A 72,089-nucleotide genomic window follows, 5' to 3' on the forward strand; every position below is an offset into this window, starting at 1 on the left:
ACCTAGATTGCATGTTTGATCCCTAGTCAAACAATCTATGTTTCTCACATGGATGTTTCTCTCTCTCTCTCCCTCTCTCATCAATAAAACATCCTCAAATGAGGATAAAAAAAAGTTATCAATGGATGTATTAATTTTATACATTCCTCTGTATTTGTGATGCAGGTCATTTGTTGAAATTTATTTGTCATACTTATTTAAAATTTTTGTTTTCTTGAAATACAGGGGTGGGCAAAAGTGGGTTTACAGCTGTTCCTATGGAAAAAGACATGCAGGTTTTGATTATTACAATAGCATAATTAACTCAGAAGAATATCACAATGCAACTGTAAACCTCCTTTTGCCAACCCTTGTATATCAATAAAGCACTTCTTTTAAAAAATATATATGTTTCTATTTATTTCAGAGAGAGGAGAGAGAAAGAGAGGAATATCAGTGATGAGAAACATCAATTGGCTGCCTCCTGCATGCCCCCTACTGAGGATTGAGCCTGCAACCAGGGCATGTACCCTAATCTGAAATTGAACTTTGACCTCCTAGTTCATGGGTCAATACTCAACCACTGAGCCACACCGGCTGGGCAATAGAGCAATTCTTTCCATTGATTCACATAGTTTCTTTTCTTCTAAATTTTCAAAATTATAGCTCAGCATCACTGCAGTTTTAAATAATCTCATTCATGAAATATTACCTTAAGTGAGACTTTCCAATTGCCCTTATTTTCCAGATACTTGTGAGATACAAGTATAATTTATTTACAGATGATCAGAGAACTCTGGAAATACTATCAAATGTTAAAAATTGATCCTGGTTTATAATTTTTATGAGGTTAGTTAAGAGTGTGCTATACTCACAAAGCACTTAATTCTTTAAGCCACTTAACATCTGAAAGCCTCATTAATGAATCATGAATAAAGGTAAAAACCTTTAACCCTGAATGCTGAGAACATTGGTCTGGCCATATACATCATAAAAAGAGATGCAAACCAACAAGATTACAGTTAAAATCAGAAGAAGAAAATCCATTAGAAAATCTTATCCTATATAATAAAAGGATAATAAGCAAATAGACAGAATGGCAGAACAACCAATCAAAGCATAATATGCTAATAATATGCTAATGCTGCTCAACCGCTCGCTATGATGTGCACTGGCCCCCAGAGGGCAGATTTTCCGACCGGTAGGTTAGCTTGCTGCTGGGGTCCAACCAATCAGGACTGAGCAAGATGGGCTGGACACACCCTGGAGCCCCCCTGGAGCCCTCCCCGCTCAATCGTGCACCAGTGTGGTCCCTCAGCCTGGCCTGTGCCCTTTCGCAATCCAGGACCCCTTGGGGGATGTCAGAGAGCTGGTTTCAGCCTGATCCCGCAGGCTACTCCCGTTGGGAGGGCGCCAGATGCAGGGCTCATGGCTGGCAAGCGCTGCTGTGGCAGTGCGAGCCTCTCCCTATCGGGACTGATTGGGCATGAGCCCGTGGCAGGCACAGTGAGGCTGGGATGAGCAGGAGCGTCAGGTAGGAGCTGCAGGAGGCATTGGACTGTGGGTTTTGGCCTGATCCCTGCAGGCCATCCAGAGGAACTCCACCCATGCACAAATTCGTGCACCTGGCCTCTAGTATACAATATAAAAATATTCATCATGATCACAAACAGATTTTATTTATCACTTTATATTAGTAAAATATTAACTGTGGTTTACTGGAGGACCATAGTAAAATCATAAAAATTAGATACTCAGCTGAAAGAAATTTCCAGTTTTTCAAACATCAACAAAATAATTTCTATCCATAATTCAAACAAATATAAGATGTGTAGATATGATTTCAAGAAGATGTCATTTTCTTCCCTGCTACTACCCACGATACAAGCCAGAGCAAGTTATCATAATTTACTACAAGTGCACTGTAATATCTTTAAACCAGTCTTAGACCAAGTTTCATTAAGAGCTATTCATTTCATGTGCCTTATATTTATATCGCAAATGCATTGTGTTAAGCCTGGATGTTTCCTCATCGTGAATAACACATGATAAGACACAAAAAATGCAAAATAAATATTTGTTGACTGATCAATTTTCTTTTACAACTTGATTATTTAGACTTTTGAAATAGTTGTGTTGTTTTCTTGATTCCTAGAGCATTAGAGTGAAATCAGTTCTAATTCTTAAGTTTATTATTTAAAAAAAAAGATAAATTTCAGCCACAAGTGGTACAGATACTAGAATTTGAAAGGCAGTTGTTTGTTTCTTTTTTAAATAGAATGTGTTATGTCTCTTTGTAAGTCATTAAGATATTATGGAGAATAATATTAGTTGAAATCTTAAATTCCCCTTTATTAAATTTGAAGAAAACTAGGTGGTAACAACACTTTATAAAATGGGCTATTTGCTCAGCAAATAGGTCAGCAAAATAAAGCAAAGAAACAAACAGCAACAAGAACAAAAGGCATGTCTTAGTTACAAATAATTCCAAATAGCCTACTTATGCTTCCAGGCACTGATTGTACAAGGTAACTTATTGAGAAGTGGAAAACAGAAAAATCAGGGAAAGGTTCAACATGGTGGATTTTATCATTAATTGAAATTTGGTCCAAAAAAGCACAAGTACACATCAATATTGTGTAAATTATTCTGAGAAGCACAGGTAAGCTTGGGGGATTGGAAAGAAGAATTAACATGTTCTACTTAGTGCTACTAAGAATTCATTTTTTTATGTAGAAAAAGAGAAATCTTTGATGTCAACATTTGTACTAAATCTATGCACACATTTAAAAAGTAATGCCTCATCCTAGCCGGTTTGGCTCAGTGGATAAAGCATGGGCCTGTGGACTGAAGGGTTCCAGGTTCGATTCCAGTCAAGGGCACATGCCCGGGTTGGGGCTCTATCCCCAGTGGGAGGCGTGCAGGAGGCAGCCAATCAACAATTCTCTCTCATCATTGATGTTTCTGTCTCTCTCTTCCTCTTCCTTCCTCTCTGAAATCAATAAAAAAATATATTGAAAAAAATAAAAAGTAATGCCTCTATTTGTTAGATGCAAGTAATTCTCACACAGACTGAGAATTAACTTGCAAAACGGGCTCATACAAGAAAAAAATAAAATAAAATAAATAAAAACTACAATCAGAGCAATGATTCCAGAATTAACTACAAATGGCTCACATTTCTTTTAAATTATATGTAAAGTTCATCCAACATGTCTGCAGTGCCTATTAAACCTAAAGAGAGTAGTGACCTGGGATGGCAGTGTTGGAGTAAAGCTCATGCGACCCAGCCTCAATTCATAGAATGTTGGTGATTATTTATTCAACTCCTGTACACTCTGCAGCTGGGAAAACTGAATTCTCACACCAGGAAAGGAGCTTTCTCGAGGCCACAGCAGATGTGTGGCTCTAAGTCTTATGAGGGTGGCCACAGTGTCTAACTTGCTCATATTTTATTACCACCTCATAAATAGTACAGTGCTTGATATATGGTATGTGTTTTAGAAATATTTTGGGTGGGTCAATGAATGAAAAAAGGAATACATGAATGAATGAATACATGAATAAATGAATGAATGAATGAATGAATGAATGAATGAGACATAGGTAGAATCAGGGTAGCCTATGTTTTCAGGAATAAATGCCAGCATCTGGGTAATTAAGTTGATAATTTGATTTTTGATCACAAGTGTCTCAAAAATGTTCTTGTTTGGGCCATATTCATTTAAGAGGCAATGCCAGGTGCCTATAGAGACTGATAGCCCGGGGGCATTTTGAGGTAATTTTAATTCTCTTTAATCTCTTAATTTATCTGTGGTATTGCTTATCAGTAGATATACAGCTATTTAAAGAGACCTTGTCAACTCCACCCTGGGACACTCAACTTACTGAACTGCACTACACATAACACTACTCACATCTGCATTTGTCTTCGGGCCATGGTGATGGGCAAATGCACTTGTTTCTACCCTACCCCCAGCTACTTGAACACTCAGTAACAGGTACTTAGAGTAACAATAGTACTCCTTCTGAAGGCAGTTTTCAGAAATGAAGAGGAGCAGGAGAGTAATAGAAGTGAGATTGTGGAAGCTGTGAGCATTTAAACTGCCTGATGCAAGAAGAAAATCTGCTAAATTTGTTATAATTGGAACGGCAAATGTAGGTCTCAAAGGAATGTACAGGCAATTGGAAAATACCTTTTTCAAGTGCTGGGAGAAAGTCAACAGCAGGTGTTGGTGTGTAAGCAAGTCAAATTTAGGTGAAAGAAGAGCAGACATGTTTCATTATAGAATCTTGGAAGCCATTCCCTGCAGATTTAAGTGGGTAATTGAGAGTGACATTTAAAGTGGCAGGAGGCAGTCTTGGAAATAGCTTCTGTATTCCACATAGTCAGGTTCAAGTGCAAGAGAGGTCTTTGTAAACAGAGTTCACGGCAGTCCTTTGTGATAGAAGAGGGGTCACTAAGACTGTTTAGGAACCCAGGTAAACTTCCAGCCTCCCTCCTCATCTCGACGAACAAAGGCTTGTCCCTGGTGGAAGGAATGAGTTTTCACATTACAGTGAGGGCTCAGGGATGTGGAAAAGGCCATCTCAGTCTTATTGGGTGACACATCAGAAGTATAGTAAGGAAGAGTGTGCAGCCCTCCTGGGGGATTTGAAAGTTGAGAAAGGAAGTGAAACTCTTCCCCAGGGCTGGCAGTGCTGCAGGAAGGAGTGGTTCTTTCACCTCCATAGTCAATTTGCAGATCCTCGGTGGGGGCCTTTTCATAATCAACTGCATCCTCCAGAAACTGGGGAAATGTGCTGGTGATTCTTCTGGGATGAGAGGAGAGGGCACTGTAGTTAGCTGATAAGGTATCATCAATGGTGTTGAGATCTTTTAACCCAAGTGTTTGAAGGACCCAGGGATCCACAGGGGGGCCAGGTTGTTCTTCACAGTTAGCAAATTCACTAGAGAGGTTTCTCTTGGCATTTTTGTGATGGGGGATCTCAGGAGGAAAATATCTTTGCTCTTTGGGTTTCCTCTTCCCCTTTCTGAATTTTCCATATGCTTTGGAGAAATCATCTGATGATAGCAATTTCTGGGGAAATAACATTTGCAAATATACACAGTCAGGTAATCAAGCAATATCATTTTCTTTACTGTTGTGTAATTACACCTGCTTCAAACAGTAACTAGTCTCCTTTAAGTCCTTAGAAAACTTAATTAAACTTCTATTTGCACACACACACATGCACAAGTAAAACTGATTGCATTAGCTTCTGTTTCTAAGTTTAAATATATGATGAGAATTTACCACCTAAAAATTCCAATTTATATTTTTTACTAGTCATTTAAAAGTTGAAAGGAGTAAATTATGTCTTTAAATTTTTATCCAGGGAAGTAATTATTATTATAATGAAAATAATAGCAACTATCATGTAATCGACATTGGTTACATGCATGATCTCATTTTAAGTACTGTTAAAATTTCCTTTAATAAAGAAACTAAGGCACAGGCATAGTAATGGCTTGTTAAAAATCACTTAGCCTACATTTACATCTAAACCATCTGAATCTAGACAGAACAAGGGGAGGGAAGTTGGAGGGCTTGGTGAACAAGGTGAAGAGGTTGAGCAAAAATAAATAAACAATGCATAGAAACACACACAAAATAATAAAACATATTTTTTGGTTTTAAGTTAGTATGATACACCAATGATGTATCTTTTCACAATCAAATAATTGTAAAGTAATATATAATTTTAAATGTTTGTATTTTTCCTAATGAATAATTAAAATTAGTTTATTCAACATAGCACTGGAAGTCCTACCCACAGCAATCAGACTAGAAAAAGGCATAGGAATCCAAATTGGAAAGGAGGAAGTAAAATTGTCATTGTTTGGAGATGACATGATATTGTACATAGAAAGCCCTAAAGACTCCACACCAAACAAACAAACAAATAAATAAAACCTACTAGATTTAATAAATGAATTTGGCAAAGTAGCAGAATACAAAATTAACAACCAAAAATTGATGGCGTTTTTATATACCAACTAGAGGCCCAGTGCACAGATTCATGCACTAGTGGGGTCCTTTGGCTTGGCCTGCCAGGATTGGGCCGAAACCGGCTCTCTGACATCCCCTAAGGGGTCCCAGATTGCAAAAGGGTGCAGGCGAGGCCGAGGGATCCCACCGGTGCACAATTGGGGCCCGGGAGGGACCACGGGAGATCTCCAGTGCGTGTCCAGCCTGTCTTGCCCAGTACCGATCAGCAGGACCCCAGCAGCAAGCTAACCTACCGGTCCGAGTGTCTGTTCCCTGGTGGTCAGTACACGTCATAGTGGGCATCATAGTGACTGGTCAGACAGTCAAAAGGTCTGACACTTAGCATCTTAGGCTTTTATTATATAGGGTAATGAACTCTCAGGAAGAGAAATGAGAAACACAATCCCATTTATCATTTCAACAACAACAAAAAATAAGATACCTATGAATAAACTTAACCAAGGAAGTAGTAGACCTGCACATGGAAAACTATAGGACATTGAAAAAAGTAATAGAGGAAGATATAGTAAGTGAAAGAATATACTATGTTCATGGATTGAAAGAACTAACATCATCAAAATATCCATACTACCCAAAGCAATCTATAGATTCACTGTAATCCTTATCAAAACACCAATGGCATATTTCCAAATCTAGAACAAATATTCCAAAAAAATTTATGGAGCCAAAAAGGACCCCAAATAACCATAGCAATCTTGAGAAAAAAGAAGTTGGAGGGATCACAATACCAGGTATCAAGTCATACTACAAAGCCACTGTAATCAAAAAAGCCTGGTACTGGCACAAGAAGAGGCATATAGATCAATGGAACAGTACAGAAAACCCAGGAATAGACCCAACCCATTATGTTCAATTAATATTTAACAAAGGAGGCAAGAGCATACAATGAAGACAGTCACATCAATAAATGGTATTGGGAAAATTAGACAGGTATATGCAAAAAAATTGGATTACCAACTTATACCATACACAAGAATAAACTCAAAGTGGATAAAATATATATGTAAGTAACAAAACCATAAAGATCCTAGAAGAAAACATACCAGTAAAATCTAAGACATTTCTCATAATAATATTTTTGCTAATATATCTCCTAGGGCAAGGGAAACAATGGAAAAAAATAAACACATAGACTACATCAAACTAAAAAGCTTCTGCACAGCAAAAGAAACCATTAACAAAATTGAAAGGGGGCTTACTGTATGGGAGAACATATTTACCAATGATATATCTGATAAAGGGTTAATATCTAAAATATATAAGGAACTCATATAACTTAACAAAAGGAAGATGAATAATCCAATTAAAAATTGGCAAAGGACCTAAATAGACATAAAGGTCACCAAGAGGCATATGAAAAAATGCTCAAAGTGACTGATCATCAGAGAGATGCAAATTAAAACCACAATGAGGTATCACCTCATGCCTGTCAGATAGGTTATTATCAATAAATCAACAAACAGCTAGTGCAGGTGAGGATGTGGAGAAATGGGACCCCTCATGCACTGTTGGTTGGAATGCATACTGGTGCAGCCACTGTGGAAAACAGTATGGAGTTTCCTCAAAAAATTAAAAATTGAACTGCCTTTGTACCCAGTGATTCTAGTTCTGGGAATATATCCTAAGAAACCTGAATCACTAATTCAAAAGAATATATGTAGCCCTATGATCATTGCAGGAGATGAGTGGATTAAAATGACGTGGGCCTTGGCTGGGTTGCTCAGGTGATTGGAGCATCATCAGGTACACCAAAAAGGTTGTTGGTTCGACTTCTGGTCAGGCACATACCTATGTTGTGGGTTACATCGATATGGGAGGAAGCTGATTGATGTTTATCTCTGCTCTCTCTCTCTCTCTCTCTCTCTCTCTCTCTCTCTCTCTCTCTCTCTTTCTCATCAATAAACATATGTCCTCAGGTGAGGATTAAAAAAAAAAATAGCTCTGGTACCTTTACACAATGGAATACTACATGGCTATAAAAAAGAAGGAAATGTTACATTTTGTGACAGCTTGGATGGACCTGGAGATTATTATGCTAAGTGAAATAAGACAAATACCATATGATCTCACTTATATGTGGAATCTAATGAACAAAATAAGCTGACAAACAAAATAGAACCAGAGGCAGGGACACATGGAACAGACTGACAGCTGTCAGAGGGGATGGGAGAAGGGCAGACTGGAAGGTGGAGAGATTAGCCAAAAAACTTATATGCATAACCCATAGATACAAATAACAGTGTGGTGATGGCCAGAGGGAGGGGAGGCAGGACTGGGTGGAGGTGGGCAAGGGCGGGGGTGGGGGGAGAGGGAAGGGGATATCTGTAGTAGTGTCAACAATAAACATAAATTAAAAAAATAAAATTGGGGCATCTATAATACTTTCAACAATAAAAATAAATTAAAAAATAATAAAATGAGTTGCAATTACTGTCTAAAAAGAAAAAAGAAACACTATGTAACACTGCTTCCTCTTATTTCATTAACTTTCATAGCACTCCCATGTGATATCTTACCTTATAATAGACAAATATGCAAATGGACCGCACCTTTGCTATGCCCAAGCCACACCCACCAACCAAGCCACGCCCACCAACCACGCCCACCAGGAAACCGTTGCAGGGACGTTGGGGTGTGGCGGAGCCCAAGGTCGGGAAAGCCACAAGAGGCTTTCCCGGCCTTGGGCACCAGCAGGGAGCCTGCAGGAATCGCAGGAAACCACTGCGGGTCGGCTCCTGCGATCCTTAGCAGGGATGTTGGGTGCGGCCGAGCCCAAGGCCACCGCCTGGGGCCAAGCCCCGACCCTGAAAGAAGGCAGAAGGCGGTGGCCACAGCCAAGGCCTGGGTCCCCGGTGCCGGCAGAAAACTGGTGCAGGCAGCCAGGTGAATGAAGGTCTATTGCACGAATCTTCGTGCAAACGGGCTACTAGTGTATTATAGTATTCTAAATCTTGCAAAATTGAGAATAAGGGAGAAAAAGCTGCCTAATTATTATCACATACTAATTTAATAACTGTTCTTTTTCTGCAGTTAAGGCTAATAGTGATAAGAGCTGAATTGTAAAGGACTCAAAAATAGTGTGCCTCTTTTTCTCTGAACTGCTTTGTCCAGTAAGAGTAGTAAAAAGCATCATCAATTTAGATTAAATCATATCAAATAATGTGGCTTGTCTAGAAGTAAGGTAAAAATTGATAGAAGCAATAATAATAACAGAATGGCAAAAAGATAACAAAAAATATGAAAACCAAAGCAATGAAGAAGAACAAAAAGGGGCTATGGGCAAGCTATTTACCCTCGAGTTAGAATAATTCATTTTAGAAATGTAAGAAAAATGCTTATTAAAAGATAATATATCCCTGGCCAATGTGGCTCTGTTGGTTGGGCATCATCCTATGCACTGAAAGGTTTCTGGTTTGATTTCTAGTCAGGGAACTTGCTTGGGTTTGGGGCTGGATCCTTGGTAGGGCATGTGCAGGAAACAGCCAATCAATGTTACTCTCACATTGATGTTTCTGTCTTGCTCCCTCTCCCTCTCTAAAAATCAATTACAAAATAAAGATAATGTAATTAGCAATCTCTAATTGACAGTCAAGAGATCTGGGCTCCAGTCAAATTCGTGACAATTCAGAGCTGGGAAGATTCTTAAAAGATCTTTTAGCCCATTGATTTGCAGATGAAGGTAACTGAGGCCCTAAGTGACAGTGATTCGCCAAAAGTCAAACAGATGATGAAAAGAACCCAGTGTTCCTCAGATCTGATTCCCTCTCCAATGTTCCATCTAACTAAGTCTGTCTTTAATTAGCTTCTGTGGTCTCAGCAACTCCCTTGGCTGGCTTTTGATCCTTAAGCAACTTCTTTTGTAATATATGACTAAAATATATAATCTAGTTGCTTCCAAGAAATGATACATAAAAATTCTTCTGAAAGTGCTGTATTTTGATTAGAAAAATCCATCCATCCTATAAATGCATTTGAAGGCACGTTTGGTAGACTTCCTCCATTTAATCAAGGAGTGTTATCCAAATGCTCTCCTTTCTCAAATAGACTTATATCCACTCTATCCTTATAGAGGGGAGAGGTACATACCTTGGCTTTTTCCTCAAGACATTTAACCAGAGCAGAATTCAGGTATTGTCTGAGGTGATTATTCTCTTCATGTAACCTAGCAAGTTCTTCTTCCTTCTGCACCAGAGTATCTTGGAGCTGCAAAAAGGAGACAATGGTGAAGGCTGCTCCACTATATTGACTTTGTAACCATGTAATAGTGCCACTGATCCTTAACCTGCTTAAACCTGATTATTATTTTGTTTGTTTTAAGAACTCTACCTCAGGGAGCCCTCCTCCTCAGAGGCCTAAATTCAGTCTACACCCACCTACCACCTGATTGTTCAGTTTTGTGCTCTGATTTTTTTTTTCCATTGCAAAGTGTTTGAAGAGATTATATGACTTCTAAAATTGTAACCACAAGGGAAGGTATGTAGGAAAATGAACTGCGTGCAACTGTTTAAATATAGAAAAAGATGTTTGGAAAAGTTTTGCTGGACTTTTACCTTGTACTTTACAAAAAAAAAAAAAGAAGAAGAAGAAGAATAAAAAAGGTGGGTTGGCTTCCCTCAGTCTCAGATTTATTGGCTTGTATATCCACTTCATTAAATTACTCTCTCTGAAACAGCTATAAGCAAATTATGGAATATGAAGCAATCTTTGTAAAAAACTTACAACCATTATTCCTTCTCCAAGTGATGAACTATGATTTTAAAATATTACCACACTCATTATATCATTTGATCTTTCCAACAGCTCACAAAGGAAGGCAGCCCAAATATTTCAATTTCACAGATAAGGAAATAAGGATTCAAGAGGGCATACAGCTAATATATGTGCAGAGTCAGGGCTTGACTTTTGATCTTCCTAGTGGGTTTTGGTTGCTGTTGGTGGTTGTGGTGGTGTTTTTTTGTTTGTTTGTTTTCTGGGGGTTGTTTATTTGTTTTTTCTTTGGTATTACCACCTAAATTTTATCACTCTATAGACTTATAATCACTTGGGTCCTAAACTGAAAGTTAACATATGAATTTACAAGGGAAAGGAAGCAGTGTGACATTGAGGAACAACATTAAGAATGGACTGCATGGAGCATGGCCGGTCCCAGTGTTCTGATCTTCTGTACATACCTGCTTGTTTCTGTAGAGCTGAGAGGAAAGCTGAGCCTCTTCCCATGAACAAGAGTTAGGAAAAGGGAAATTCAAGTCACTGGATGATTCTATGTGGAAACACCAAATAGGTAACTGAGAAAATACACTTGCAGTTTTGGGTTGATAAAGAATTTACAAAAATATTTCAGAATGTTTAATAGGTTCAATTTCCATTCCAAAAATAGCCATTGCCTCCGTACAGGAAAACAAAATATTTAAAGCTTTAGGAGCGGCCAGGATGCCATAAAAGACAAATATTCATAGACTGTATACCAGAATAGCTACAGAGGTGCATTTTTAAGAGCTAACAAGTCACATCCCTCCCTACTTTATGTATTCCTGCTGGCTAAATTTATAAAGACTGTCCCATCTGCATTATTAATTCACTCAAATATTTACTGATCCACCCCCACTAGGCATAACATTGCAATTCCACTATGTTTTTATCTTATTTTCTAAGCTTTACTGCTTGAAAATGTAGGCTCTAGAATCAAATTCTATTTTTGATGCTACCATTTTCCCCAGATGAAAATCTCTGCCTGTCACCCTAGCAGTTAAATCTGATGGAGAATATTTATGCAGAATTCTTTGTGGTAGCAATTTCTACTTTAAAATAATTTGTACCTTACTTTTCTGAAGACATTGGTGAAATCTCAAAATGACAACTCATGTATTTCAAATACCATTCTCTGTGTGTTTTACATGCTTTTACAAATAGGTGTTTTGTTTTGTTTTCATATTTGACAATAAGCTGTACCGACCAAGAAAACAATGGTCGGGCACACTAAATCGGTTTACTTTTACCTTCTTTTCCTCACCTAAAACAGTTCTGACTCTTGCCTTTCTGTATTTAAACAGAAATATTACTACTGAAATATTTTTAATTAAAGTAGAACAATGGATAAGGAGACAAGAATAAAATTTTATAAACTGTTTCATTTCATAGTCTTGGACATTCTGTTTCTCTGTTTCTTGTGGTAGAAGAAAAAAACTGAAAAACTTTCTTCCTGTTATATGTGTTTTTTTATAGTTTGGGGCTTTTTGTGTCTTTTCTCAAATTAAAAAAATTATGTGGCAGAATCAATAGTGCAGATATTTAATTCTAAATTGTCTCAGAGTTTTTTCAGAAACTTGAATGTTAATACATAAATTTAATATTTATAAATACTGTTGACTAAGCTCTAGGTTAAAATCAATATGCAATTTTCCATCAATGTTATACTTCCTTCCAAAATTGAAGTCTTCTTGGGGCAAAACAAAGAATCATTTTTTTCTACTTACAAGACACTGTTCATAGACTTTGCTCTATGAAATAAAATATTAAGTTAGTATTTCTCCTTGTTTTTCTCTCATACCCAGGGAAACTCCAAAAGAAATGTTCTAACTCATGTCTTGATTCCAAAAGCATCCCACTAGGATTGCTCATAAAACTTTGATCCAGACCCAAACTCTCTCAGTGAATTGGAAATCTCCAAGTACTGAAAGGTATAGGGAGAAATACAGATTGTCCAGCAGGCAAGGGGAAGAAGCTTGTTTTCACTATTTGGCAAGTACAAAAGAATGGATTATTTAGCTTGTATAATGCATGAGTCTTTGGGTTTTCTTAAACTTTTCATACCATCCCTTCTTCTACAGAGTTCCAGCCCATGATGCTTTGCAACTATGGGTGCTGGAAAAGGGCTTCAGATCTACCAGGAAAGCGGAAGAGCAGAACTTACCCTGTGCCTGCGGTGCTTGTTGGGGCTCTCTGTTGTCCAGGAGACCAGCAGCCCAGAAAGAGACCCAAGTCTCCGTGGAAACGTCAACACTAGATTCTGACGTTGTAGTGGAATACGGGCAATTATAGCTCTGGCCTCCTACAAAGTACTGGTCTTGGCAAGGCAGAACGGTGTTCTGTGAAAATCAGTATGAAGGGTAGAGGGGTTCCCAGCAGATGGGGTGATGGGGATTTGGAGAGAGGAAAGGGTGGGAGAAAGATGCCAAAATTACATGCAATGAATAAAAAACAGTAAAGGTGCTAAGTATAGATCCCAGATTAATTTTGACTGGTCAAAATATAAATACTAGAAGGGAGTCAGCTCCTTGGCTTACCCAGTACTTTCCTAAGACCCTCTCTGCAAAGAACAGGCTACAATTGAATGGTCCAAATTGGTACATATCCAGGAGTATTCTCTATTGCCATGTCTGAGTCATCTAACAGGCTACCTATGATCTAAGTAAAAGGAATTTTACTTAATGATTCAAAGACATAAGAACTACTTGACTCTTTCTAGCAAATACCTTAATTATATTTCCAATAGCCTTGAAAGACATATAATACGAAGGCTGAAATAAACAGAACAACAAAATATAATCTAACTTCCTTATTTTAGTTTCTTACTTTCTGAACTCTACAGGTGCCCCATTCATCTCTTTTTCTCTCCTCTGGCTTCAAATGCTACTGGATCCTGTGGTGATCTGAATGGTTTTAAATAGATAGATAGATATATTCCAGAGATAATGAAATACATATTGCCCCTCACTCCTAACTCTAAGCTCAGGAGCATAAAATCATTCCAAGTAAATACATAAGCAGAGCTGAACTAAATTAATCAGCAGAGACAGCAAGCTCTAGGTCTCTCCATCACCAGGTCTCAGTGCCCTTCCAGAGTTATCTTGCCACTCCTAACTCCCTGGCAGGTATTCTCCACTGTGTTCTGAGCCAGTGAGCACCCTCCCAGGACTCCTCAAACACAATCTCTCCAAATGCCCAGGCAGGGGCAGGTATGCAGCAGCCTTCCTGGGTTAATTTGTACAACAACCCATTTCTAATTATTTGTCAATGTTTAATCAGGTAAAAGCCATTCATTTAAGCGGAGTGCAGATTTGGACAAACTCTTTTGACCACTATAACTCGTTGTTGACTTGAGGACTTTCTTGGGCATAACATAAACAAAGAAAACAAATAAGAAAAAAAAAAAAAACTCACATGTTCCTGGTAAATTAAGTTTTGAAAAAGCCCATTTTGAAGCAAGTCCAGCTTGGGCAGTGCAGACTAAAGAAATTCAGCCAAAGTTTATCAAGTGCTATTTCTTTTATTCTAAAAGCATGTTTGTAGGCTCTTTCCCTGAGGTTATTTCTGGAATTAGAGCTGAGCTATTATGCAATTGACACCTGAGAAGAAAACAAACCCCAAATAGCCCTAGACTAGGTTAAGTCCAAGTGTTTGCTAATATGTGCATAATCTAGAGAAAGATGTGGAATGAAAAGTGAGTGCAGGTGTACAGGGAAAGTTGGGAGAAAGAAATAACAGAGAGGGTAAAGGATGAGAGAGAGGGGGAATGAGAAAGGGAGATGGGCAGCAAAGAACCTGTCTTAATTGACAGGTAGCAGAGAAATCTTCCTTCCAAGGTGGAAGAAATTCTAAATGCAAAGCTTACTAGCTCTCAGCACCCCCAGGTTTCACCAGCGAGCTAGCAAAAGCCAGTTCCTCACTTACCATCTTGCAGTGGAAGAAGGCGCTGCAGAAACTGAGTCCAGTCTTAATTTTTCGGAAAAGCTGGTGGGAGTTTTAAATGGGACTGAGGGGAGGAGCTAGGAGAGGCGAGTTCTAATCTGCTGGAGCTGTGGGTGACGCTAGGGGCTCCCGGTGAGCGCCGCCTCTGATTTGGTGCGAGGCTCAGGAATCATCCAGCCAAAGCCAAAATCATTAGCGCTCAGGGCGATCGCCTGCTGGGACCTGAAACCTTCAAAACGCGCGCCGGTGCAGGCTCGCTGCCGGCGTCAGGGGTGGCGGAGACCGCACAGCCCGGGCAGACTGAGCGAGCACCCGCTCCCGCCCGCGCGGTGCGCAGGGCCCAGCAGGACGGGGCGGACTGGTTGGCAGGTGCCAGGGCGTAGGGTCAGCCCAAACCCGCATCTCAGGGATCAGGCCAGCACTAGGGGAAGCCCAATAATAGGCTCCAGAGTTAATACTGCTCCTGTGTATTTTTCCGGTCACGTGATAAATATCAACTTGCTGTATGCCATTGTGAATTGATTGGCTTTTTTTTCCCTCCTTCTATCCTATGGCTCATTTTCCCCAACTCCTAAAGTGGGTGTTCGATGTGGTGGTGATCTATCTCTATTCTAGAATGTAAGCTTCAGGGGAATAGAGGGTTCTGTCTGTTTTGTTCACTGCTTTCTCCAAAGGGCCTGGGACAATTTTTAGCATGTGATGGGGTGCTCAATTGAGAATGAATTAGGTTACAAATTTAAGAATCTGAAGTGTCTGTCTCTGTGTTGGTCCTATCCTCACAACTACTATTATATAAATAAATTATTACAATTAAGAAAAATTAGTGTGTTAATACTTCTCAATTAAAATGTTTAATTTCCACCATCTTCTCTCTTGCATTTTATTCTCATGATTCCTGTGATTTCATATCCAGAGGTGAAAGAGGCATAATAGCATCTTTAAAACTTTTCATATATATAAGTTGAAATAGCCAACTTATTTCAAATGACAATAACTTAGGAGGAAGGTGCTCTTCTTGTCCCTGTTTTAAAGGATGGCAACTGATGCACCGAAGTTAAGAAACTTGGCCAGTGTTTTCAGTTAGGTACTGGCAGACTCGGGAATTGACCATCTGGCTCCGGCATCCATGCTTCTAACCACTATAATTTTTTTTTTTCTTGAATCTCTTGACTTCTTTCACTGCAAGTTATAGCCATGTATGCAATAGGCATTTTCATGCACTGAATTGTGTTCCATCAAAATGTATATCTTTTATCTCTAACCCTCAATATGACTATATTTGGAGATAGGGACTCTAGAGAGGTAATCAAGGTTAAGATGTTATAAGGATGGTACTGGAAGCAAACAAGACTGGTGTCCTTATAAGAAAAGAAAGAGCCACAGGGGTGGCATGTGGGAAGAAAAGGAAACAGCCAGAAGGCGGACATTTACAAGTCCAGGAGAGAGGCCTAGGAGAAACTGATAACACAGCAGACTCCTTGATCTTGGACTTCCAGCCTCCAGAACAGTGAGAAAATAAATTTTTGTTGTTTGAGCCACCCAGTCTGTGGTTCTTGCTATGGAAGCCCCAGCCAACGAATACAGGTATGGTGTAGGAATTGAGAAAACTTCTGATTCTGGCTTGCATGGTCCTTTCTTTAAACTAGTGTTGACCTTTATTCTGCCTTGCCTTGTGCATATCATCCATAACACTTAGCAGTGATTAGCAGACAGCAGATGCTCATTAAGTGTTCTGTGCCAAAATTAAAAAAAAAAAAAGAATACAAGAGGAAGAGGAGGAAGGCTCTAGACTTCATAGAGTCCTCTTCTCCTGTTCTAATACTGTTTATTCACAAGCATTTTTACATGGACATTACCAGATTTGGAGATTACGGCCTGGAAGTTACTGCCTGGATTACTTGACATGAGTGGTCCCCTCTCTACTCTCACTGCATAAGGGGAGAGAATGCCCTGGCAATATGACCCTGAGATAATGAGGGAAAACAGATCAAAATCCATTCAGGTAGTAATAATCGGTGATCTTGTTCAGGGTGAAGAGCACCAATGGCAGAGAAAGGAGGATTGAGTTAAAACTGTCAAAAATGAGACCTGTGAGCCTGTGGAAGATATTACTTCTTGACCCCAAAAGTGACTCAAAATGGGCAATTGTGAAAACATGGCATAAAAGTAAAGGGCATAGGCTTTGGATACAAATATATACCTGGGTTGAAATTCCTGCTCTACTCTGAGACTGAATCACCTGGGGCTATATTATCATGTTCTCTAAGTCCTCAGTTAGCTCTTCAGGTAAATTAAGAAAGAAATACCTATTTGAGAGATTAAAAAACTGACCACTAATGTTTGAATATTCCTAATTCACTATCTACATTATGGATAGTAGCTATTATTATTGTTTCATGTAGAGGACTTTGCTTTTTGAACACATGTGCTGCTGTGCCTTGCTTGTTAAAAGTAAGTGAAAATGAAAGTTACATTTAAAAACCATGTGGGTTTTTATTAGGACTAGCAATACTTTTTTAAATTTTCAATGGGTTTTAGTTACACAAGTGTCATAAATCATTAACAACTTGAGTGTCGTGGAAGTGGGAGTATTTAGGGTGGTAGAGAATCCCTCAAGTTAAACAGTGAAGAGCTATTGACAATGGAACATAAATCTGAAGATAAAGCTCTCCTGAAATCATAAACTGATGGAAAATTTTCCAAATTCTTAAGATCTGATTTAAGGACATCTTTTTATTTTAAGTCTACTGCTTAGGTATAAGCCATGTTTTTTTGGTTGGTTGTTTGATGGTGTTTGTTTGTTTGAAAAATGAGTCAAGTAAGCAATAATGTAAAATCTTTTGGTCATTTTTAGTTTATATATTTGAAAGAAAGAGGGGCAATTTTCTTAGTGGTTGTAACACATGTAGATGTTTTTTCATCTATGAATAAGATTAGTTAAAAAACTGCCTTTTGTATTGTGGCTGAAGTGATGGTGTTAAAAGGGAGGTGGCTAATAACAGCCCAATTGTTGAATCAGGGCTCTGCCTCCTGCCAGGGCAAAGATATAACAAAATAGGAGGTAATTTGACCTACACACAAACCAAACCTACAGACAGAAAAGAGTAGAGTATGATCAGAGGTGAGCCAAGGAGATAAATAGTTTGGCATATGGAATGTTCTTTTATTTCACCCCTGGAGGACACTTTACTCAATTGCCTTATTAGTGAATTCAGTAGCATATATAATAAAGAACAATTTTAAATTCTCTTTACAATCATAGCTTTTTTCCATAGCTTCAACAGCTGAATCTCAGGCAATAAAAAGATAGTATTTCTGCTTTCACATGAAGGTAAAGAAAAGAGTAACCCTTAGAGAAAATTCAGTGCAGTAGTAATTTGCCTTGGGCGATTAAACATCTGAATATTTTATTTCAGCCTATCTGGAGAATGATTACACGTTTAGTTTGTTAAGATATAGCTTTGAATTTCATCTCTCCAGAATGATGTGTAGAAATCATGTTTATATGGACAGGGTATTGCCTACTCCCTACCTTCTGTAAATCAGCATGGCTTCTAGCAACCAGCATATATGCAATAACTTATGCATATATGAACAGAAGAACAATTTAGTAACTGTTAATTCTGGCAACAAAATCAATTTAATGTTTGAGAAAATGATAACAGGTTATTAGCCAGAAGAGAGAAAGGCCTTGGATAAATAGCACTCTATAGAAGAGTTTGGTGTGGCCGACGTGCTCAGTGGTTGAGCATCGACTATGAACCAGTAGGTCATGATTCAATTCTGTGGTCAGGGTACATGCCTGGGTTGCATACTGGATCCCTGATCAATGATTCTCTCTCATCATTGATGTTTCTATCTCTCTCTCCCTCTCCCTTCCTCTCTGAAATCAATAAAAAATATTTTTTTTAAAACTCTGTGTGAGAGGGAGGAGAATGGATATTTATGACACTATTTTATTGGGTGTTTGAGCCAGAATTTATTTCAAAAGTATTATAATGAACTTTTGCCCTATATTGGCTTATTAAGTGATTACTTGATTTTTCAGTTATATTTTATTGCATTCTATTAAAGGACATTATATATTATTGTTTCATTCACAAATTTGAAGATTATCAAGTATAAGGGTATATTTTTCAAATATAAATGATTTACTTCATATTGAGGGATAGCTAGCAAATAGATATAGGTCTATATTTGAGGTAAACCTGTTCTGAACTCTGTAGCATTGCTTTCTGGCTTTTCTCACAAGATAGCACTTAAAAATAAGGGGGTAGGTGTGGAATGAAGGGGGTTAATGGGCGGGGTGAAACGGACATCTGTAATACTTTGAGCAATAAAGATAAATTTAAAAAATGGCTGTGGGTAAGCTGGAATAAATAGTTGACGCTTATCCTGACTGTTGAGGACATGGGGGCTCCCATTTCTCCCAGGTCCTATCAAAGCTACAACTCTGTGACTTGGTATACTTGTTGGGAAACTCTGTTTGTGATAACCTATCTGGTCAAATTGGAATACAGTCATCTCAATACTACTACAAAAACACATAAAAAACAGTGAAATTAGCTTAGCATTACCACAAAGGTTAGAGATGTGAAATCCTAAACCAAACAAAATAAATACAACTCTGCTCCCTATTATTTCACTCCAACCACATTAGAAAATAATTAAAATAGAGAGTTATTATGATAACCATATATTAGAGATATACTAGTTCAATTATAATTTGAAACAAAGTGAATTTCTGCTTTAGGAGCCCCAGTATTTTCATAAAGTAGGCTCCAGTGCATTCATTGCTCCTGAAATCACCCATAGGAATTATTAATAGATTCCTGGGTGGATTGCTGACTAGACCTTTTGCACTCGGATGTCGAGTGTGATTCGACACTGTTAGCATTGGTAGCAGCTCGTATGTTGAATTGTATTGAATGTATCAATAATTTGAAATATAAAAAAATCCAAATAAATAAGTTTGTATGAAAAGAAACTCCAGTTTTTTATTCTACTGCTGCACTTTGTAAAATCTGGGGTATTTAAAAAATTAAATCCTGAGTAGAATAAAGGAATCGAGAAAAAAGCAAGCGAGTGCAAAGGGTTAAAGACCTGAAAAGTGAATTGTCACTGACCAATGCATCCAATTTTACCATGAAGATAGTGGAAATAAAGACATCACTGTGGTTTCTTCAAAAAAATGTAGTCCATGGTATAATAACAAATAAGACAACTGAAACCATTTAGCCCTGGAATTATCAGAGAACCTGAAATAATGTGGCTCTTTCATGAAAAGAAGACAAAGAAATATATCCTACCTTATAATAGAGAAACATGCAAATTGACCGCACCTACGCTATGCCCACGATTGGGCCAGCAGGAGGCTGGGGGGTGGGACTCTGGGTGGCCTATCCGGCCGTTGAGAAGATCAAGATGACAGCGCCCAGTCCTCTTAGTTCCGGGGGTCCCTGGGGTGATTGGCACCCCAGGGGGGCGGGGCCAGGCCCATGCAGTCGCTCCCGGGGGTCCCCGGGGCGATCGGCACCCGGGGGGGGCATGGCCGGGCCCATCCAGCTGCTCCCTGGGATGATCGGCACCCGGGGGGGCATGGCCGGGCCCATCCAGCTGCTCCCGGGGGTCCCTGGGGCAATCGGCACCCCAGGGGGGGCGTGGCCGGGCCCATGCAGCCGCTCCTGGGGGTCCCTGGAGCGATCGGCACTCCGGGGGGGCAGGGCCGGGCCCATGCAGCCGCTCCCGGGGTCCCTGGGGTGATCGCCAACCCGGGGGGGCAGGGCCGGGCTCATGCAGCCTCTTCGGGGGAGAGGGGTCCCTGGGGAGATCAGCAACCTAGGGGGGCGTGGCCAGGAGATCAGCAACCCAGGGGGGCATGGCCAGGCCCATCCAGCCTCTCCGGGAGGTGGGGGGGTCCCTGGGGAGATCAGCAACCTAGGGGGGCGTGGCCGGGAGATCGGCAACCCGGGGGGCCTAGCCGACCCATCCAGCCGCTCCCGGGAGTCCCTGGGGATATAGGCAACCTGCAGGGGCGTGGCCGGGCCCATCCAGCCTCTCCCAGGTGTCCCTGGGGAGATCGGCACCCTGGGGAGGTGAGGCGGGACTCGCCCAGCTCCTCCCAGGGTCCCTGGGAACATTGCAGGCATGTGGTTGCTGAGACCCAGACCAGGCCTCTGGCCACAGATTCATAGCTTTGCGGAGACCTAGGGCAGGGATCTGCCTCATCTGCAGAGAGACAGAGGTTCTGCAGTGCCCCCAAGACGTGGGTGGGCCAAGCCAGGGATCAAGGGGCATGGAAGGACTCCTGGCAGAGGGGCAAGGACTCTCACCCCTGAGGCGGGGGTTGAGGGGTGGTGCCACCTCAGTGGAGGGGTGCTGCACTGCAGGGTACTGGACTGACTGATGTGATTCAGAGAAGCTCCCAGTGCTAATGGGCCTCGCTCAGGTGGCCTTCACACTTCAGAGGCAGTGACTCCTGCTCCTGCCTTGACCCAAAAGCAAGCTTGCTACACCCTGCCCCATAGTAGAGCATGCCTAGGCAGTGAGTGGGAAGCCTTCCACCTGCTTCGGAGAAGGGGGGGCAGTAAAGAATGGGGGGAGAGGAAAGAATGTGGAGCATCCGCAATGAAGAGGTGCTTGAGAAAGAGGCTCGGAAGCCTGACTGGAAGGTTTGTTCTGTTTGCTGGGCTGCTGCCCCTTAGGAAGCGCAAAGAGCATGGCTCTGAGGGCTTCCTGTGTGCTGAGTCAAGTTCCACAGCCAACTGGAATTGGCCTCAGTTTCCTGGTGTGTAAAATGGATGAAGCGTGTCCCAGTGCCTTCACTGAGCTTTGATGGCCAATTGAGATACTATATAAAGAAAATGAGGGAAGAAGTGAGAAAGAAAAGGAAGGACAAGCAACACAAAAGAAAGACTGAAAGGAACCTGTAAACCCATTGTCACTTAAATACGGAATATAGTCAATAGTGTTGTAATGATGATAGGATGCCAGGTGGGTACTAGAAATATCAGGGAACACTTTGTAAAGTATATGATTGTCTAACCACTATTCTGTAACTAATATAAAACCTGAAACCAATACAAAATAATGTTGAATGTAAAGAAATGAAAATTGGAGTGAAATTTTTATAAATTTCAAAGTTTAAATAAAAGCTGTAAAGGAAGGAGGGGGAGAATAAAAAGTGTTTTTCATTTTGTCACTTCATTAAAAAGACAGTTGTCTTTATGTGGTGCTTTTATACTTTTCTAAGTCATTATCTCATTTTAATTTCCAGGCAACTTAAAGACAAGATAAGTATTCCCTCCACTATTCAAAGAAAGGAAATCTTGTTGTGTGGTCCTAATGATTCAATCGTCAAGCCCTTATTGTAAAGCAGGGTTAGTAAAATTTTCTGTGCAGGGTCATATCTATACTAATAAAAGCCTTGGGGGTGATCAGGCCAGCAGGGGAGGGTATTTGTGGGCAATCAGGCCTGCAGAGGAGCAGTTAGGGGGCAATCAGGCCAGCAAGGGAGCAGTTAGGGGGCAATCAGGCAGGTAGGTGAGCGGTTAGGAGCCAGCGGTCCCGGATTGTGAGAGGGATGTCCAACTGAAGGTTTAGGCCGGATTCCACAGGGATTGGGCCTAAACCTGCAATTGGACATCCCCCGAGGGGTCCCATATTAGAGAGGGTGCAAGCTGGGCTGAGGGACACCCTCCCCAGTGCACGAATTTTGTGCACCAGGCCTCTAGTCCTATATAATAAAGAGGTAATATGCAAATTGACCATCACTCCAACACACAAGATGACTGCCCACATGTGGTCAAAGATGGCTGCCCCCATGTGGACACATGATGGTCACCACAAGATGGCAAGCAGGGGAGGGCAGTTGTGGGCGACCAGGCTGGCAGGGAGGGCAGTTAAGGGTGACCAGGCCTGCAGGGAGGGCAGTTGGGGGCGACCAGGCCAGCAGGGGAGGGCAGTTAGGGGTGATCAGGCCGGCAGGAGAGTGCAGTTAGGCGCAATCAGGCCGGCAGGGGAGCAGTTAGGCATCAATCAGGCTGGCAGGGGAGTGGTTATCAGGCTGGCAGGCAGAAGTGTTAGGGGCAATCAGGCAAGCAGGCAGGCGAGCGGTTGGGAGCCAGCAGTCCTGGATTGTGAGAGGGATGTCTGACTGCCCGTTTAGGCCTGATCCCACTCGAGGGGTCCCAAATTGGATAGGATGCAGGCTGGGCTGAGGGACACCCCTCCCCCCGCACATAAATTTTGTGCACCAGGCCTCCAGTTTAGATATAAGGTGTTAAGCTACAATGAAGTTATAATTCCATATTTTATACTCTATACATGTGATGCTGAAGCAAGTACATATTTTGTAATCTATAAAATTTATATCATGTTGACTGAATTTTTATTAACCCAATAATTTGTGGCAAAATTATCTTATTTATCATCAAATAAAATAAATTTACTTGAAATTTGTAACAATGAAATTTGGGTATTTCTAATCAATCTCTGTTTTCCACATTTGTTTTTCATAAAATGAAAGCAGAATGCTAACCTCTAGGCCAGTAGAAGCATTTATACATTCAAAACCAACCTGAGAAAAATACAGAGAATTATAATTTCTATGATATTAATAATGCTGAATGACATTAGAATGAATGAACAGAAGCATTGTACTTTGAATAAAATACCATTACAACAATAAAGGAAAACTTCAAAATTGTCTATAAATGTTAGAAAAAGAGGGCTATGGTGAAAACAGTGCAGACATTTTTTTTTCTTTATTCAACCAGATGTTTTCCTGCCTCTGGAATAGCTGTATTAGCACTGTATGACCAAATCATTTCCAATAATCTTAAACACACAAATAAATTCAATGGCTTCATTTATAGGTAGGAGGGCACCAAATCCAAGCAAGCAAATTGAAAATGGTCTATTATCCTAGAACACAATAGGTAAAAACTCAAGTAGCATATTGCAGAACTTGCATATATTTTTTTAAATTTTAAGAGCAATTATTTGTGTATTCTTTAGTATCTATCAACCTGGCTATATATAAATGTACTGTTTATGTATTTGCATATATACATATGTATGTACAGGGAGGAGTTCAGGAAACTCACTGCCTTGAAATACTTACATTGGAAGTGCAAAGATGTTGGGAAACAAAGACTTATTCTCTACTCCTCATTTTTCTATAAAGGGGCAACTGTTAGCCAAGGAGACAGATTTTCTTGATTTATGAAATTGGAAGAAGGGAAAATAACATTTTCCCAGCCTCTGTCTCTGTGACTGGCTGTCCCTGTCACCTGTGATAGGGCAAGTAAATCTATATTGTTCAGCAGTGCATTTTAGGAAGCCTATTAAAACTACACATATAAAACATGTTGGACAGTCAAGCTTCTTTTTATAAAGTGATAAAGATAACAACTATTTCCATGCACCTATCTATGTGTCTATTATTTCTTAGCTCAGGAGAGGAAGGAGTATTATTTATTGTCATGTGTGTTTGTGTGTGAAAAATAATTGTATGCTATGTATTAAAACAAGCAATCAAGAAATATCTATTAAAATTCAGCTATATGTAAGTATATTTCTAGAACTTTAAATTTCCATATATTCTAACTCAGCTAAAACAAAAGAAATCGATTTATAAAGATAATACATTTGATCAAAAATAAGGTACAACTTTGTTCATTATATCAGTTTAACAAATATTTGTAAAAACTTTCTACATATCTAATGATAAGAGACTTTTTCAATAAATTATACTATTTCCATAGCATGATTGTATATCAATAGAAAATCTTTTTAGAAAACATTAGACATGGGCAAATTACATTATGTTAATTATTTCAAAGTACATAAAAGTATATTCACACGAGTGAAAAAACAGGGGAAAATATACTAGCATGTTAGTGGTATTTATCATTTCATAAGAGAAGTGTTGTGATTATGATTCTATTTTTATCCTCCTGCATGTTCCCAAAATTTTAAAAGGAACATGTTTTGCTTTCATAATCAGAAAAATTGTATCAAAATATATATGAAATCGTAAGAGTGATACATTTTATAGAATAGCATCATATTTAAAATTAAAGCAACATGAAAAGTAGTAATAGATATCTGTGGATATATTGATTAAAACAAATATTCCATATGTTTCTATTTTTATCCAAATTTTTGGGTAAAGGGTTAAGTGGGGGAAGAAAAATGCTTTATTTACTTTCTCCTCAAAACTTTTACAAATTGTACACATCTACAGAGAGAAGAAATAATACTTTACAACAAAATAGCCACTTTTAAAAAATACTGCATTGCTCCCAAAACACCAATAACTACAAAGACTTAGTGAGGCTTTGATACCAAGATCAGAAAATACAAAACTTGGGGTGGGTGAAGATGGAAGAGGGCATAGATGGGATAAATAGTGATGGAAACATAAAATATAAATAAATGAATAAATAAATAGCAATAAATAAAATGTCATTATAAAAAAGAAGAAAATTAAATAGTTTATGATTATAATCTTCAAATAAAAACAAAAGTATTGAAGAAATTAAATAGAACTAGTATCAGTAGGTAGAATTAACAATTTCCCAGATTTCAGATTTAAAAAGAAAGATATTTCTAACACTCAGTACTACATAATGATAGAACTGGATACTCTGTGAGTAGTGAACTTTTCCTAACTAGAGGAATTCACAAAGACTAGATTACCAGTAACCTTGGATACTGAATTTCATTCATACACTAATAAAGTACAATATGATCCTTAAAATTACTTTTAATGATAAGAACTCACAATTCAACATGATTTTGAGATTAGAAGTCTGTCTTTGCAATTAATTTCCATGCCTATCTTGAAAGGGACAGAGATCTTTTCATCCTTTCTTATGAGAACTAGAGGCCCAGTGCATGAAATTCATGCACTGGTAGGGTCCCTAGTGGCTGCCGGCTGCCAGCCAGGTACTCCCTCCCTTCTCCCAGCTGGCCCCACCCACTGGTTGAACTCCCAAACAAACTCCTGGTCGAGGAAACAATTTGTATACTATGCTTTTATTATATAGGATAGTTTTGCTTAGATTTATAATTTACATTGGGATGAAGAGTGATCTGGAGGACAGGAAGAGGCAGCAGTGGATGAGAATGTTGGTGGTAGAGTAGGATCATTGCTTATCCCATTCCTATAGCATCTTTTCCTCCATTCTCACTATCACTAGGTCCTTAGAACCAGGCATTGTAAGTAGCAGAAGCACATTTAGTGAGAGGATATATTAAGTGCAGCCCAGGTCTTAAGAGCTTAAGTCTTAAGGAGAAAAGGAGGATTTGGCTGCAGGACCTTCCTGTATCATTTTGTACTAAGCCATAACTTATCAGGGTTCAAGGGCAAGTTGAAAGTCAACAAGTTGGGATGACATCTATAATAATAAAAGTGTAATATGCTAATTAGACCAGATGTCCTTCTGGGATGAAGCTGGGGCTGCAGCCGCAGGATCCAGGCAGCCACCCACGGCTGCCAGGGAGGGATCTAGGTAGATGCTGAGGCTGCGAGGGAGGATTGAGGCAGCCACCGAGGCTGCAAAGGCCTACTTTTGTATGGATTTCATGCATTGGGCCTCTAGTCAGTTAATAAAATTATATAGGTTTCAGATGTTCAATTCTGAATTACAATACATCACCTATATATTATACTAGAGGCCTGGTGCATGAAAATTCATGCACTGGGAGGGGTCCCTCAGCCTGGCCTGCCCCCTCTCACAGTCCAGGAGCCTTCAGGGGTGGGAGGCAACCCAGCAATCAGGGGAAGGCAACACCCCCATCACACCCCTGCTGCTGCCACTGCCAGCAGCGAAAGCCTCGGCCAACCCTGGTTACCTGAGCCTCGGGCGGCCCTGGGTGGCTGGGCAGCCACCATCCAAGGCTTGCCTGCACCTTGGACTGGCCTTGCCTGGGGGTGGGCCCAACTGTGCAGCACACCTGCCGCCCTAGTGGGGCCAAGGGGGACTGGGTGCCACCATCCTGTGGCTGTGGGTGCTGCCATATTTGAGAGTGTGGCAGTCAATTAGCATATTCTCTCCTTATTGGCTGTGGGCGCCACCATCTTTGTGATGGTGTGACAGTCAATTAGCATATTCCCTCTTTATTAGATAGGATTATGTGTTCATCACCACAAGTCAATTCTCCTTCTAGCACCATTTATCTCCACTTTAACCTCTCCTACCTCCCATCACCCTCTTTCCCCTTTGGTAATCACCTAATCACCATACTGTTGTCTGTGTCCAAGAGTTTTGTGTTATTTTTTGTTTTGTTTTTTAATATTTTTAATTGATTTCAGAGAGGAAGGGAGAGGGAGAGAGATAGTAACATCAGTAACAAAAGAGTATCACTGATTGGCTACCTCTCCCAAACCCCACACTGGGGATTGTGCCCACAACCTGGGCATGTGCCCCAACCAGGAATAGAACTGTGACCTCCTGGTTCATAGATTGATGGTCAAACCACGGAGCATGCCAGCCAGGCTGTGTTGTTTTTTTCTTCATCTCTTCATCTTTTTCATCCAACTCTCCAATCTCCTTCCCTCTGATAGCTGTCAGTCTGTTCTCAGTATCTACGAGTCTGTTTCTATTTTGTTTGTTAATTTATTTTGTTCATTAAATTCCATATATAAGTGAAATCATATGCTACTTGCTTTTTCCTGAATGGATTATTTCACTTAGCATAATAATCTCCAGATCCATGCATGCTGTCACAAAAAGTAAGATTTCCTTCTTTTTTATAGGCATGTAGTATTCCATTGTATAAATGTACCACAGCTTTTTTATTCACTTGTCTACTGATGGGCACTTGGCTGCTTCCAAAGCTTGGCTATTGTAAATAATGCTGCAAAGAACATATGGGGTACATATATTCTTTTAAATTAGTATTTTGGTTTTTTTTTTCCAATATATTCCCAAAATGGAATCTCTGGGTCAAAAGGCAGTTACATTTTTAACTTTTTGAAGAAACTTTTCATCTATCTATTAGCCATCTGTATACATGTCCTCTTCAGAAAAGTAACCAATGTCACCCCAATAAAGCCAATACAAATTTTAAAAAATTAAAAATAAAGGTCATGAAGTTGAACTTTCCTCCCACATGATACTTTGATTATGCTTGTGGGAACTTCAGATTGTTAGCAGACCAGAATTTTCAGAAAATTAAAAATACTCAGGTAAATGGATGACAGATCTTGCATAAAATGTCAAATTTAATAAATAAATAAAAAGAACATGAGAAAATGGGCCAAAAAGTGGACAATCAGAAGAGAATAAGTGAAAATTGGTTCCCTGAACCTTTTGGTTTTTTGAGGCTAATAAGCCACAAGTTAAGTATTTTACTTTTGCTCTTTGTAGAACAAAGTTGGGTCTCTCAGCTTTTACTCTTCTTCAGTTAGCCATACACCTGCAGGCATGAACTTGCACTATTCCTTTTGAACTGGGGATGTGCCACTGTTCTAGTTGAAAATGTATGTATGAAGCAGAGAAATTCCTATATATTTGATGACTCTCAAGATGACATATTTCATGTAAAGTCAGAGGCCAAAACAAAAAAATGAAATAAAAATTAAAGGAACACAGATTTATGCTCAATAGTTGAAGGTACTTTTAATAGAGTTGTCAAAAAAAGAAATGATTTTCCTCAAGTAGTGGGTTCTTCATCCTTGGAGGTACTCCATCAAAAGCCAGAAAGCTTTTTTGCTTTTTGATTATTTAGTGAATTTAAGCAGGTGTTCATTCAAAGAGTATGTGAGCTCCTATTCCATTGTATGCTGCATTATATAATTACTGGGGCTAACTCATTGAATAAAACAGATATACTTTCTGTCTTATAGTGTTTATACTCTAGGAGGAACTATTGCACACATACTTATGGAAATTCAAATTGTGATAAGTGCAATAAAGAAGGAATTTCAATGTGCTGTGAGAATGTTGAACCCATTGTTCCTAACTCTTTGAACTGGAAGAAGAAAGCTGGGAGTAGACTGAGGTGTCAAGTATACTTTCCTAAGGAAATGACATCTTAGCAAAGACTTGAAGAAAGAGTCTGAGTTCAACAGATGAAGAAGAAAAGGAAAATATGCAACAGGGAACACAAAGGAGCACATGCAAAGATCTCCAAAACACACACCAGAAACAGAAAGAAAGGAGAATAATGAGGCTGGAGAGATAGGTTGAGAACAGGTCATGTTGGCAAAATGCTTTATCCTAAGAGCAGTGGGTAGTTATTGAAGGGCTTTACTTAGATGAGTGTAGTCAGTAATGTTTCCAAAGCATTAAATACTGGATAAAATAATGGCCTTCCAAATTTGACAGTTTACGTAATTGAGGCACTATCTCCAATCAGTTGTGCCTTGGGCAATACAGTCCCCCATACCCTTGTGCAGAACTAGCTCCTATTTAAAGATAAAACAAAAAATATCTTTTTCATTGATCCTCTGTCATTTCCAAGGCTTTAGATCTGTGGATTCATAATTTGTAGAATAAAAAGGGGCTTTAGACATCATCCCATGTGATTTCCTCTCATTTCCTATAATATACCAGGTTTATTGAGTTGCCCAAAGTCACCTGTTGTAAAGTGTGAAGCTAGTACCAGAAACTGGATCTCCAAAGTCCCACCCAATCAATGTTGTTGTTTTTTATGAATGACTAATGACTGTATTAATTTTGCAGTGTTTACTAGGCAGTTGCACTTTAAATATGAGTTATTGGGCAATTGTATTTTTATTTTACAATAATTTAGGACTGTTAAAAAGTTATTCTAATGTCTTCTTTGGTAATTCTACATATCTTTAGAAAACCTTATATAAAATCCTGAAATTAAATTATGGTGATATTAACCATATCATGCCACTTACTTAAGCATCATTATTCAGGTTAAGATATTTATAATATAAAAAGAACCATATTATTAATATTAGTATAAATGCTGGCTGCACGGGGACTTTCTAAACATATTTTAAAAGGGTAAGTTCAAGATATTTGTAGCACAACTGCATTTACAAAGTCTTATGAACAAAGGAAAAGGCATGCTATCTATGCAAAGGTTTAGTTTTTATTGTATATTATGAACACATGTGAATCTTGTCATGTCATTGAAATTGCTGTATTGTATTGAATATTGTAATCTTTTCTCATGGTTCTCCAACTGTCTCCTTTATATGAACATTGAGAATTTGGTCCAGGTTGCCCTCTTTCTGTTGGCTGTGTAAGTGTAGAGCCTAATCTGTGGCCTATCTATAGGAAGTACAGGATTTTATGGAACTAAATTTTACTCTCCTTCTGGTCTTGCTTAATATTCTTGCATTTCTTTAATTTCTTCTGTATTTCCTATTTTATAATGCCAGCTTCATGTACTTTTCTACTCCTTTAAGAAGCCTTAAATATTTTCTGGAAAGAGGTGGAGGATAATCAATAATAAAAGGATAAATTAGAAAACAAAAATTATAATAAAAATGTGTAATGAACATAAATATTTACAGAATAAAATAGCAGAGTTACTAATGTGTAAAATTCTTTATTGTATGAGTGATTCTAAAATATCCATATACACAGATAATTTCACAGAAGTAATTTTTAAAATGTGTATCTTTCATTGTTGCTTATGTGGCAGATTATATTTTTCAAAAATGGACAGAGACAATTTTTCATTTCCACATTTGGTTTTAGAACCTTGCCACTCCCATCAGGAGGTGTAGTCTATTTCCTTTTCTCTTGAAAGTACGTGTGACTTTGTGGCTGGCTCAACCAAATGAAGATTACAAGGTGATATGGTCTCTCTCTCTTTTTCATTTCAACCTTGGAACTCAGTCACAGCTATGAGAAAGACCAGGCCACAAGGAGAGATTATATACTATTATGGATTAACATGTATGCAATATAATATATATCTTAATGAATATTCAGATTATTTCCATATTTTTGCTTCTATAAGCATTACATAAGCCCCCCTATTTTCCATGCATATATTCTTATGTAACAGTATTTATTTCTTAGGGATTATTTCCAGGAGAATATTTGCTGGGTCAAGCGTTTTTTAATTTAATAGATGTTGTTAGATTGCTTCTTTCTAAGTTGGCTACAATACTTCAACTAGCAGCACACAAATTCTTTTATTTGTCCAGAATATTTTATATCTCAAATAAGATTATGTATACATATATATACATATTTTTATTTTATATATAGATTAATTAGATATTGATATAGGTATAGGTATAGATAGAGGTTGAGATAGATATAGAAATAGAGATAGAGATAGAGATAGAGATAGAGATAGAGATAGAGATAGAGATAGAGATAGAGATAGAGATATTCGACGTGCTAATTTCCAAATATTTTCATTTGTGTGTGTTTGTGCATTTCTGTGTGCATGCAATTATAAATTATTTTTCTCTTTCCATTTCTAAATGTGTCAGAAAGTTAAAAAACTACTGCTTTTTATGTGTCTTATATCCAGACTCCTTAAAAATTCTCATTAATTTTCATAGATTTGTCAACAATCTCCTGGGATGGATACAATCATATCAATCACAAAAAACAGTGAAACTTTCTTTTCCTCCCAATATCAGTACTAGTTTGTTTTCTTGTGCTATTGCTTTCAGTACACTTCCAACCAATATGGAAACTAATGTCAAAAGCAAGCTTCCCTATCCAGGCTATGACCTTAAATAGAAAGACCTTAAAGCTGTGCTTTTATAACAATGCTCGTTATTTAATTTGTATAGTCAAGTAATGAATTTAAGCAGTATCTTTTCATTCTGCTTTTATTTGGTAAATAGAATATCAAATTCTTTTCATTATCTCTCTCTGTTGATCTCCTGAGATTTTCTGTATTACTTTAATACACCTGAAGTACCAATAATTTAAATATTTAATATAAATCACCTGTGAATCTATCTTTTTCTTCATTTCAAAAACCTACTAATTTTTTATTCAATGTGGTAATTATATATGTTGCAAAAAATTATACATTTCCTTAGTTTTAAATGTGTTGCTATAGCATTATCCTAATATATAAAAACCCTGGGTCATAATGACCAGTAATGACCAAGGCTTGACCAACCATAAGTCAGTCCTGCAGTCAGCGCTGGGTTGCCGTGGCAACGCAGCATTGACTGCTTCCACTGCAAGCACAGTGCCCCAGCACTGAATGCTGAGGGGGCTGCGAATCAGGGCCAGAGAGAGGCCTGAAGAAAGAAGCAGGGACTGATCCATTGCCTCTGTGGCAGCTTTTAATCAGCACTTGCCTCTCTCTTTCTCTCCCAGTCTGGCCAGCAGCCGTGCCTCCATTTTTCTCCAGGACTCCACCAGGGCTGCTGATCAGCCCCACCTTTCTAATCAGGCCCTGTTAATAGGCCCAGAGATGCTGACTGGCATAGAAACTGACCAATCATAACCAAATATCTGGGTGAAGTGTGAGGAACCTATGGTTGCCTAGGAGGCAGAGCTTTTAACTCTGACTGGCATAGAAACTGACCAATCAGAACCAAATCTGGGTCAACTGTGAGGAGCCAATGGCTGCCTAGGAGGTGGAGCTTTTGACGCTGACTGGCATAGAAACCGACCAATCAGAACCAAATTGGCCAGTAGAGGAGGGCAGTTGTGGGTAAGATCAGGTTGCCAGGGGAGGGCCATTGGGGGCAAGATCAGGCCTGCAGGGGAGGGCAGTTTGGGGCAACCAGGCTGGCAGGCAGAGGCAGTTAGGGGAGATCAGGCAGGCAGGCAGAAGTGTTGGGGCAATGAGGCAGGCAGGCAGAGGCAGTTAGGGGCAATGAGGCAGGCAGGCAGAGGCAGTTAGGGGCGATCAGCAGGCAGGCAGGTGAGTGGTTAGGAGCCAGTGGTTCCAGATTGTGAGAGGGATGTCTGACTGCCAGTGGGATTGGGCCTAAACGGGCAGTCGGACATCCCCCAAGGGGTCACCGATTGGAGAGGGTGCAGGCTGGGCTGAGGGATCCCTCACTCTGTGCATGAATTTCATGTACAGGGCCACTAGTATATTATAAACTTCTTTGTTATTCTTTTAATACCCTCTGTAGTTAAATCTTATCATCTCTAATTATGTATATTTAGCCCACTCCTTTGTCCTTAATCAGGCTTACGAGGGATTTAGCATTTTTATTGGACTTTTATATAAAACACCTTTGCTTATCTTTTGTACGTTTTTGAATGAAAATACAGATTATAAGTGTGTCCATTTCACAGGGTTATTATTGTGAGAATTAAATAATGTTAACAAAATGCTTAAATTTACTCAAATTTCAAAAGAAACATATTGAAGATTTTTACTGTAATTATGTTTACATCAACTTGCCAGTATTCTAATATGTTGTTCTTTATATATTCAGCTTCTGTATTGTTTTCATACAAAGGTCTATAATTACATGTCTTCTCCACATAGTGTGACTTTTATTTATATGTCATCCCACTTTATACCCTGTTTAATGATTAGTGATTTCAATCCTAAAGTCCTCCTAATATTGTTCTCCCCCCTCTTTCTCAATGGTATTTACCTTTATATGGGTTTTGACAAGTATATAATGATGTATATCCACCAATCTAGTATCTATATAATAAAAGCCTAATATACTAACTGCCCAGTTGGCCGGTCAGCCATTTAACCAATCAAAGCATAATATGCTAATGATATACTAAGGCCACTCAACCACTTGCTATGATGTGCACTGACCACCAAGGGGTAGATGCTCCAACCGGTAGGAGCTGCTGGGGTCTAGTCGATCAGGACTGAGCGAGACGGGCCAAACATGCCCTGAAGCCCTCCCGTGGTCCCTCCCCAGCCCTGATCATGCACTGGTAGAGTCCCTCGGCGTGGCCTGTGACCTCTTGCAATCCGGAACCCCTTGGGGGATGTCAGAGAGATGCCCGAATGACTGGTCATTATGACACGCACTGACCACCCAGGGGCAGATGCTCAATGCAGGAGCTGCCCCGGGTGGTGAGTGCGCTCCCACAGGGGGAGCGCCACTTAGCCAGAAGCCAGGCTCATGGCTGGTGAGCACAACGACAGTGGCAGGAGCCTCTCCCACCTCCATGGCAGTGCTAAGGATGTCTGATTGCGGCTAAGGCCTGTTCCCCAGAGGGAGCAGGCCTAAACTATCAGTTGGACATCCCCCAAGGGCTCCCAGACTGCGAGAGGGCACAGGCCAGGCTGAGGGACCCACCCCCACAAGTGCACGCATTTTGTGCACTGGGCCTCTAGTATAGGATAGTTTCACTGCTCTAAAAATCTCTTGCATCATGTTATATTTTTCATTTTAAGTTTTTATGTATTTGGTTTACTATTTTAAACTTTGCCCTTTTTTTGTTTCTTATTTTTTGTTTGTTTGATTGAGTTGGTGTTCTTGTTAATTTGGAAATTGTACCATATTATTTTTTTTAATTTTATTTAATGGGTGCCTTTCCATTCTCAGTGCTCATATTGCAACACATTTCTTTACTACAATCTGACTAAATGAAAATAATATTAATAACATTTATTGAGTGTTATTATGAGCATTTTCAAGTGTTAATAATTTAAATTAGCTTTAGATTATAATTAACAATATACAGGGTGTGCCCAAAATATATATATTGTTAATTCCAATTGGTTACGTCTGAAAATAAATAAATTAAAGTGTGTATACAGCCCTGGCTGATTTGACTTGGTGGATAGAGCATTGGCCTGTGGACTGAAGGGTCCCGGGTTTGATGCCTGGGTTGCAGGCTCGATCCCCAGTAGGAGGCATGCAGGAGGCAGCCGATTAATGATTCTCTCTCATCATTAATGTTTCTATCTCTCCCTGCCTCTCTGAAATCAATAAAAATATAAATTTAAAAAAAAAAACTATAAAAAATGTGTATATACATTTTTTGGACACCTTATAAAATAATATGTCTGTTCTTACTGAGTCCTCATGAAAACCCTGTAAGGTAGACATAATTATATCTAACTAGAGGCCCAGTGCACGAAATTTGTGCAGTGATGGGTATCCCTCAGCCCAGCCTGCACCCTCTCCAATCTGGGACCCCTCAGGGGATGTCCGACTGTAGGTTTAGGCCCAATCCCACAGGGCAGTCAGACATCCCTCTCACAATCCAGGACTGCTGGCACCCAACTGCTCGCCTGCCTGCCTGCCTGATTGCCCCTAACCGCTTCTGTCTGCCAGCCTGATCACCCCCTAATCACTCCCCTGCCAGCCTGATCAACGCCTAACTGCTCCCCTGCCAGCCTGATTGCCCCCAACTGCCCTCCCCTACCAGCCCAATGGCCCCCAACTGCCCTCCCCTGCCAGGCCGATCTCACCCAACTGCCCTCCCATGCCAGCCTGGTTGCCCCTAACTGCCCTCCCCTACTAGCCTTGTCCCCCCCAACTGCCCTCTGCTGTAAGCCTGGTTGCCCCTAACTCCCCTCCCCTGCAGGCCTGGTTGCCCCCAACTGCCCTCCCCTGCAGGCCTGGTCCCCCCCCCAACTGCCTTCCCTCCCCTGCAGGCCTGATACCCCCAACTTCCCTTGTCTGCAGGCCTGGTACCCGCCAACTGCCCTCCCTCCCCTGCAGGCCCTGTCACCCCCAACTGCTCTCTCCTGCCAGCCTGGTTGACCTCAACTTCCCTCCCCTGCCGGCCATCTTGTGGCGGCCAACTTGTGACCACATGGGGGCGGCCATTTTGTTTGAGGGCATGACAGTCAATTTGCATATTACCTTTTTATTATATAGGATTATTATATAGGACTACTGAGGCATCCAGAGACTTTGTCGATATTACACAGGTAAGAGGTGGAACCAGGCTTTTGAATTCAGGTAGACTGGGTCTAGCCCAAACTTTGAAACTAAATTATATAATGACTTCCATCAATTCAACTTTTTACCTCAGTAAGTCATTCTATTTGCTTTATTCTTTCTTCTATTACAATAAGATGATATTTTAAAAATGTTTTCCCTTTCCTTTTCCTTTTCTCTGCTATTCTTAGGAGACTTTTATAATGCTTTTATACTCTATTTTACCTACCATCTACTCCTAGAATTTTTTGAAATAATTTAGAATTTTCTGTTCTGGACTATTATTCTTACCAAGACTTTTTTACATGACAAATTAAAATGAGATTATTTTTCCTAGTTAAAAAAAAAAAAATTAAGTGTATAATTCAATGTTTTCAAAGCTGTCACATAAGTGTAAATTGGTACACTTCAGTAAAACAGTTTGATAGATATAAAGAATATTTAAAGACTAACTGCCCTCCCCTGCCAGCCTGTTTACCTTAATTCCACTTTGAGAACATACAGTAAAGAAACATTCAGAAATAAAGACATAATCCTATCTAATAAAAGAGTAATATGCAAATTAACCATCACTCCACTACACCCACAAGGCATGCCCCACAGCCAATCAGGAGTGAGTATGCAAATTAACCCAACCAATATGGCTGCAACCACAGAGAGAGCAGGAGGGAGGCTTGGGTTTCCCCGGCAATGGAGGAAGCCAAGCTTTCCACACACCCTGGCTGGCCCAGGCCTCCACTTAAGGCTACAAAGTTTCAATTATAGAAGATACATAAATCCCAACAGAAATGGCAGCAGCCACTGAGCTGGAGAGAGCAGAAGGCTAGGGTTGCCCCCGGCAATGGAGGAAGCCAAGCTTCTGCAGCCCTGGCCTGCTTTGACCTCCGCTTAAGACTACAAAGTTTCAATTATAGAAGATAAGTCCCAACAGAAATGGCTGCCGCCACTGAGCAAGCAGAAGTCTTGGCTCCGCTCCAGGCTACAAAGTTTCAATTGTAGAAGATAAATAAATTCCAGATACCAGGGCCTCTGCTTGGGTCGCCGGGGATCATGGCTGGCCTGCAAACCACCACAGGCCCTTCGCCCAGGCTATCCCACACCTCAAAGGAACCCCCACCCTGATCCAGGACACCCTTCAGGGCAAACCAGCTGGCTCCCACCCATGCACCAGGCCTCTATCCTATCTAATAAAAGAGTAATATGCAGATTGACCATCACTCCAACACACAAGATGGCTGCCCCCATGTGATCAAAGATCCTGCCCCCATATGGACACAAGATGGCCACCACAAGATAGCCAGCAGGGGAGGGCAGTTGGGAGGGACCAGGCCTGTAAGGGAGGGCAGTTGGGGGCAATCAAGCCTGCAGGGGAGGGCAGTTAGGGGTGACCAGGCCAGCAGAGGAGGGAAGTTGAGGGCAAACAGGCTGGCAGGGGAGCAGTTAGACATTAATCAGGCTGGCAGGGGAGTGGTTAGGGGTTGATCAGGCTGGCAGACAGAAGCGGTTAGGGGTAATCAGGAAGGCAGGCAGGTGAGCAGTTGGGAGCCAGCAGTCCTGGATTGTGAGAGGGATGTCCAACTGCCCGTTTAGGCCCGATCCTGGTGGGATCTGTCCTAAACGGGCAGTCAGACATCCCTCGAGGGGTCCCAGATTGGAGAGGGTGCAGATTGGGCTGAGGGACACCCCCCATGCATGAATTTCATGCACTGGGCCTCTAGTTTCAAATAAAAATGTATATCACAGCATTAAATGTGATATCTAAAATTCAATCAAGAGCTGAATAGTTTAAATTAACATGTAACCTTATAAAGGAATTCTGCTCACCTATTAAAAATAACAAATAATTTAGTCACACTAGAAAAATCTCAAAATATGGTATATAGGTAATATATAATATATATTATCAAAATAGTTCTGTTTGGACTATTTTAAAATTATTTTTACTTTGGCATATGCCAAAGGTTTTACAATGATTACATAATACTTCATAATCAGAGTTATTCTGCTTCTCCCCTTTTTATTACTTTAAAGAGTTATTGTATTCTTTACAATGAAATTGGATTTAATACAGAGGGTCAGCTAAAACCACACTGCCCTCTATAGGATTCTGGCAGATACACAAATTTATTTAATTTCTTTTTTTAAGAGTGGCCCAGAATTTTGCACAGTTTATTCACTTTTATAAAAGAACCCTATGTGTAAAGTGGATATATGAAAAGATAATATGTGAAAATGGCCAAAGTAGTCACATGAGGCACTGGATCAGTGTCATTGGCCTAATAATGATATTGAACTCTCTACAATTTAATATAGAACACATTTCTGGTAGAAGTGAAACCTGAAGTTTATAGGAAATAAATTCAATTCTTTAAAACATTGATTGAAATGTGACCAATCAATGACTTTGAAAAATAAATGGAAAAAAAATATTAATTGTAGACAGATTTATTATTCACTTTGCAAAGACTGTGTGTGTTCTTTGTCCTATGTGTACCCTATGTGTAGCCCTTGGTAGATACACAGAGATTTATTTAATGCCAGAGATGAAGGAAACCTTTGAGTCACTTTGGTTCAAGTCTCCCATTTTATAGACAGAGAAACTAAGTATCAGAAAAATTATGGAACTTTTCAGGATCACACTTAAGATTCTAGCAACACTCTTTCTTGGATACATTTTTGTGATTTGTAGGCCAGTACAATCTTTCCATTACACAGAAAAGTCTCTCTTTTGTTTCTGGGCTGTATAATGTCTGTTAGTGTGTTTCCGTGTCTCCTTACATGTGACTTTTTATGGCAACTCCCACACCCCCTTTTTTTTTCCTCTCTAAAGGTTTCCTTTTTCTCCTGCTTCCCATTCAGTGCTGCCTCAAGCTCACTTAGCTGTTAGATTATTCAAATTCAAGAACTCACTGAGAGATTTATGGTAAAAAAAAATAAAAATGACACTCAAATATTTTCCTATTTATAATTTAATATGTACTATCTCTGTGGAGTAGATCATATAAAATATGTATGCATCTAGATATTGAATTTAGTCAACCAAGGCAGATTATAGACAGAATTTGGACTTTGAATTCAGACTGGCTTAAATCACAGCTCTGGCTCCTATAGAAGTGAGCTTGTGAACAAATTACTAAATTCCCCTGAACCTCAATTTCTTTATAAATATATTATCACATACTTTGCATGGTCATGATGAAGAATAAATGAAATAATGGATTTAAAGTTCCCAGTGCACAGTCCCTGGCATTTAGTAGGCACATAGTTTGCAAAATAATGTAATATTTAATGAGAACCCCAAATTCATCTATTATTTATAATCCTATCTAGAGTATTACGTGTTTACATCATACTAAACAACAATATATCCACCTACTCTGTGAGTTGCCTTTACATTTCTATTGGTATTTTTTTATTCTTTTCCTGAAGTTCTGAATTTCAAAATAGTTTGAGCAATCAGTATTTTCTTTAAGGTACTTTTTTTGTTTCTCAGTTTTAAAATCTTTGGTTACCTCAAGTTCATTCATAAAGGTAGTCTTCTATCTTCTCTTCTGAAGGTTTTATTGTTTTACCTTGTACATTTTTATCTTCAGCTATCTGAAGTAATGTTTGTATCATGTTAGACAGAAGTTAAGATTCATCTCCATGTAGCTATCCAATTGTCCCAGCATATTTATCAAAACAGTTGTTCTTCTCCACTGCCCTGCAGTGTCACCATTGACATACATCATAAATCAAGTGATCATATAATTGTTGTTGTTTTTTGTTTTGTTTTTGCTTCAGTACCACACTGTATTAAGTACTAGAAATTAAATCTTGAAATCTTGCACAGCTTTGTTCTTTTCAAAAGAATATCTGGGCTATTGACCATTTGCATTTTCAATGTCAGTTTGTCAATTTTCACCAAATCTACTGGAATTTCTTTCTGTTTTATTATTATTATTATTATTATTATTATTATTATTATTAGAGAAGGGAGAGAGAGAAAGAAAAAAAAACACATTGATGTGAAAGAGAAACATCATTTGGCTACCTCTCACATGCACCTGGATTGGGGATCAAGCCTACAACCTGGGTATGGGCCCTACCTGGGAATCAGACTGGCAATCTTTTGGTACATGGACTGATGTTCAACCAATTGAGCCATACTGGACAGGGCAATTCTACTGGGAGTTTTGGTTAGCATTATCTTAAATCTATGTACCATTGTACCATTTTGGGGAGAATTGGTGTACTAATAACACTGAGTCTTTAATTATGAACATAGTGTATCCAACTGCAAAATTATTAATAAAACTAGTGGCCTGGTGCATGAAATTCATGCATGGGGGTGGGTTCCCTCAGTTCTGCCTGCACCCTCTCCAATTGGGGGTCCCTTGGGGGATGTCCGATAGACATCCCTCTCGCAATCTGGGACCGCTGGCTCCTAACTACTCACCTGCCTGCCGGCCAGATTGCCCCTAACTGCTTCTGCCTGCCTGCCTGATCACACCTAACTGCCCTCCCCTGCCGGCCTGATCTCGCCCCCCAGACTGCCCTCCCCTGCTGGCCTGATCTTGCCCCCAACTGCCCTCCCTTGCTGGCCTGATCTCGCCCCCAATTGCCTCTGCCTGCCTGATCTCACCCCCAACTGCCCTTCCCTGCCGGCCTGATCTCGCCCCCAACTGCCCTCCTCTGCTGGCCAATTTGGTTCTGATTGGTCGGTTTCTATGCCAGTCAGCGTCAAAAGCACCGCCTCCTAGGCAGCCATTGGCTCCTCACACTTCACCCAGATTGGTTCTGATTGGTTGGTTTCTATGCCAGTCAGCATCTCTGGGCCTATTAACGGGACCTGATCAGAAAGGTGGGGCTGATCAGCAGCCCCAGTGGAGTCCTGGAGAAAAATGGAGGCGCAGCTGCTGGCCAGACTGAGAGAGAAAGAGAGAGGCAAGTGCTGATTAAAAGCTGCCACAGAGGCAATGGATCAGTCCCTGCTTCTCTCTTCAGGCCTCTCTCTGGCCCTGATTTGCAGCCCCCTCAACATTCAGTGCTGGGGCACTGTGCCTGCAGTGGAAGCAATCAATGCTGCGTTGCCACGGCAACCCAGCGCTGATTGCAGGACTGACTTATGGTTGGTCAAGCCTTCGTCATTACTGGTCGTTACAACCCAGGGTTTTTATATATTAAAATAAGTACCTTTGAAGACAAAAAGGGTATAGGATTCAGTATCCAGAGAAAGACTAGGAATTAGAATTTCAATATGAAAAGAGAGTCATTGGTGATAAAAGGTTTAGAAGAAGATCAAGGAGACACACCTTTTGATAGAAAATTGAGGAGGTACTTACTAGATAATTTCTATTTTCTCTGTAAAGAAGGAGAAAATAAAGCCATTGAGAGACAGATACAGGCTTGTGGAAAACTATGGAGGTTGCAAATTGCCACAAAAGGGAGAGAAAGAGGGAACAGATCACCAGCATTAATGGTTCAGATAGATAAAGGCTATGGATATGTAGCAACTGAATTATGTAAAGAGCAGCACAGGAGTAGAAAAGAAATAAAAAAAGTATGTTTGAATTGATCTACATTTGAAAATTCGTTGATGTTTTATAAGAAATTCAATGTAGTGACTGATTAAAAAGTTTTGGTAAAGGAGTGACAGAAATGTTGCAACATTAAAAAAAATGTCTCAAGAGTGTTGAAAAATTTAGAGAGAATGGATTCTTTGAGAAACTAGATACCTTCCTCAAGTCAGAGAGCAAGCATGGGAAGCATATGTGAGCAAATGCTGGAAAGATAGTGGAATTGCAGATAATGGGGCAAGGTGAAATTACAAAAGATGTCCCAAAGGTACACATGTGTATTTTAATCTCTTCTCTTCCTATTGAATACACTGTAGGACTTATTTTAGCCATTCTTTTGGAGTGCTCATTTGTAGAATAATTTGGTGAACTTGGGTCCTTCTCATGAATAACTGAATGCTCTCAGGTAGAAGAGAGAATAGGGGGAAGAAGGAAAAATAGTGACAAGGGATAAAAACTATGAATCATATTTTATGTAATTAGAGCTTTTATAATGTGCCTCAGAGATCAGCTGGTTACACCACTATGTTTTTAGAAGGTAGGAAATGTAATCTTAAAGGAAATATTATTTGCAGTTGGAAGTCAGATGTCCTGTGTCTCCTCTTCCACCAGGGTACACCCATCAGCATTATCATGTACTAGGCTGGTATGTATTATATTTCTTGAAACAGGTAGAGTTATTTACCAGTGGGAAAATGTTTGCAACATTTTAGGTTTAATGGCATTTCCATTAGATCTATAAAACTTCCCTATGTGGAATTCTTGGAGACCCACTTAAATGTTTTACATAAGAAAAAGGATTCATGCAATATTGTATCTACCATCTTAAATATTTGCTGAAAGCTATGGTGGAGAAGCTTTGCTGGGAATGCTCTGATGCTTTGACTGTTTCTCTTAAACTGGTGTTCCAGTAGGACTGCCCATTAATGAAAGATTTATGGAAAAGTAAAATAGACAAATGCTTGTAAAAGTACTAAGAACAGTGCATGGCACAAGTATGGTTCTTAATATATTTTAGCTTTTTAGGCATTTACCTTCATTTGTGATAATGCTTGATGAAAATTGAAGATGAGGAAGAGAATGAGATTCCTATAAAATATTTTTTAAAGGGACTTCACAGCTATCAGATGCAAATAATGAGTGGCTATAAATATTCAACAGAAGCAACCACATTTTATTTATCTCCAAGTGCCTACCATTGTTGCCTGGCACAGAACGGCTAAATTAATGGGTAAACAAGTCAGTCTTGAGGAGTTTTGTTAGTTCATCCCATGAAAGATGGGAAAGATGTCAGAGAGACTCAAGAATCTTCATCCACTTACATGCTATTCCCCAATCATATCTGACACGTTTTAAATCAATACTCAAACTGTCCCATGTGGAAGTGTCTTCTCTGAAACATTTTTATCTGTCTGTCAGATTCCCACTCAATCTTCTTTGTCCACTGACCTTCTACACTGGTATTATGGCTGAGGAGAAACTCATGTATTAGCACCTAGCAATATGTAGTATTTTGGAAATACACCTACAGAATGCTCTAGCATCACATTCCACAATCGCTAAGACATAGAAAAGACTGAGAATTGAAAGGTACTAGACACAACGTGTTTCCATCTTCCCTATGTACTTTTGTGTTTTCCCCAACAGACTGTGAGCTCCCTGATACACATCTCTACCTCTACAGCATGCTCTCACATTCAATTCTCATTAAAAATAAAATAATGGAATATTTTTTTACAAACAATAGTATACAGTAAAAAGTCATATACTTGAGGATAAAGTAAGTAGGCTGTTTCAAATATTCTTGGAGTATTTCTTCAGAGAGACTTTGACTTTTATGCATCCTGGGGGAAGAATGGGGAGACCAAATGTTGGACATTCTATTTAAAGATAATATATCATTACTGTTTTGAACTAACAACCCCACTGTGATTCCATTATCTTGAACTGAAGTGGGCAGTAAACTTTATTGGGACAGGTGAGAATAAGGAGAGAATAATTGATAAGTGACAAATTTTAATAAGTGGAAAATTAGTAGCTAAAATCTATTAGTGATCAGAACAGGGAACAAAATCCATATTTTGAATATGTTCATTTTAAGAAAGATTATTTCCAATCACCTATCAATATACTCTGAAATATGATAAATATTAACCCCTCATCCTGATCTCTCATCTTTGGAGTCCTATTCTTTAAATAAATAGAGAACTATGGTCACCTAGCCCTTTTGGCTAAACTTCTTGTCTTCTACTTTATAGTAATGACCTTTCCATCAACTCTACACCTCTTCAATTTAAAAAAAATCCAACATCCTCCAAATTCCTTACTTTTATTCTACTCTGGGCCTTCTTGACCCAAATGTAAGTCCACAGGGTAGAACAGATTATACTGTGAATTTGGGATCAGGAGATCTGAGTTCTACAAGTTGACATACCGTTGACTTTCAGAGTGACCTTATAAAAGCCATTTTCTATCTGGACCTTTAGTTTTCATATTTGTAAACATAATAGGGGCTAGAGTTGATGATCTCCAGGGTCCTTATGAGCCACTTTAGAGGAGACATTCTAAATACTTAACTGTCTCTCAAATCTTTTTGCCAGGGAGCTGTTACATCCTTCAGACACTAGAGGGGGCTTCCTGAAGACTTTTCTAACATACCCAGATTTAAGTAAGGAATGTGTGTCTCTCAATGGCAATCCCGGCTCCCATGAAAATTGTGATTCTTTTTACTTTAAAGTAAATGGAAAGAAACATATGTTGCAGCAGTTATAACATTTTGTATGAATATGACTTTGTACAATGAGGCTAATTTAATTTGCTTTAAATACCAACGTGGTCTAGAATTTGCTATCTTCTATCTTAAATTTATGGAAATATGGGTTTGCACTTTTAGAAACCAATGGAAGTAAAGTACAATCATGAGATTAGGTTTCTGAAAGTCATTATTCTCAGATACTTTTTTGATGATATTGTAAAAAGAAAGTTAAGAAGGCCCTATGTACTTTGTAAAGAGCAGGCTGTAGAAAATAAAGTCAACTTGATAAAGAACCATCTAAAAATAAAAGTATCATGAGCTACTTTTTAAATTCCAAAGAAAACAAGTTTGAAAAGTTTGTAGAAAACAAACAAAAATCTATCATCCGAAATACAATATAGGTTGATGAGAAGTTAATTAGCATTTATATCAATAAATACAATATAGGTTGATGAGAAGTTAATTAGCATTTTTACTAGAGGCCTGGTGCACAAAATTCATGCATGGGGGTTGTCCCTTAGACCAGCCTGCACCCTCTCCAATCTGGGACCCCTCGAGGACACTCGGACATCCCTCTCACAATCCAGGACTGCTGGCTCCCAACTGCTCGCCTGCCTGCCTGCCTGATTGCCCCTAACCTCTTCTGCCTACCAGCCTGATCACCCCCTAACCACTCCCCTGCCAGCCTGATTGATGCCTAACTGCTCCCCTGCTAGCCCTATTGCCCCTAACTGCCCTCCCCTGCTAGCCTGGTCACCCCTAATTGCCCTCTCCTGCCAGCCTGGTCACCCCTAACTGCCCTCCACTGCTGGCCTGGTCACCCCTAACTTCCCTCCCTTGCCAGCCTGGTCACCCCCAACTTCCCTCCCCTGCCAGCCTGATTGCCCCTAACTGCCCTCCCTTGCTGGCCATCTTGTGGTGGCCATCTTGTGTCCACATGGGGGCAACCATCTTGTGTGTTGGAGTGATGGTCAATTTGCATTTTACCTCTTTATTATATAGGATTGCTATTTTTAAATTAAGGAACATTACAACATATTTGTGATCACAAAACACTAATTAACCTGCTTATTTGCTTCTTTTTACAGTATTTTCTTATTCTCTTTAAGTTTATTAGGTTTCATCTTTGGTATTATATTTTAGAATATCTTTAGGTGTTAAGATTTTCTTCTCTTTAAGGCTTAAAACTACAAAGCTTTGCAATCTGAGATCTTATGGCTTCATTATAAGGAAGCCTCAGTTATTGTTATGGTTCCTTTCCATTCTTTTCCTTTATTTCTGGTAATCCTCCTCTGGGAGTATTAACAAGCTGATGCTCTAACCACTGAGCAACCAGCTAGGGCCAGAAGTTATATTTTTGACAACCAATTTTCTCGAACTAACTTTTGCATCTTACTTTCCAACATCCTCCCTTATATTTCTAGAAATATTTATATTCATGTTTTAAATATTTGTTCTCTCTGTTCCATTAGCTCTATATTCTCTAGCATCAGGTATTTCATTTGTTGTCTGCAAGAATGTTTATGCTATTCAAAAAGCTCAAGAAATTTTACTGTGACCTCATTATCATTCATATGAGACTCCTAGCTAAATTTTGTTACTACAATATTTCAAGGTTGGAATACCTATAGTTTTGTTTTATTTATTGAAGTGTGACTCTGCATTTTTTCTCTTTATCTGTCTTTTCTGATCTATCAATGTTCTAAACATAGCCAAAACCCCACATTTGAATAATGCTTATGTAAAGATGACAAGTCAACTCAATTGATAATATATTATTTCCTATTTAGGTATGGAAATTAATTTAACATTTAATGTTTTCTCTTTTCCTCTTTCTCTCTCTCACTCTTACTCCCACTACCAAAATGGTGCTCCTGTAGTTTGGAGCACTAATTTTTTCTAAAATAAATAGAGCCCATATATTGCTGGGTGTTAGTAAAATAGGTAAGATATATATAATGGAATTATTGATGAATACAAATATGACAAAGATTTATAGAAGGAAAAGTGGTATGTGCATTTTGATTAATCAAATTCAATTACTATACATAATGTCTATTTTAGAAAATATAGATTGTGTAAAAGAATACCCAAGGTAACCTGAAAAGATATGGATTTAAATCCCAGGTCTACTTTGTAGTAATAATCTGACCTTGGTTAAGTTCCAAGACCTCTGCATTTCAGTTTTTAAATTTATAATTTATAAATTATTCATTTGTTCTTCTCTGAATTTACCTATTAAGGAAGTATGCACAAAGCGAAAAGAATATGCTAGTGAGGGAAGAGAGAGAGAGAAAGAGAGAGAGAGAGAGAGAGAGAGAGAGAGAGAGAGAGAGAGAGAGAGAAAATGCATTAATTTGGGAGTTCATCTAATAATCCCCAATGCAGGGTTTCTCTGATAAAATATGATGTAGGAATGCACTTAGCCTTGGATGTCTGAGCTTCCTTTGAATTTAGAATGGCTAGTTTTGTGGCACAAAGACCATTTACGCAACTAGTCAAAAAATATTTTCAGCTGCTATACCTCATTTTGTAGCACAGAGAGAACAAATGTAGGGCCTGCATTGCAAGAGTAGACCCAAACAGCTATGTGACTAGTGTGCTTTATACATGGGAGCACCAAACGTAAAGATTGAGGCACCTGAGTAAAAGGATTAAGGGAGAAAGATCAACCAAAGGACTTGTGTGCATGCATATGAGCCTAACCGGTGGTCACGGAAAACAGGGGGGTGGGGGCATGCATGGGGAGGGGTTTGGGATGGGAATGGGGGGGATGAGGACAAATATGTGATACCTTAATCAATAAAGTAATTTTAAAAAAGGATTAAAAGAGAAAGCAGAGCATTTGCCTACTTCTTACAGAAAAGAGATTTGTCTACCAGCAAATATGACCAACTCGTGTTCAGAATAGTCAATGACCAACTCTTCTTCCTTAAGTATAAATCAGAAAGGGAGTAAAGAAAGAAGTTAGAACTGTAGACAGAAGTGTTCACTATGGATTAAGGCATATATGAAGAGGACAGGTAATTTTTTCCTTCCACAACAGTGATAACTAAGTGAAGCAGCATGCAAAGTGTTTGGCAATAAAAAAAAAATTGAGAGATTTATTGATATCTTTATTAAAAGAGGCATTTATTTGTTTAAACCATTTTGTGCTCCAGGTGGAAACTATCATATTTTTCGGCTGCCCTTTATAAGATGCTTACCATTTTTCTTAGAGCATGGCAGATCCTCAATACACAGTAGTTTGATGTTAGAATTTTTACTAGACTTAGTGATCTGATAGTAAACTAATTCAGTCCTATCAATAAAGTATCTTTATTTTATAGCACTCCCTAAACTATTAAAATCTCTGTTATTAGTAATAGTATTAGTATTAGTAGTAATACTAATGGGGACTTCAGTTTGGAAATCGTAGGTGTATAATTCTATTTCTTATAATAAACGTTAAGTATCAATGTAGTTTTTAAAGATATTTTTGTTCATTTATTTCTACATATTTTTAATTTTATATTTGTTTCAGGTATATAGCATAGTGGTTAGACAAATAATTCCCAAAGTGATCCCCCTGATATGTCTAGTACCCACCCGGCACCATACATAGTTATGACAGTATGATTTATCACATTCCCTGTGTTGTACTTTACATCCCCATGATTATTTTGTAACTTCTCACTCCACCCTTTTCATCCATTCTTTCCACCCCATTGCACTGGCCACTCTCAGTTTGTTCACTGTACCTATGAATCTGTTTCTATTTTGTTTGTTTATTTTTTTCTTTAGATTCCACATATTAGTGAAATCATATGATATTTGTCTTTCTCTGTCTGACTTATGTCTCTTCACATAATACCCTCTAGGTCCATCCATACAAATGGCCAACAGACATATGGAAAGATGTTCAGCATCACTAATCATCAGAGAAATGCAATGAGATATCACTTCACACCTATCTGAACGGCTATCGTCAGTAAATTAGCAAGTGTTGTCGAGGATGTAGAGAAAAGAGAACCCTCATATACTGGTAGTGGGAATGCAGATTTATGCAGTCACTATGGAAAACAGTGTGGAGGTTCCTCATAAAAGTAAAAAATAGAACTACCTTAAAACCCAGCAATTTCACTTCTGTGAATATATCTGAAGAAATCCAAAACACAAATTCAAAAAGATATATTCATTATTATGTTAGTTGCAGTGTCAGTCATTTACAATAGCCAAGATATAGAAGCAACCCAAGTGGCCATCAATAGATGAGTGGATAAAGAAGATGTGGTACATATATACAATGGAATATTAGTGGGCTACAAACATGAATGAAATCTTACCATTTGCAACACCATAGTATCAGTATAGTTTTCAAGCATTCTTCTTAATTTCGCTGTTAATGACATCTCTTTGTTTATGATTTTCTTTTTCTTAAAATACTCCTTTCTCTTGTCTACCATGATACCACAGCCCTCTTCATTCTCTATCTGTGCCTTCAGAGTCTCTATCGCCAATTCTTCCTCCTCTAGTGGACCATTAGAATTGCCCAGGCTTGCAGTCTTGCCCCTTTCCTTATTCTATGAAATTTTCTTAAGCAAAGTAATTCATGCCATGGTTTCAGTGACTTTCTATACTTTTATGACTTTGAAGTGTACATATTTAATATGAACTTTTCTCTTGACCTCAAGTCTGTGAATTTATTACATTTTTGTTGTCTTCTACTGGATATTCCACAGGCAAGACAGACACAACCTGACCAAAACTGAATGCAATCTTTGCTATCACTCTCAATCTTCTCCCTCTCAGTAAGTGATGACATCATCCATCCTGTCACTCAAACCAGAATCAGTTAGGAAATTAAACTTGACTCCTCCTTCATGCTCGCCTTCTATAGTCAGTTAGTCATAACATTTCAATTCTAAATCTTTTTCTAAAACTTCAATTATTTTAATTCCTACTTCCCACCATGGTCTAAACTTCTATTACTTTTTTGGCTTGAACTATTATAGGAGTAATAGGTTAGTCTTGCTGAATTCAGAGAATAGTGAGCAATCTCTGATAATTTACTGGCTCTTTAATAAAATTAGAAATCAGTAATATAAACCAAAGCCAATACTACTGAAGAAATTAAAGGTTTATGTCTACATGTCTAAATAATTAATAAGCTAAAGAAAAATCACAATATTATAAAATGCTTAGAACTACATATAATAAAATAATTTTGTATAAAAATGTATAAGAAATAAAGACTTAGAAGATGATTTATAAGCTTAAATAAAATACTAGGAAAGAAGAAAAGTTCAATATAAACTTTTTAAGAAACTAGAAAAAATAGAACCAACAAGTAGAAGAAAGGAAACAATAAAGAAAAAGAGTAATTACAACAAAGAACTAGAAAAATAGTTAATTAATCAACAACCTCATTAGCCAGTTTTAAAAAGAAACCAATTTAATAGACATACATAGGTCCTGATTATAAAAAGAGAAATTTAAATATTAAAAATGGGAAGGGCAGTCTGGCTGGTGTGGGTCAGTGGTTAAGTATCAACCTATGAACCAGGAGGTCATGGTTCGATTTCTGCTCAGAGCACATCCCTAGATTGGGCTTGATCCCCAGTAGGGGTGTGCAGGAGGCAACAGATCAATGATTCTCTCTCATCATTGATGTTTCTATCTCTCTCTCCATTCCTCTCTGAAATCAATAAAAAATATATTTTTAAAAAATCTCCCTGCAAAATATACATTAGGCTCAGATGATTTTATAAGTGAGTTTTTAATTAAACTTTCAAAGAACTGATAATCTCCATTTATTAGCAGAGAAAACAAACACCAATTCATTTTATGTCCATATCAAAATTTATACAATAGCATAAGAAAGGAAAATTGTTGACCAATCCCCCTTATAAGCATACTTTCAAACTACTAAATAATACATTACAAAATGTTGCCTTTATTTGTTTATCACTGCCTCCATATTGATTTGAGGAGTGATATGCACTAATAGAAAAGCCTATAATATATCTCATATTGTTTTACCATTCTGGCTCCCATGCTTTAGAAGTGGAATGTGAAAGATGCCAATGATAGCTAATTGGGTTTAACTGAATTTGTAGCCATTTTCTTTATATTTGACCTCTGTGTTCCACAAGAAGCTTATGTTTTTACCTTTTTTTGGTTTTTAGAATGTCATTAAGTCTGGTAGATTCTAATACCTGACTCTTTTCTTTACATTCTCCCTATGTTCTCAGTCCTGATTTCTTTCACTTCACCCACCCCCTTTTCTCTGGGAGTTAACATTTAAGACCTATCATATTACTCCCCTTAATTCATATCCACTCCCCTGCAGAGTACACCCATTCATATGCATCTAGTAATTCTCATCATATTGATAACTCCCCAACTGAAATGTTCCCCATCTGCTCATCAGAACCCTAGACCTGTCAGATACTAAGTCCTATTGTACATATCACTCCTCAAATTTAATTTGACTAAAACTAAACTCAGCATTTTCTCTGTCAAAAAAAAAACTTACTTCCAGTCTCCTGTTTTCACATTTCTTTTGCCACTGTCATATTTTTGGCTACCTAAGCTTGCCAATTTGTCATTATTGTCTTGAATTTCTCCTTTTATTAGTTATAGGCATCTGATTCAGTATTTAATATATCTTGTATTTTTTTTTTCATTCTATCCAGCCCCATTTCCACTGTCCTTGGCCAAGCGCTTATTACTAATATGGAGCACAGCATCTTAAGCCTCTTGTTGTTGTCCAATCCATACTGCTCACTACTGCTCAGTTTTTGTTAAGCATCCTGTTCATCAGATCAAATAACCATTTTCTGTTCTTCAGAGGCTCACTATTTCTTGTTGCAACAGAGATATAAGATTTTAAGATTTCTCAAAATCTGTGCTTAAAAATCTAATCAACATGATTTCCCATTTCTAGTCTATCTACCTTCATGTTCCATGATATAATACTCATTATAAATTGAATCTCATTACATTGAAAGCTAAAAGAAAGACCTCTTACTGTAGAAATGTAAATAACCACCCTGGCTATGGAATCAATGTTATATTTTTATTTTAATTATACTTTATTTAAAGTACATCCAACTTGAAATTTAGAGAGACTAACAAAAAAAAAAAAAAAAAGTTTATTACCCTATGGGCATTTTTTAGCAGGTCCTTTTATTGTTCTTTTTTTAAAGTGTTACTTGCTTAATGACAATAAGTTTTAAAAAATATTTTTTAGGATGACAACTTGTCTTTGAAAGCAAATATTTGACTCTGATTGTTAAGTGGTTTGTTCCATAAAGGGTATGGAGGAAGCTTGACATGTCTTCTCTGACATTAGTGTAAAGGGGTTTATTAAGAAAATTGGCTGTAACTTGTACCAATCTGTGGTTTCTGCATTTTCTCTTTGGCTTATGTTTTCTCATTCCCTGGTTCCAAACCACATCATTTGTTCCTTAATTCACTTTAAGCCACATATTATCATGACAATGTCTGTTACTCAAGACCCTTAAGTCCCTTGCCAATCTCAATGGTTATTTAATATAATATCAGAGATTATGTGATTGACAATGAAATTAGATCTCAAGCTGATACTTAAAATAGTGACCTACCCTTGGTAAATATCTAAATCTTGGGTTGTTGCTCTGCCCCTATATTTTATATTGTCAAAAATTCTCAGGTTACTTTACTAGAAAATATCCTGATAACATCAACTACAACAACAAAATTACAATATTTTAAGGTTAACATTGTTTAGATAATAACCTGTTTTCTAATTTATAACTATTTTAACATTTTTTTATTTTATTATTTTTAATTTAAATTTTGTCTTTTTGCATGTTTATATCTCCACTTTTTGGTTTCATGAGTATCATTTGTAAGTCATGCTGTTTTCTTTTTACACAATTGCACTTTGTCATTCACAATGATAGCAATTTTTACTTTAAAGTATAGATTAAAATACATATGTCTGCTTAACTATTTTCCACTTAAATTTAAATAATTACATTAATTTACATAAATTTTAAATAGTTTATTATATTTAAATTATAGAGAAAGTACCCTTAAATTTTTTCAACTTTAGAAACTTATTCCTCATAGTTTCCAAAGTTTCAAAATCTATTCCTGTAATATTAACTTTTCATCCCTTAAGCAAAGTTAATATTAATAAATTTATTGGAGCATCTGGATAAATAATTTTGTTAAAAGTAGAGTAATTCATCAGTGATTATCCTTTAAGTAAATTTAATAAAAATGTGCATTTTTTCCCAAAATATTAGATATTTCTTCCTTAGTCAGTGGAACAAAAAAGATTTCAGAATCCTCATTGCCCTAGAACTTTTTGAAAAACATTGTTTGCCAGTTCTTTCTCATAAAGAAAACCACACACTCAAACATGTACAGACCCAAAGAAGAAAATGCAAATTTAATTTTATATGTAGCATTCTTACCTTGAGGTGAGATTTCTTAGCCAGCATCGTACATACACTGCTATCTCTAATGTTAATTTCTCACTGCCTGGTAACCTCACTACTACCTAAAAATATGTTCCACTAGCTCATAAACAATTATATCATCAATCCCCTCTCTGTGTAACAAGAGACCTTAACCACAGAACTGAGAAATAAAAGGAAGAATTATGCCAGAAGTAACAACGGTGCCAGAAACCTGCTTTGCAGTGATTGGCTAAATGGGGCCAACCAGTTGAGTTTCATTCATCAGACTTGTTGAGTTAACCTACAAGCATTTTTTTTTTCATTTTCTCTGTTTTTCTTTTCTGGGGTCTCCTTTGATTTCATGCTGGCTTTTTAAATTGAGGATAAAGTTAATTCACTTAACAATGCCACAGCTGGAATTAAGTATGCCTCTTCTCTGACCGCTGAGGGGAGGGGCAGGTGCTGGTTGGTGGTGTCTGATTGGATACCCAACACCCTTGAGGGCTGTTGCTGAATCAGTGGTGCCTCTAGCGACAGGCAAGAAGTTAACTAATTATGAACATATGGTTTGGCAGACACCTTGTCAGATTGCTGCTGCGTAGGTGTTTGGAAAGAGGTGAAGGGGAAAGTTTGAGGTAGAAGGTGTGGTTAAAAGTCCCACTGACAAGCCTAGGGGAGAGTTGATTGATCCTAATCTATTCTTTTTGTCAGGAATCAGCATGCTTCTGGCAGCAACAGCTTGGTAATAACAGAGATTTGTGGCCCTTAAGCTCTTGTGGTGATAACCCGGACAAGACCAGTCAACTAGCTCCTTACAAGGCCCCCATTTAATTGGCCACAATAGTGGGAGCAGAAATAGATGTTAGGTCAAGGTACAACACATGGCCTACCTGAAATGGCTCAATGATCTGAGGCACAGATGTCATCTTTTATTGGTGTGATTGCCATCAGAGGAATAAGAGAATCTTTGATTAAGAGGCTGCAGGAAAGCCCTTAACAAGAGCTATGCAAGTACACTATAGTTAATACACCTAGAGAAAAAAGCAAATGTAAAAAGGTTTGGAAGGAACTATAGTAGAATGTGTTGTGACTGGGTCTGGTGAAGATGAAGTAGAAAGATATTCTATTTTATAGAAAGAAAGGTTTCTTAAGAAATTTATCTAGTTAGTTTAAAATAATATCTGGAGTGATTATGTAGACTCCCTTACTAGATGGTCACTAGAAACTTCAAAATATTTACTAGTGAGCTTGTAGTTAGAAGTGTTACATATGTGACTGAATAGAATCACCTCTGTGTTCTTACAATACAAATAATACACATGAACAGTCAGTGTTAGGTGTGAGTGAATGTGTGTGTGTGTGTGTGTGTGTGTGTGTGTGTGTGTGTGTGTGTGTGTGTGTTTAAGATTTTACCAGTATTTACTTCAGTATTTACTTTAAACTGGAAGTGGAAATTTGGGGACCAAAGACTGTTTGCACCAGAGGGCATTTAAATAATCTAATCCAATAATATACTTTATTTATTTTATGTTTACAGAAGGGAATCAAGCTGATAAGAGTAGTGTGACTTGCTCAAGCTCACACAATTGAAACCAAAACTAAGAATGTAGAAGTATGCAATATTCTTGTGAAAAAATCAAGTTGTCACTACTGCAATTTTATCTACAAATAAGAGAACCTAAACTTGCTTAGGGAATGTTTTGTTTTTTTAATGCTTAGCACAAGGACCCATTCTTAAATCAAACTCCCTACATTTATCAGTTGTCTCAGAATTATAAGAATTCATGGTTACTAAATTTTTAAATTAAATTGAAGACTAGCCTTGACTGGTTGGCTCAGTGGATAGAGAGTCAGCCCTCAGACTGAAGGGTCCCAGGTTCGATTCCCATCAAGGGCATGTACCTTGGTTGCAGGCTCGATCCCCAGGAGGGGGCATGCAGGAGGCAGCTGATTGGTGTTTCTCTCTCATCAATGTTTCTGGCTCTCTGTCCTCTCCCTTCCACTCTTTGAAAAAAAAAATCAATAAAAATATATTTTAAAAAATACATTGAAAACTAAATAGAACTTGTACCTTCACATTATATTTCATAAGGTTTTTTTTATATATATTTTTATTGAGGTATTATATGTGTACATATCTTACTATTACCCCCCCACCCTCATAAGGTTTTTAATGAATAATCTCTCAGTAAAATTTTATCAGAATTCACAAAAATTATTATATATGTTAAAGTAGATGATAATCATCATATTTACTTGCAACTGCAACATTTTCTACATTAGGAATTATCTAAGTTAACAACAGTTCAAAACACATTTTTATGGAAGGCTGGGATTTCCATAGTGAAATTTTAAAGATTCGGTGAAGAACAGGAGGTAACTGAGCAGGCAGGGTTCTGAGCTTCTCTGCCACACTCAAAAGGGCAGTGTAGTAATTTTAAAATATGTCTATAACTTCTCTGACACTGCTCTCTGCAAGAAGTGGAGCGTAATATCTCTTTCTTTAAGCAGGGAGGTGGGAGTAGGGGGGTTAGTGACTTGCTTAGAACAAATAGACTGACAAAAATGGCCAGGTGGTCACTTTAGGGCTCCATAATGAAAAACATTGTGGTTTCTGCCTTATTTTTTCTCTAAAACTCATTGTGGAGGAAGCTGGTTACAATGTTGTGAGGACACTCAGGCAATCAACCCTGTGAAGAGGCCCTTGTGATGAGGACTGAGGTCTTTTGCCAGCAGCCCTGTGGAAGCAGGTCTTCCAGCCCAAATAAGTTTTAAGTTGACTATAGCCCTATCCCATGGCTTTAACCAAAGTAGGGCACTAGGTGCCACAGTTCCATTGAATATGATCCTGGCATAACCAACTTTATCTGGATTTTTCAACTTCTCTATTCACTCCAGTCCTTGGACATACTTGTCCCTGTCTTATTTCTTCCTCTTCAATAACTATCGACAATTACCCATCTTTTAAGAATAGTTTTCTAATAAATATTAAAGTTTAAGCACAATACTCATTATAATTGTCATTTTACTTATGAAGAAATTAAGAGGTAAGTAATTTCTTCAAGGTCTCACAGATTTTGATGTTACTGTGGTTAGAACTTAGGTCTGATGTCTAATTCTAGTGCCCATAGTCTTCACCACTATGTATATCTCATGGCCTATTTCATTCAAAGTGCTTGTTCCTGCATCTGAAGTAATGTAGCTGGTATATTTTCTTTGGAATGGGGGAAGGAGGCAGAGAGAGAGAGGGAGGAAGAGAGAGAGGGAAAGAGAAAGAGAGAGAGAGAGAGAGGAAGGGGAAAAGGGAAGAAGATCACATAGAGCAAGAAACTAAAAGGGCTAGAGAGGTAGATAAAACACAGGCCACACTGAGCCTAATAAATTTTCTCAAGGTTTTGATCTCTATCATCAGAACAATTTTGAAAACACTATGTGGTTTTAAAGAATGGTGAACAAAAAAAATAAAAATGCCATATATGTATTTTCCCCAAAATATGTATTTGCGATATTTGATATGTATTTCCAAAATACTGAATATGCTGTCTCATGTTTTGGGAGCTCAATATCCTTTTTTCCTAGCCAGTGATGAACAATCAAGTGCAGGTTTTTAATTTTGTAGTTTTGAGTTGTTTCACTGTTCCTTCTTTATATCCAGGCTTTATTGACTCAGGATGAACACTCTAATTGGGAATTTTGGCACTGAGTCAGCATTCATTGAGAGACCATTGAATAAATGGGAACCTTTGACTCTGGATATCCAGAATTTTTTTAAAGAAATGGATTGCTTTGTCTTTACTTTGATTGCAGTAATATCATTTTGACCTCTAACTCCTCTTTAGGCTTTTGCTTTTTAGCCAGTGGAAACACCATGCCTAGTTTTTTCTCTTCCTGTATTACTTATTTATATCTCCAGAGAAATATCTTAAGGACCCAGGCCCTAATATTCATGTTCAATATAAAGTTATCCTTATCTGAGATTATGGATCCCTGAGGGAATGGCTTCTATCTTGTCCACCTTGTGATCACTTGAGATTAGTGTAGTACGTAGTGTCATGTGGCTCATTTCATACATGTTAAAGAACTTGCCTACACCTATGTTTGAACATATATCTAACATGTAAGAGGGCCTAAGTGCTGGAATATCTATTGTCAACTCAGTATTTTTTTCTATTCTGTTAAATCATTTTGCTACTGTCTATAGCAACTTTATCAAGTCATCTCCACTTTCTTCAAACCTCCAATAGCCCTGAGCCCCTTCACTGTTGGCTAATGATATCCACCTTGAAATTTATAAAAAGAATATAAATAATCACAAGAAATCCACAATTTTCTTGATGTCACACATTTATTTATATCTGTAGCTTCCCTATCTTCCTTTTCATTCCATAACAAAACTATTCATTTTCCTATTTAAGATTGTTACTTCTACTGCTAGATCTCATTGTATCACTTCTTGGAGAGCTTCACTATTAATTGTCTCAGATAGCTTCTTCTCATGAGCGTTAAAAAATGCTTGTTCCTCTCATTCAAAAACAAGAAGGAGAGTGCATTCAAAGCCACGTTTTCTCCCTATCTCTTCTCTGTTTTCTCCCATTTAAACAAATTGCTGGGAGAAAGGGGCAGGAGGGAGAGTCATTTTTCAATGGTTACTGTGTTTTAATTTGGAAAAAGGAAAGAAGTTCTGGAAATGGCTGGTGGTGATGGTTGCATAAGAATGTGAAGTTAATTAATGCCATTGAAATGTACGTTAAGATGGTTAAAATGGTAAATTTGATGTTATGTATATTTTACAACAATAAAAAACATAAATTGTTCATCTATATACCGGTATATAAAAGGCTAATATGCAAAGTGTTCCCTTAGGAGTTCGACCGGGAGACTGGGAGTTCTATCACTTGCTATGACATGCGCTGACCACCATGGGGTGGCATGGAATGAAAGAAGGCCCTGGCCGGCAGTTGGCAGCTGGGGAAGGGAGGCCCTGGCCAGCAACCGGAAGGCCCTGATCAGCCCTGATTGCTGGCCAGGCCTAGGGATGCTACCCGTGCACAAATTTCATGCATCAGGCCTCTATTTTTCTGTTTTATTATTTCTTTAACTTTCATTGACTCTCCAACACATGCCAATCTGGCTTCTGTTTTCTATCACTCTACTAAAATTTTAAATCCTTATTTATCTAACCTCTCAGAAGCATTTGTTAACTCTTTTCTTCTTGATGTAATCTCCTCATCCTTTGATTTTTGACTCCACACTGCTGAAGTTGTTTTTCTCTAACTCAGCCACTCCTTCTCTTCATTACCAACTCTTTTATCCTGCACCTCATCATTATGTGTTGAAGTTTCTCAAAACTCAGTTCCAGATCTTATTTTTATTTTTTAGCCTTAGCCTTGGGTTTCTCATCAATGTCTGTGGCTTCAACTACCAACTATATATCTCTGTACAGACTTTTTTCTTAGTTCTAGAAACAAAAATCTTCTCCCTCCTTGTATCTTTAATTGGATAGCTTCAAAATACTTCAAACCCAACATATACAAAAGTGAACTCAAGAGTTCACAGGGCTCCTCTCCAACCCTGAGCCTTAATTCCACCTCACTCCGACATATAAACTTTTTCCAGTGTGTTCTCAGTCAATGACAGCACTATCTAGTAAGTTTGACTTTAGAAATCTACTACCTCTCTCTTCTTTATTTTGTTTCTCATGTAACATCTGCCACCAAATTCTTGTACTTTTACATCCTAAATATATCTCAAACCTATCCCATCTCTTCACCTCTATCACAACCATCACACTCAGAACCAGTACCAATCTTACCCAAACTACCATATAACCTATCTGTTGAAAGATTCCAAACTAGTCTTCCTATATCCTTTTAGACATTCCTCTAATCCAAAAGTCCAAATTCCATAATGCAGCCAAAATAATATTTTAGGAATGAAATTTCATCTTATTGTTGTCCATCCTGGTTTAAAACCACCTAATGTTTTCATGTTGTTCTGATGATAAAAATCAAAACTTTAAAAATAATATATTAGTCTCAATATGCCCTGTGCTTTTTCTCTTGCTCCTCTTTGCTTTGACTCTTGCTCCTCTTCTCTCCCTCCCTTTCTTTCTCCCTCTTTTTTTCTTCCTCTCTCAATTCCAGTTGCACTAACTTCAGAGATTGAGATGACTATAGTGACATAACTAGCTGGAGATCATTTTCAATTATTGTTCAGAGTCTAGAACTTATTAAAGCATGTTCTATTGTTTATAAAATACTTAGTTGGAAGGAGAAGGTTCATGGTTGGCACTACACCTGTCGACTAGTTTTCCATAGGTGCTCTTATGGCTGATCTGGATAAACTAGCTAGCTAAGAGAGATATGGAATCCAAAGAGTACAGAAAGAGATATACTTAGTAAGCACTGAGTTCCTTAGATGCAAGATGTAGAAATAGTGAGTACAAATAGCTACCAAGCACAACTGTAAAAAGCCCATATTCAGAGAATTGAAATCCTAAGCAAGCACTTACTATGTGTTATGCACTATGCTATATATTTACCATTTCTTTAGTGCAGAAGATGAATTGAAAGAGAGCAATATGATAAATGCTACTACAGAAAAATTAGAAAAAAGAAAAACTCCTACAAGAAACCGTGTAGAGACTCACCCTTTCCTGAGGAAATCTAGAAAGATTTCACAGAAGGAATGGTACTTTAGCTGGAGCCAGGGGTTACATAGGAGTGTGTCAAATGGAGAAGGCAGATTGAATTTTAGGTGGAAGGAGGAAATCACAGATGGAGTCTAGATTAAACCATACCTTTCGTTGGAAATTAAAGTCTGAAAAACTAAAATTTTATCTTAAAAAAAGAACAATTATTTACCGTTAGATAGTATTGACTATAACTTTGTAGTAAAATATTGCCATTTATACCATTTATAATTCAAAAACTTGGCACATTGGTCCCTTTCCCGCCAAATAGGATGTTGCCATTACGGTGACTTGCATCCTGCTGAAAGCAGTATGTCTGACGTTGAAAGTACAAAGACATTGTTTAAAGAAGCCTTATGATTTTGAACAAACTGGCCCAGCAGGGAGATTTTAACCTGCCTCCCCTTAACAGGCACAACAGCCTGTGTTTGTAAACAGAGCCTTATTGCACTAGTGTGAGCAGACACAGAACAGTGTCAGCTCATTAATTGGGTGTCAGCTCCCCGCAGGGAAGAAAGCTTAATGAGTCATCTCATCATAAAGAACTGGAGCTCAAGGGAGGGGTGAAGAGCTTAGAGAAAGGGAGAAAGATTTTTCCAGCAATAACCACGTGTATAGAAAAGCTTGAAGCCCACCTGTTGGGATAAAGAGAGAGCAGCATTTGGGATCAGGTGGTTTCTCTATACTCTGCTATTCAAAGGGAACCTGAGTTTATTAACTTACAAATGCAGCAATGACCTGTGTGTATGTTTATTGTGAATATAGTGAATTGAAATTATTCAAAACATATTTTACATAAAATTTATGGAGTTTTTCTTTTTTTCTGTTCAACATATAAATATTCTACTTTTCCACACAAAATCTTCTATAGCAAAGCATATGCTAATCAATGCTTGTATTGAAACTAAAATATTTTCCTGAGGCCTACAACAAACATTATGAAAATTTGTTAAATTCGTGATGTGTTTTGTATTTATCAGATATTTTAAAACTATTTAAGAAAAATACATTCTGAAACCTGAAAAAATAATCTCCTTTCTTATTTATTACTAGAGGCCTGATGGACAAAATTCATGCAAGGGCCTCGGCCCTCACAGCCCCAGCTTCATCCGGAATGTCATCCAGAAGGTCATTCGGCCGTCTGGTCTAATTAGCATATTACACTTTTATTATTATAGATTTTCTAATCTGTCCCAATATTAATGGAAGAAGGTATGCCAGTTTTTTACATAATGCTGTAGGCTTATACCTGATATTAGAACACTGTGTTCTACCTTGGGCCATTAGTCTTACTAATTTGTGAGATATTTTAGCATTGGAAACATTTATTTGCAAAGATATATTCACTCCCATCTTCACTACAGCATTATTCACGGTGGCTAAGACATGGAAACAAAGTGTCCTTCAATAGATGATTAGATAAAGAAGATGTGGTACATATATGTAATGAGATACTACTCAGCTATAAGAAAAGATGAAATTATATTTAAGCTATCTAATTTTATTAACTAACTAGAGGCCCGGTGCACGAAATTCATGCACGGGTAGGGTTCCTAGGCCTGGCCAGCAATCAGGGTTGGCCGGGGCCTTCCTTCATTTCATGCTGCCCCTGGTGGTCAGCACACATCATAGCGAGCAATCAAACTCCAGGTCTCCCAGTTGAACTCCCATGGGGACAATTTGCATATTAGCCTTTTATATATATAGAATATGTCACTCCAATAAATTTAATTTAAAAAAGAAAAAGTGACTTTAGAGAACAATCCAAAAACCTAATAAAAATACTCTAGTTTAATTTGAAAATAAAAATATAAAATGTTAGTCCAATATTTTTCCTATTTCCTATTTTATAGTTTATGTTTTTATTTTTTCATGGTATTTTTACCCTGAGTTTGATTAATAAATTACAGCGAAGTGTTAGAGAAACATCGATTGGTTGCCTCCTGTACATGCCCCTACTGGGTATGGAACCAGCAACCTAGTTATGAGACCAGATTGGAAATCAAACCCACAAACTTTTGGTTTAAGGGGACAGTGCTTCAACCATCTGAGCCACCTGGCTAGGGCTGGTGTTTAATTTTATAAGTTTTTTTTATAAATTTTGGATATTAATCCCTTATCAGATGTATCATTGGCAAATATATTCTCACATTCAGTAGGCGTTGTCTTTTCATGTTGTTGATGGTTTTATTTGCTGTGCAAAATCTTTTGTTTGATGTAGTCCCATTTGTTTTTTTCCCTTTGTCCTAGGAGACACATCAGAAAAAATATTGCTATGAGAAATGCCCCAGATTTTACTACCTATGTTCTCTTCAAACAGTTTTATGATTTTGAGCCTAACTTTTAAGTCTTTAATCCATTTTGAGCTTATTTTTGTGTATGGTATAAGAGAGTGGTCTAATTTCATTTTTATGAACATATCTGTTCAATTTCCCCAACACCATTTATCAAATAGATTATCTTTACCTTATTGCATGTTCTTGCCTCCTTTGTCAAATATTAATTGACCATAAAGGTATGGATTTATTTCTGGGCTCTCTATTTTCTTTCATTGATCTGTTTTTATGCCAGTACCATGTTGTTTTGATTACTACAGTATAGTTTGATATCAGATAGTGTAATTCCCCTAACTTTGTTTTTCTTTTTTAAGATAGCTGTGGCTCTACTGGTTCTCTTGTGGTCCCATATAATTTTATGAAATATTTGTTTTAGTTCTGTGAAATATGCCAGTGGTATCTTGATGGAAATTGCATTGAATCTATAGATTGCTTTGGGTAGTAGGACATTTTAATGATGCTAATCCTTCTTATCCACAAACACATATATGCTTCCTCTTATTTGTATTTTCTTCAATTTCTTTATTCAATGTCTTACAATTTTCTGAGTGCAACTCTTTTACACCCTTGGTTAAATTTATTCCTAGGTATTTTTAATGCAATTGTAAATGGGATTATTTTCTTAGTTTCCCTTTCTGATAGTTTATTATTGGTGAATAAAAATACAACTGGTTTTTGGATATTTATTTTGTATGCTGCTGCTTTACTGAATTAATCTCAGTTCTAGTATTTTTTTTTTTTGGTGGAATCTTAAGGGTTCTCTATATACAGTATTATGTCATCTGCAAATAATGATAGTTTTACTTCTCAAGTTTGTACTTTTAGAACCTAGACTATGCCGAGCAAATAAGGAAGCATTCAATTTATATTTGAAGAAGGAAATCCCACCTATCTCTATACTGTCCATCTTTTAATAGCTTTATTGAAATATAATTGACAAACAATAAACTGTTTATAAAGCACACAATTCAATTTGTTTTGACATATGTATAAACATATGAAGCCATCACCCCAATCAAGATGGTGAACACATGATACATTACCTTCACAAGTTTGTTCATTCCCCTTTGATATCTCTCCTGTTGCTCTTGCCCAGGTGGGTCTGAAGCAACTACTCATCTGTCACTATAGATTAATTTGAATTTTCTAAACTTTTTATATTAATGCATTAAGAAAGTATGTATTCTTTTTTCATCTGGCTTCTTTCATGTTGTTATACGTCATTTTTTAAAAAATCTATATACGGTTGATCCTTAAACCATTTGAAGGTTAGGGGTGCCAACCCCCATTCAGTAAAAAATATACATATAATTGGACACATACAGTTCAAACCCATGTGGTTTAAGGACCAACTGGATGAAAACTTACTTATGAATTCATCTGTTTATGGACATTTGGGTAGTTTTGTGTACTAGATTTTGTATGAAAATATGGTATAAGTGGAAGGGCTAGGACGTCATATGTTAGGTGTATGATTAATGTTTCAAGAAACTGCCACATTGTTTGACAAAGAGGTTATACTGTTTTATCTTTCCACTGGGAATGTATTAGAGTTCCAGTTCCTTTGCTATTAAACAGCATGCTAGCCTTTTTAATAGATGTGTGATGGTATCTCATTGTGGTACTAAATTATATTTTCTAAATGACTAACAATGATTAATTTATTTTCCTGTGCTATTCACCAGTCTTATATCTTATGATGACCTATTCAACTTTATTGCCCATAATTGGGTGTTGTTTCCTCATTTTGAGTATAGAAAATTATATATTGAGCATACAAATCTTATGTCAAATATGTGACTTATAAACATTTTTTTCATTGTCTTATCTTTTTTTTACATGATAATATGATTTTCATCTGACTTTTTGTGAATTTTCATGTGATAGCATAAAACAATATACTTCCTTTTCTCCTGTTGAGGCTTTTATTTTATTTTTAAATTATTTTTGCCTATTATCTTTTAAAGAGATTTTAATTAAAATATTTATTTAGCCAAGTAATTACTATTTTGGGTGATTGCCATTCTTCTTACAGATCCAAATTCCCATCTGGTATAGTTTTCCTTTTGGCATGAAGCACTCCCCTTACATGTTGTAGTGCATGTCTTAATGTTTATATATTATTTTAGCTTTTGTATGTCCAAAATAAGTCTTAGTTTCACTTTCTTTTTAAAAAAATATATTTACTGGGTAGAGAATTCTAGATATATAGTATTTTTCTCCCAGTTCTTTACAGATTTTGCTTCATTCCTTTTGATTTGAATTGTTTCCAACATTATATTTGTTGTCATTTGTATTTTTCTTCCTCCATATTGAATGTGCTTTTCTCCCATTTGGGTGCTTTTAAAATGTGCTTATCACTGGCTTTTAGTTGATTCTGAAGTGCCTTAGTGTAGTTTTTTCATGTTTCTTATGATTAGGTTTCTTTGAGTATCTTGCATTTGTGGGTTTATAGTTTTCATCAAATTTGGCAGATTATCTACCATTATGTTTTCAAATATTTTCCTGCCGCACCCTTTAGGGACTCCAATTAATGTATATTTGACCACTTGAAGTTATCCCACAGGTCATCAATTCTCTGTTTATTCTTTTTTAAATATTATTTCTCTATTTTTTAATTTGTGGAATATTTTCATTGCTATATCTTCAAATTCACTAATATATTCTTCAGCAATATCTATCACTTATATAATCTAGTATTTTTTTTCAGACATTGTACCTTCAATCTTTAGAAGTTAAATTTATTTTTATATCTTCCATATTTCTGCTTAATGCTTATTATTTTTCTCTAGATTATTATATATGCATCTAGATTTGTAATAACTGTTTTTATACCCATGCCTGCTAATTATATCATCTATGTCATGTTTGGGTTTCATTTTTCACTTGACTGATTTTTCTCTGGAAGATAAAGTTGGAGACCATTTTAACTTCTGTTAATTGTCACTAGGAAAATTTCCTTGCAGAACTCTTCTGGACTCAGATTTTTTAAGATTTTTTTATTTACGAAGTGCATTTCTTTTTATTTTTTTTATTTTTTATTTTTTTTTTTTTACCTTAAACAATAAAATTTTTATTTTTATTTTTATTTTTTTTTTACTTTTATATTTTCACTGTCAAATGTCCCCTTTGACATTTTATTTTTTTTTTTAATTTCTTTATTGATTAAGGTGTCACATATTTGTCCTCATCCCCCCATTCCCATCCCACCCCTCTCCCCACGCATGCCCCAATCCCCTGTTGAACTTAACCGTTGGATAGGCTTATATGCATGCATACAGGTCCTTTGGTTGAACTCTCCCCCTCCCCCCACCCTCCCCCAACCCTCCCCTATCCTCCCTCTGAGGCCCGATAGTCCGATCGATGCCTCCTTGCTTCTGGTTCTGTTCTTGTTCCTCAGTCTATGTTGTTCATCATTTCCCCTAGATGAGCGAGATCATATGTCACTAGATATATACTAATAAGAACTGAATGTGAGACGAGCAATAATAGTTATGCTGACAGGCAAATGAATCAATCTGTAGCGAGCTTCCCCCTGGACCAACAGTTCTTTTGAGACCCAATTTCAATGTCCAGTAGTTCCTTATGTGTACATGTCAGCACTGACCCCTCAGTTCTGGATGGTGGACAAATGGTGGTAATGGAGTTCCGACTCCCTCTGGCTTGGTCTCGGCCGAACCCAGGGGCACGGCGTCACCCGGACTAAGGGGCACGTGGCCTCACCCATACCCAAGGGGCGCATGGTCTCACCCGGGCCTGGGACCCAGCCTCACCCGGATGGATCCAGGGGCGCACGGCCTCACCCGGACCCAGGATCTGGCTTCACCCGTACCCAGGGACGCTTGGCCTCTCCCAGACCCAGGGGCACGTGGCCTCACCCGGGCCTAGGTGCACGAGGCCTCATCCGGATCCAGGGACACATGGTCGCACCCGAACTCAGGGACGCTTGGCCTCTCCCAGACCCAGGGCCACTTGGGCTCACCCGGGCCTAGGTGCACACGGCCTCACCCGGATCCAGGGACACATGGTCTCACCCGGACCCAGGGACGCTTGGCCTCTCCCAGACCCAGGGCCACTTGGGCTCACCCGGGCCTAGGTGTACGAGGCCTCACCTGGATCCAGGGACACATGGTCTCACCCGGACCCAGGGATGCTTGGCCTCTCCCAGACCCAGGGCCACTTGGGCTCACCCGGGCCTAGGTGCACGAGGCCTCATCCGGATCCAGGGACACATGGTCGCACCCGGACCCAGGGACGCTTGGCCTCTCCCAGACCCAGGGCCACTTGGGCTCACCCGGGCCTAGGTGCATGCGGCCTCACCCAGATCCAGGGACACATGGTCTCACCCGGACCCAGGGATGCTTGGCCTCTCCCAGACCCAGGGCCACTTGGGCTCACCCGGGCCTAGGTGCACGAGGCCTCACCCGGATCCAGGGACACATGGTCTCACCCGGACCCAGGGACGCTTGGCCTCTCCCAGACCCAGGGCCACTTGGGCTCACCCGGGCCTAGGTGCACGAGGCCTCACCAGGATCCAGGGACACATGGTCGCACCCGGACCCACGGACGCGTGGCCTCTCCCAGACCCAGGGCCACTTGGGCTCACCCGGGCCTAGGTGCACGGGGCCTCATCCGGATCCAGGGACACATGGTCGCACCCGGACCCAGGGACGCTTGGCCTCTCCCAGACCCAGGGCCACTTGGGCTCACCCGGGCCTAGGTGCACGAGGCCTCACCCGGATCCAGGGACACATGGTCGCACCCGGACCCAGGGACGCTTGGCCTCTCCCAGACCCAGGGCCACTTGGGCTCACCCGGGCCTAGGTGCACGAGGCCTCACCCGGATCCAGGGACACATGGTCTCACCCGGACCCAGGGTAGCTTGGCCTCTCCCAGACCCAGGGCCACTTGGGCTCACCCGGGCCTAGGTGCACGAGGCCTCACCCGGATCCAGGGACACATGGTCTCACCCGGACCGAGGGACGCTTGGCCTCTCCCAGACCCAGGGCCACTTGGGCTCACCCGGGCCTAGGTGCACGAGGCCTCATCCGGATCCAGGGACACATGGTCGCACCCGGACCCAGGGATGCTTGGCCTCTCCCAGACCCAGGGCCACTTGGGCTCACCCGGGCCTAGGTGCACGCGGCCTCACCCGGATCCAGGGACACATGGTCTCACCCGGACCCAGGGACGCTTGGCCTCTCCCAGACCCAGGGCCACTTGGGCTCACCCGGGCCTAGGTGCACGCGGCCTCACCCGGATCCAGGGACACATGGTCTCACCCGGACTCAGGGATGCTTGGCCTCTCCCAGACCCAGGGCCACTTGGGCTCACCCGGGCCTAGGTGCACGAGGCCTCACCCGGATCCTGGGACACATGGTCTCACCCGGACCCAGGGACGCTTGGCCTCTCCCAGACCCGGGGCCACTTGGGCTCACCCGGGCCGAGGTGCACGAGGCCTCATCCGGATCCAGGGACGCATGGTCTCACCCGGACCCAGGGACGCTTGGCCTCTCCCAGACCCAGGGGCACGTGGCCTCACCCGGGCTTAGGTGCACGAGGCCTCATCTGGCTCCAGGGACACATGGTCTCACCCGGACCCAGGGACGCTTGGCCTCTCCCAGACCCAGGGCCACTTGGGCTCACCCGGGTCTAGGTGCACGCGGCCTCACCTGGATCCAGGGACACATGTTCTCACCCGGACCCAGGGACGCTTGGCCTCTCAGACCCCGGGGCACGTGACCTCACCCATGCCTAGGTGCACGAGGTCTCACCCGGATCCAGGGACACACGGTCTCACCCGGACCCAGGGACGCCTGGCCTCCCCCAGACCCAGGGGCACGTGGTCTCACCCGGGCCTAGGCGCACGAGGCCTCACCCGGATCCAGGGACACACGGTCGCACCCGGACCCAGGGACGCTTGGCCTCTCCCAGACCCAGGGCCACTTGGGCTCACCCGGGCCTAGGTGCACGAGGCCTCACCCGGATCCAGGGACACATGGTCGCACCCGGACCCAGGGACGCTTGGCCTCTCCCAGACCCAGGGCCACTTGGGCTCACCCGGGCCTAGGTGCACGAGGCCTCACCCGGATCCAGGGACACATGGTCTCACCCGGACCCAGGGTAGCTTGGCCTCTCCCAGACCCAGGGCCACTTGGGCTCACCCGGGGCTAGGTGCACGAGGCCTCACCCGGATCCAGGGACACATGGTCTCACCCGGACCGAGGGACGCTTGGCCTCTCCCAGACCCAGGGCCACTTGGGCTCACCCGGGCCTAGGTGCACGAGGCCTCATCCGGATCCAGGGACACATGGTCGCACCCAGACCCAGGGATGCTTGGCCTCTCCCAGACCCAGGGCCACTTGGGCTCACCCGTGCCTAGGTGCACGCGGCCTCACCCGGATCCAGGGACACATGGTCTCACCCGGACCCAGGGACGCTTGGCCTCTCCCAGACCCAGGGCCAGTTGGGCTCACCTGGGCCTAGGTGCACGCGGCCTCACCCGGATCCAGGGACACATGGTCTCACCCGGACTCAGGGATGCTTGGCCTCTCCCAGACCCAGGGCCACTTGGGCTCACCCGGGCCTAGGTGCACGAGGCCTCACCCGGATCCTGGGACACATGGTCTCACCCGGACCCAGGGACCCTTGGCCTCTCCCAGACCCGGGGCCACTTGGGCTCACCCGGGCCTAGGTGCACGAGGCCTCATCCGGATCCAGGGACGCATGGTCTCACCCGGACCCAGGGACGCTTGGCCTCTCCCAGACCCAGGGGCACGTGGCCTCACCCGGGCTTAGGTGCACGAGGCCTCATCTGGCTCCAGGGACACATGGTCGCACCCGGACCCAGGGACGCTTGGCCTCTCCCAGACCCAGGGCCACTTGGGCTCACCCGGGTCTAGGTGCACGCGGCCTCACCTGGATCCAGGGACACATGTTCTCACCCGGACCCAGGGACGCTTGGCCTCTCAGACCCCGGGGCACGTGACCTCACCCATGCCTAGGTGCACGAGGTCTCACCCGGATCCAGGGACACACGGTCTCACCCGGACCCAGGGACGCCTGGCCTCCCCCAGACCCAGGGGCACGTGGTCTCACCCGGGCCTAGGCGCACGAGGCCTCACCCGGATCCAGGGACACACGGTCTCACCCGGACCCAGGGACGCCTGGCCTCCCCCAGACCCAGGGGCACGTGGCCTCACCCGGGCCTAGGCGCACGAGGCCTCACCCGGATCCAGGGACACACGGTCTCACCCGGACCCAGGGACGCCTGGCCTCCCCCAGACCCAGGGGCACGCGGCCCCACCCGGGCCTAGGTGCACGAGGCCCCACCCGGATCCAGGGACATATGGTCTCGCCCGGACCTAGGGGTGCGTGGCCTCTCTCAGACCCAGGGGCACGTGGCCTCACCTGGACCTAGGTGCACGAAGCCACCCGGACCCAGGGGCTCGTTACCTCTCTCAGACCCCTGGTCGCGTGGTCTCACCTGGATCCAGGGGCTCACGGCCTCACCCGTACTTGGGACCCAGCCTTACCCGGATCCAGGGGCCCACGGCCTCACCCGGACCCAGGGTTCAGATTCGCCCGGACCCAGGGGCACATGGCCTCACCCGAACCCGGAATCCAGCTTCACCTGGACCCAGGGGCGTGTGGCCTCACCCAAACCCAGGGGCGTGAGGCCTCACCTAGACCCAGAGGCATGTGACCACATCTGAGCCCAGAGGCTCGCAGGCTCGCCTGGACTCGGGTCTCAGCGGGGTTTCGTCTTCTTGATCCCAATTCCTGTTGGTCAATTCCCTCTCAGCAATTCCTTCGGTCATTTTCTCAGAGCTCCAGGGCGGCTGCCGCAGAACTCGTTGGGCGGCGGGCTCGGCAAGGTTCCGGTGTGCCCGGTGCCCGGCGGTGGGCTGGTCCGGTGTCGCTGTGTCGGCCCTTGGGTCTGCAACGGTGGCCAGTCGCTGAGCGTGCGCACCTGGCCACTTCGGGGCATTGAGATTCTTGAAGGACTCGGAGGTCAGCAAGCACGGAGTCTCCCACCCCATGTCTCCCAGGGGCTCGTCTGTCCGTGCTCGGCAGCGAGTGGAGCCGTCCCCTCAGCCGGAGACCGCCAGGGGAACTGCGCCGAGCACGTTCCAGGCCACCATTGTGTCGCCTGAGCCATAGTTCTTAAAGTGTGGACTTTGGGTCACCAGCATCAGCATCATCCTGCATACCCCTCTCTTTTATTCTAGTTGTAGAGCATCTGCTCAGCCAGCCCCCCGGTCTTTCTGGCTGGTGTCTGCTCTGCTCTCCCGTCGTAGTCTCAATATTGTTGTGGTAGGCAACGATCAGGCTGCCGCCCTATGTCTCCATCTTGGTCCTCCTTTGTACAGTTAAGTCTTGATTGTTGTTGGTGTCACTGGGAGGAATTGTCCTTCAGGCCAATTGGCCGTGAGGACCCTCTTTGTCCATATAGGAAGAGTTGCTGTGCAGGAGACATGTTTGTGGGCCGGGTCTTGATGCAGCAATGCCTTGGCGCTCACTGAGTCTGCCTCTAGAATGCCTCCCTTATGCAAGTGATTGAAATCTGGTGTCATCTCCCACCAACCACTAGATGCCCTCGTTTCTGGGTCTCCAATGCAGTGTGGGTCAGCCACTACCTGAGGCACTCAGCAGGAAAAAGCTTCTGCTCAGCTTGGCTGGGGCGGAGCTACAGGGTGGAGCCTACAACCTTGGCTTCCTGTCAGCCCCGCCCTATGAGGCTCCTGTGTCTGTGTCCCTCTGTATTCCTTGCAAACACCTCTGAGAGAAACGCGCCCTGGAATTTCGCCCACTGCCAAACAGTCCAGTCCCTCCCCTAATGAATCTGGACTCCCAGATTCTCGCCTGGAACTGGGTTTCAGTGCAGTTGGAACTGGGTCTCAGCGCAGTCTGGCGTCCCTGTCTCCTTCCCAGCAGGGCCACCCAGTGGCGCAGGCAAAAGTCCGTCCTCTGCGCACCTTCCAGTGCGCGCGTCTGGAGCCGCCGCTTCTCTGTGCCTCCGCCACCACAGCCCAAATTCATTCCCCCAGCGTGCGCCTGGCTTCCCAGGGTTTCGCCCGGAACTGGGGTTCAGTGCAGTCGGAACTGGGGTTCAGCACGGTCCTGAGCTTATGTCTCCTTCCCGCTAGGGCAGTTCAGTGGCGCAGGCAACAGTCCGTCCTTTGCGCCCCTTCCCGTGCGCGCCTCTGGAGCTCTGCCTTCCCCCGCTCCTCTGTGCCTGCGCCCCACAGCCCAGATTCATTCCCCCAGCGTGCGCCTGGCTTCCCAGGGTTTCGCCCGGAACTGGCGCTCAGTGCAGTTGGAGCCGGCGCTTAGCGCACTCCGGAGCCTTTATCTCCTTCCTGCCAGTGAACGCCGGCCAGGCCGTCAGCCGCCCCCTCCTCTCTGGCTCCATCCTCCCCGCAGGCTCGCGCGCTCGTGTCTCCGCCAGTTTCTCCATACCTCAGGCTTTTACGGCTCCCCCGATTGTCCCTGTGGCCCTCTCCTTCCCCCCAGCTGTGGGCATTTCAGTCCGCCAGCTCTCCTGTGGTTCTGGACGATGTCCGTTCTGACCTCTAGTTGTGCCTTTGAAATTGTTGTGCCCGGCTGCAGGTTAGGTGTTTCACCTATGCCGCCATCTTGGTTTCTCTGCATTTCTTTTTAGAATTTAACTATTCTACTTACATTTCTGACACAACAGTTACATGAAATTATTCACATCATTTAAAATAAAGTCCAGCTGAAAAGGAAAAGAAAATGCCTAACCTAGGAACATAGAATAATTTGTAGAATAATACTGCTTGATTTTGGTGAAGGGATTCAAAAACTTTACCTTCAGATTATAATAGAAAATATAGTTCTCAGAAGTTCAGTTAGAGATCACCATCAAGGCACCAACTGTATTGAGCACTGCCCTCCAATGATTTCGTGAATACTGTATAAACCACTTACTCAAAGAATGAGTCCTCATCCTAAGAAGAGGTGATATATCTAGTTTATTTCTCACAATACTAAATACAGCACTAAAAATATGACATAGAAGCTTTCCTCAGTGTTCTTCTTTCATTGGCACAGCCTTTCTTTACTTTCCCTCCTTTTCTTATTTGGCTTAGATAGTAACACCTTGAAAAAACCTTCCTTTGCCCTATCTACATGTGATGTGTGCCTCCTCAGAATACTGTGGCACATTCTCTGTTCCTCTCTAATGCTGTTTGCACTTCCCCTCTATTTGTGTGCATGTCTTATCTACTAGGCAGCATGTTTAGTCTTTTTTAAGTAGGATAATAATAATAGGGCTGCTTAAACTTTCCAAATTACAGAGCTTATACAAACACATCATTTTGTTTCTTATTATCTATGGCATAGCCATTTTATTATCTTTCTCTGAAAATCCTATTCAAATTTCTTTATAATTTAAAAAGCCTGCCTTCAAATCCAGATACACCATTATCTAATAAAATATACATTGAGAAATTACTAAGTCTCTTTAAACCTTACTTTCCTTATGTGTTCTTCAAGAACATTAAAATTAAACTAGAGGCCCGTTGCATGAAGAGATTTGTGCAATAGGCCTTCCTTCCCCTGGCTGCTGGCACCAGTTTTCCTCTGGCACCTGGGACCCAGGCCTTCGCTCTGGCCACTGCCTTCACTCTGGGCAGAGCACCACTCCTGTAGCTCCCTCCGCCTCCGCCCTGCAACTCATAGCAGGCGTCCTGCCCCGCCCGGCCACTCCACACTTGCATGCATGCTGCCCAGAGGCCGGGAGTGGCTGAGGGGTGGGGCCGTCGCCATCTTTGT

At 40.4% G+C, this 72,089-nt stretch overlaps 1 protein-coding gene across 1 annotated transcript; it reads right to left on the reverse strand.

Annotated features, from left to right (window-relative positions):
• Nucleotides 1-4,439: 4,439 nt before the first annotated feature.
• Nucleotides 4,440-52,307, reverse strand: GMNC (geminin coiled-coil domain containing). The gene is made up of 6 exons (XM_008151630.3): nt 52,281-52,307; nt 48,159-48,395; nt 12,943-13,117; nt 11,204-11,292; nt 10,119-10,235; nt 4,440-5,060 (listed from the first exon to the last, which is right to left on the reverse strand). Exons 1-6 carry the CDS (start codon nt 52,305-52,307, stop codon nt 4,440-4,442), a joined length of 1,266 nt encoding a protein of 421 aa, XP_008149852.2.
• Between the last annotated feature and the right edge of the window lie 19,782 nt (nt 52,308-72,089).

Source organism: Eptesicus fuscus, chromosome 3, assembly GCF_027574615.1.
Source record: "Eptesicus fuscus isolate TK198812 chromosome 3, DD_ASM_mEF_20220401, whole genome shotgun sequence".
NCBI lineage: Eukaryota > Metazoa > Chordata > Mammalia > Chiroptera > Vespertilionidae > Eptesicus > Eptesicus fuscus.

Coding starts and splice junctions, on each gene's coding strand:
- GMNC (XM_008151630.3), bottom strand. CDS start 52,307: ATGCTGGCTAAGAAATCTCACCTCAAG. Junction 13,118..48,158: donor ATACTATGGTGTTGCAAATG/GTAAGATTTCAT, acceptor TGATTTTCACAG/AACACCGTTCTGCCTTGCCA. Junction 5,061..10,118: donor GTCTTGAGGAAAAAGCCAAG/GTATGTACCTCT, acceptor TTATTTCCCCAG/AAATTGCTATCATCAGATGA.